We start from the raw sequence: 62572 nt of genomic DNA, 5'->3' as shown, positions 1-62572 counted from the left end.
GCCGTTCAGATGCGAAATCCGCCCTGGCCCGTTGAAACACATGTCCTTTCTGCCGCGAGAGCTGCTTTGCCGCCCGCGGCCTTGTCTCCATGCCGCGATTGCAAGCGTCGAGGCGGCCATCGAGGGAGTCACCGTGGTGCTGTAGTCATGCTGTGTTTGTCTGCATCGCCAATGGCGGCGAGGTGGCATGGGTTGGTGTGGGCTGGGTGCTCCGGCTGTGTGCTACCTTATCTACCCACATACAGCGAAGCACCGCCACACCTCAGCATTCCATAGAGACACTTCCCTTGACGCAGTCCATGCCGTCGGCGCCGCACGAGCAGTACCTAGGCATGTAGTAGCCCAGCGACTGCGCAAGAAGTGCAAGTTGCAGAGCTGGCTTCGCTCTCTGCCGTCTGCCGCGGCCAATCAAAGACGGCAATCAGTGTGCTGTGACTCCAAAGACCCAAGCAGCGGGCCGGGCCAGCTACGGTAGGTACAGTAGTCAAGAACCCTCTTCACCGCGACGATGAAAAGGCAGACGCAGCAAGCCAAGATAGGTAACGCAGAAATAAGAAAACATCCGACTACATGACATGGCTATCTGATACCTAACAGCTACCTCAACTCGCCGCATCGACGCTTTGACTTGCTTGCGACCCTCCATCCCGTGACAGCAAAGGAAGAGCGACAATGCGGCTTGTTCACTCCGCACGCCTTTCCTCGCTGTGAGCAAGAATGTGTCGTTGCAATGGGAGATGCGGCATCGAGTAGTGAGTGCTGACAACACAAGCAACCTCATTCTTCGGTCCAGTAAAGAGTTACAGCATGGACAAACACTCTTCATACCCACTCCACTCACTCAACTCTGTTGGCCATGCGTTTCGCTCTTGCTCTCCATCTGGTGTATAGCTTGTCTCCAGCCCACCTCATGAACACACTTCCTGTACCGCACAGTATATTCGTGCATACATACATACGCCAATCGTCTCTCCCCTCTTCCGACCCAACTCAGTACCCCACAACCCAACTCACCTTGACCGCGCGCGTCCCCTTCGCCCGCCCATTCTTGATCGCAAAAGCCAGCCGCCGCGCTATGCCGTCTACTTCTTGATCGACGGCGCTCTGTCCTTCGCTGCGGCTCGTTGACTCGGTGCGGCTGTGTGGGCGTTCTGGCTCTGATGGTGGTGGGCGACTGCGACTGCGCTGGTGGGGTTGAGACTGACCTCGACGCGATGATGAAGCAGCGTCATCGCACGAGAACCTCCCTCTGCTGCTAGCCACCTGCATCTCCTTCACCGTCGCTGTCGTCGCTGTCGTCGCCGTCGTGGGCTGCGGCGCCGACCCGTGCCGCCGCATCTTCATCCCTCTACCCGCACCCGGCTCAAACGACCTCGACAGCCCCGACGCCGTGACCGCCGCCTCCTCCGTTGCCGTCGCTGTTGTAGTCGTCGATGCTGGCGGCGGCGGCGGTAGCCTGAAAACGCGCTCCTCGCCCACCGCCAGCCTCGACACGTCGAGCGCGCCGAGGAACGGCGTGTCGGGCAGCGCCGAGAGCGAGAGGGAGAGGCGGCGGGGATGCGGATGCGGTTTCCCGTCGTCTTTCTGCTTCGCACTGCTTCTTTGCTGCGAGCTCTGCGGCCTCGTTCTCGCACGCGCACCCACAGCAGCACCAAAAGCACCATCCTCGTCAGACTCACAACCGGAATCCGCTCCCCGCGGAATCGGCGGCAACGCCTTGCCCAGATCCAGCGGCGGGCGACCAACGCCGTCGAACCCGCGGTCGAGCCGCGGCCACGCGTACGCCCGCCGGACGGGCCGCGTGTAGCGCATGCCGCACTGCGGCGGCGGGGGCTGCGCGAAGGGGTTGCGGAAGGCGAGGTTTTTGGGTTTGGTGGGGTTGCGGGTGAGGTCGACGCCGGGGTGGAGGGACGTTGCTGTTGTGGTGGACAGGCAGGATGATAGGTCGTCGTCTGCAGCGGCAGGGGGGTTGTTGGCGTGAGGTGGTTGGCGATGATGATGATGATGATGATGATGATGATGATGATGAGAGCGGTGTTGGCTACGGGGCGTTGAGGGCGCAGTCGACGCAAAGGTTGGGGATGATGAGCACGTCGACGGTTTGGCGTGCGCCATGTCGATGAACAGATTCATCCCCTGCCCGCGCACGCACACGGAGCGCCGCGACTTGATGCTGTGCGAGACGTGGCGGCGCGGCGTCTTGTCGTCCTCCACCACTGCACCGTCTCCCACCTCCGGCGTCTTGTTCTCCTTGTCCACGCTCGCCGGCGCTTTTTGCGCCTCTCTCTTCCTCCCGCCGTCCTTGCGCTCTCGCTTTGGCCGCTGCTCGTCTGCGCCCCCGCGGATCGACGGCTTGCTGTGGCGCTCACCCGAATCTGACGTTGTCTTTTTCAGGTCTTTGGCTGGCGTCTCTGCCGTCTCGGGGAAGCGTGCTTGTTTGCGCTTTCGCACGCGCGGCTGCGGTTTAGTTTTGGGCAAGTCGGCAGTCGGTCCGCCGCCGTCGTTCTCATTCTTCCGATTCTTTTCTGTCTCCTCGGTTCGGGGCTCTGTCTTCTTGCGTCTCCTGCGTGGTTCAGGTTCTGGGACCAAAGGCTCCTGAGCGGCAGAGACCTGGCTCTCCTGGAGCCCCAAGACGGACCGCACCGCGCTCGACGGTCTCTTGAGCCCGAGCGCGCTGCCGAGCGCGACGGAACTGACGGTCCGATGCGTGCTGGATGCCGTGTCGACAGTTTCCGTCCGCGCAGTGTCGGCCTCGCTGTCGAATTCGGTGACGGTCGCCGAGGTGGCCGTCTTTGTCGGGCTCGTTGGCGTTTGAGGTGTCTTGGGAAAGCTCTCAGTGTCGCTACCAGAAGCGGTATACGACGTGGGACTTGTAGACGCGGTGCGCTTCGACAGTGGCGTGCTCGGCGGCGAACTGCGCTCTGTCGACGTGGCTGGACTGGTGGGTGTGGCAGTGTCCGTCGAGTAGATGCTCGAGGACGAGTAAATGGTGGGCGACGAGCACTCGCTCGACGAGTAGACGCTGGATGAGGCGAGAGGCGGAGCGGGCGGATCCTCTACGCGCATGGCTTCGAGGATGGCGTCGCGGCGGGTTAGAGGTGGGCGAGGCGGGCTCTTCTTGTTGGCTTCTTTGGTCTTGATGACGCGGCTGCTTCTGCTGTTGCGGCTGGATTTGCTAGTGTTGGACAGCTCGCTATCATTTTCCTCGTGCCTGCTCACTCTTTTCCCTTGCTCTTGTTTGATTGGTCTTGGAGATTCACCCTGTGGCCGACTTTTGCTCGCACGGCTGGTCTGCGAGACTTTGCTGCCATACTCTCGAATCCGCTTCTTCCTCTCCATCTCATACTTTTCATGCCGCAAGGCCCTTCCCGCCGCTGCCCTTGGCCTATTGTTCCTGTTGCTCTGGTTCGACTTGCTACTCTTGCTCGCTCGAGAAGCACTGTCCGATTTTGCGCCCGACGCAGCACTCGACACCTCGACCAGCGTTGGCAGAGACGGCGCAACTTGACTGCGCCACGCCGTTCTCCTCGGGGTGCGTGGAGGCGGGGGAACGGGAGCCGGCGGAGGGAGTTGCGGCGCAAAGGTCGGCGAGGTTGGGGACTTGAGGCACGGCTTGAGGGGACTCTTTGGGCCCGGTGACTGGCTCTTTTGCGGAGACGCTGGCCGCGGAGTGCTGCTGCTTGCGCCTTTTCTGGACGATTCCCACGTCGCGAGCGAGTTTCGAGCTATACTTCGCAGTTCTGCCCAGCGAAGTCGAGAGTGACTGGGCGAGCTGGACCGCGATGAGTCGTCCAATCCATTTTCTCGCTTTGACAGCAGTGGTGTGGCAAGGTCGCAGTATGGAATGGACGGAGGTCCCTTTCGCGGGCTGATGAGGGGCGATGTCGCATTTTGGTGCCAGTTCCGTCCATCATTCGGTGTCAAGTCGAAATTGACACGTCGCGGACTGCCCGATTTGGACTGTGTTTGATGGTCGCTCGCAGTCGCACCCGCGTTGCTGTGCGAACTGCGCTGCATGTTTGATTGCCGAATATGTGGTTTCCAGTGTTGATCGATTGGAATTGGATGCTTTGGGATGCGCGCGGCCAGCAAAGCAACAGTGCGCAGAGGGCTGTCTCAATTATCTGTGGTGACACAGCCCATTTTGCAGTGGTGGAAAAGTGGTGGCTGGAAGAGCTCCCCAGCCATCGCCACTCGCCCAAGCCTCTAGTGCAGTGCAAAACCAGCCCCACGGTCGACACCTAATGGCCACAATGCCGGCCTTCGATACACCAACAGGTCATCTGCTTGGGTTTGCACTGCAAAACACCCAACATGTTCAGGCGATGCTTTTGAGTGGGGCGTCGAGGTAGATGAAGTCCCTGCAAATGGCGGCTATGGCTTGCAGCCAACGGGCGCTAGACTCTGATTGGTTGGCACGACCAAGGATGAATGCTGACGGGGACGAACTGCTGGCCTTACAGAAGTGAGCCGGCTTGCAATGTGAAAAGGCAAGAGGGCAAAATGTGTCTGTCGCATACGCTGGTGATAGAAACAAGGAGTCGGATATGCAGACGTCTGCCATGTTCAGCCACGCAGTTGGGATAGCTCCCCGAGAATCCAGCCTCATCAGCATGACCCAACCATCAATCTGTCAGGTACAAGTCAAACATCTCTGCCCAGGGCTCGGCCATTTGGCACCATGGACAAATCTTGCCAGGATGTGCATTTACAGGTCACTGCTTGGACGTCACCGCCACGAATTTGAGCAAGTCGCCCTTGATTACGTCGTCCCTCTTTGCAAGTAACTCGTCCGGGTCCCACGTCGCACTGAGCAGGCGTCCATTCAACCACATGACGCGTTCTGGGTCTCTGGTCAACCACACGCAAAAAGCGCCACAGAGGTCGGGCGAGTCTGTGAGATCTGGTGCTGCGCATTAGCCGTCGTGTTTGGCTTGGCAACGGTTGCAACTCACACTTGTAGAAATCTTCTGGACAAGAGTCCCTGGCCATTTGCGTGTCAACGGCGCCAGGATGGACTGCGACTGCCAACATGCCTGGCGGTCCCTGGTTGCCCTGCTCTAGATCTTGACCACTTCCAAACTGCTCGGCCAAGTGCTCTACGATTCGCGCCTGCGCCATCTTGCTGATGCAGTATTTGGAGTTGGCGATGATTCCAGTGGTTATGCACGAGGCGATGCTGCCGACAGCGACGAAGGAACCGGGATTCCTCAGCTCTGGGGTCGATTGCATAAGCTCAGCGCGCAGTAAGGGGACAAAGTAGTGGGCTGCATGGTAAGTTCCCAAGGCATTGACGCCAAAAGCCGTTCCCCATTGGCCATCCTCCGGGTCGCCATCAGTGAGGCGCAAATGGACCTGGCCACTGTAGCCACTGTTGAAGATGCACGCATCCAACTTTGGCAGGTCATGGTTGGCAAGCCGAGCATTTACGTAGGCAGCGAAAGACTTGACCGAAGTGGGCGAGGCTACATCACAGTAGTGGGTGAGGACCTTTGGGCTCGCTGTTGTCGAGTCGGCGACAAGGCTGCGGGCAACGCTGGCGAGTTCGTCGGTGTTGCGCGCAGCCAGAATCAAAAGCGAGGCACCTGCTTTGGCATATGCAGCAGCGATGCCAGCACCAACTCCGCGCGAGGCGCCAATGACGACGACAGCAAAAGGAGACGGTAGACGGTTGTTGGTGGGGAGAAGTTGGGAACAGGGCTGAGTGTGAAGAGTGGAGGTGAAATGATCAATGCTGAAGACGCGGGAATCGCTCATGATGGAAAGGGATGAAATTTGTAGAACAGGTTGAAGACAGCCGGCGTATGTAGAGAGGCATTTGTACAAGTGCAGGAATATGCAGTGCGTCGAGCCATCACAACGGCTTACCGGAATTGGCAGTTGGAGAGGCCTGCGAGCTGCGAGTCAGCGGCGCAGCAACATGGCGCATGTGTTGAAGGTGGAGCGAGGCAGAGTCTCGGACGACAGGATATTATGTACTATTCGGCATCATCGGCATGGTCGGCAAGAGACAAGAGAGCGGCACAAGCACGCCATGAGGACAAGCGACGGAACCGTGGTGTTGAGGAGGGGAGAGGGAGAGGGAGAGGGATGACTAATGTTGTCGGCAGAGACTGGGCCGAGGCGCAGGGCTGCGGGCGGTGAGGATTCTGCCAGCGAGCACGCCATCAACACCAAACCTGATTGGGTTCGTCGAGCCAACCATGTCGACGGCAGTCATGCTTATACCAATTTCTCAGCCAGACGGGAGCGGTATCGGGACTCTCCACTACGCCTCTTTTTTGCCCGTCTGGCCCTCTTCTCCGCTCCTCGCGACTCTTCCTCCCTCTCCGCCCCCCAATCCCAAGCCCCGGCTTTGTTCGCAAAAGAGGGCAAATATCCCCCACGAGAGCGCGCCGCCTCTCCCATTGTCCCGGCTCCCTTGACACTTCAATCGCATACACTCAAGGGAAAAAAGTCTCTTCGCGCCAACCATGCACTTCCAGCAGGCCGAATCGACTGGCCCCGCCGTCGACTCCTCCGAACAAAAGACCCTCAAGCAATTCGCCCACAAGTCTTCCAACCTGCCCTTTGGCCAGCACGTCTCCCTCTCCTCCATTGCCGGCCCTACCTACCTCACCGCGCAAACCCTCGTCCAGCAAGTCGCCTACGCCCTCTCCGACAAGATCTTCACCTACTCTCCCGACACCTATGACTTGGACGTCGCCTTGAAAGAGTGGCAGCACAAGGCAGAGGCCAATGCCTGGGGATACAAGACGGGCGTCTCTTCTCTCGAGACGAGGACTGGCGCCGGCAACCTCGCCCTGGGTTACGTCTTTTCCAAGGACTTTGACCTGGCAAAGAGGCACATTCCTCAGGCCATTGTCGCCTCGTCCTCGAGTCTGAACCAGCTGAGGCCCGCCCTGGACCAGCTGTCTCTGCTCTACTCCGTCGCCAATCCCTTTGTTGCCCACGTTGCTGCCGTCGACTATGCCGCCAACTCGTCCACCGGCCTGGTGACCGACTACTCGACCGCCTTCAACCTCGCCGAGGAGCTGGGCCTTGGCCTTGTTTCCAGCGCATCTGCCTACGAGATTCAGCACATGGCCCTGTTCTCTACCCTGCTGGCTAGCATTGTTCCCGCCATCCACACCTACGACGGCATCACCGTCGGCCGCGAGACTACCCGCGTCGTCGACGTCCTCGACAAGTCGGGGCTGAAGAACAACTACGATGCCATCCTCAAGGCCGTCTCCAACGTCGAGGGCAAGCACTCGGACAACGAGGGCAGACTTGTGCGCCTGCTCAAGGCTTTCAACGACGAGCTGGGTTTTGACTACAAGCTGTTCGAATACCACGGCCACGAGGCCGCCGAGACCGTCTTTGTCGTCTTTGGCACTGTCGAGGCCTCTTTGGGCAGACAGGTTGCCGACGCGCTTGCCGCCAAGGGCGCAAAGATTGGTGTTCTCAACGTCAGAGTCTACCGTCCGTTTGTTGAGGAGCTCTTCGTCGAGGCCATTCCCCAGACTGCCCGCACCGTTGCCGTCCTGGGCCAGGTCCACGATGCTGCTGCCGTTGCCGACGAGACCGCTCACTCTGCGCTGTACAGCGATGTCCTTGCTGCACTGAGCTTCTCTTCCAACTCGGCCTCGTCCGTTGTGGACGTCAAGTACCCCAGGGAAGAGGTGTGGACTCCGTCCAAATTTGCCGAACTGTTTGCCAAGTACAACTCGGAGATTGACACGACCGCCGTCTCTCTCGAGGACCCGACAGCGCAGCAGCTGACTTTCTGGAACATTGACGATGCTCCTGCTATTGGCGCCCCCGTTGCTCTCGGCCAGCTCTTCTCCAAGGACTCTGCCACCAATGTCTCGATTCGCACCGGTCACGACAACCTTGTCCAGGGCGGTGTCGTGCGTACAGACTTGCGCAAGTCCAACAAGTCCATCGAGGCAGCTTACTCCGTTTCGGCCGCCGACTTTGCCTTTGTCGGTGACGAAAAGCTTCTGAATGAGTTTGACATTGTCAACAACCTCAAGACTGGAGCCACTCTGCTCGTCAGCCTTCCTGCTATCAAGGATGAAGATCTGGAAAAGCGCATCCCCGTGGGTGCTCGCAAGGCCATTTTTGCCAAGAACCTCAACCTCTTTGTCCTCGACTCGACTGCCGCACCCAGCGTGCAAGAAGATACCACTCTCGAAGCGTACCTGGTCGAGCTGGCTGCTCTCAAGATTTTGGAGCCCACCAAGTTTGACGCTGCTGTCGAGAAGCTTGCCACTCTTAGCGGCGGTTCTTTGGAGACCTTTGTCAAGGATGTCGAGACGGCTGTTCGCCCAATCCAGGTTCCCGAGTCCTGGGCTACCATTGAGCCTGAGGTTGAGAGCATCTCGCTCCCTACCGACATCAACGTCAACAGCTTCTCGTCGTTTGAGAGGGTTGACCCTGAGCCGCCGACCCTGCTCAAGAACTGGGTCACGGCTGCCAAGGGTCTGGCCTTCAAGGAGGCGTACGGCACCAAGTCGGCCCTCCGTCCTGACCTGCCCGTCAAGACTGCCATTGTCCACGTCAAGGAGCGCCGCCGTCTGACGCCTCCCGACTACGACCGCAACATTTTCCACATTGAGTTCGATCTTGGTGACTCTGGCGTCAAGTACGACATTGGCGAGGCTCTCGGTGTCCACGCCGAAAACGACCCCAAGATGGTCGAAGAGTTTATCCAGTGGTACGGCCTCAATGCCGACGAGATCGTCGAAGTTCCCACTCGCGACGATCCCAACGTGCTGGAGAACCGAACCGTCTTCCAGGCTCTCATCCAAAATGTTGACATTTTTGGCCGTCCCCCCAAGCGCTTCTACGAGGCGCTGGCCGAGTTTGCGACGGAAGAGAAGGACAGGCAGTCGCTGCTCACGCTCGCCACGCCCGACGGTGCGGCCGAATTCAAGCGTCGTGCCGAGGTCGACACGATCACGTATGCCGATGTTTTGCTCGAGTTCAAGTCTGCGCACCCGTCCTTCCACGACATTGTGCGCATCGTGAGCCCAATGAAGCGCCGCGAGTACTCGATTGCGTCGTCGCAAAAGGTGACGCCCAACAGCGTGTCCCTCCTGATTGTGACGGTCAACTGGGTCGACTCGTACGGCCGCGACCGCTTCGGCCAGGCCACGCGGTACCTCAACTCGCTGCCCGTCGGCGCGCCCGTCACCGTGTCGGTCAAGCCCTCGGTCATGAAGCTGCCGCCCAAGACGACGGCGCCCATCATCATGGCGGGTCTCGGAACGGGCCTCGCGCCCTTCCGCGCCTTCGTCCAAGAGCGCGCGCGCCAAAAGCAGGCCGGCGAGCCCATCGGCTCCGTCCTACTGTACATGGGCGCGCGCCACCAGCGCGAAGAATACCTCTACGGCGAGGAATGGGAAGCATACCAGGACGCGGGCATCATCACGCTGCTCGGCCGCGCCTTCTCGCGCGACCAGCCCGAGAAGATCTACATCCAGGACCGCATGCGCCAGAGCATGGCCGAGATCCGCAAGGCGTACCTCGAGGAGGAGGGCTCGTTCTACCTCTGCGGCCCCACGTGGCCCGTTCCGGATGTCACGGCTGTGCTGCAGGAGGCTGTCGAGCTGGAGAGCGAGCTGCGCCAGCCGGGCAAGAAGGTCGATAGCCGCCGCGTCATTGAGGAGATGAAGGAGGACGGCCGCTACGTTTTGGAGGTCTACTAAGCGGAAGTGTGGCGCGATGCGGCTGGCGGGGGTGTACATATAGTACAGACAGACAGGCAGGCAGGCAGGCAGGCGGCGTGCGTGTACATGTGGGAGGATCTTTTCTTCTCTTCTTTTCCTCGTTCCTCGTTATAGACAGGGCACGCGATGCGATGAATTGGCTCGATGATTTAATGACGCGTATACCTTGGCTTCGAACGGGTATTCCTTTTTCTTTTTAAAAAGCGTGTCGTTGTAGATCGAACGTATGTAGCTCAACGCTGCCTATATCATTCCGCCTACTTACATGTTTACTACCTACCTCTCTTTCTAAAGTCTCAATAACCCCTACTCGACGCCACAAACACCACTACTCTCTTTCTCCCCTCTCGTCCGGTCCACCTCACCGCCGTCACCGTAGCCGTGGCGTCCGTCCGTCCATCCATCGCATTCTTAGTTCGGTTACATACACGGCCCACCCCACCACCAGACGTCGACGAGACAAAGCGAAGCGCGACCGAGCCCAGCTAAATCTTGAACACCGAGTAGTACACGGCATTCGTGCAAGCTATAACGACGCGCAGAGAAGCAGAAGCCGGCCCATACAGAAACTCATCAAAGTAGCTCTTATCCGCCAGAGCCTGCCCGCTCTCAAAGTCCTTCCAGTTGGCATGGACGCCCGAGGTGTGGGCGTGCAGCAGCACGGCGCCCGTCTGCGGAATCTCGATGCCCTGCGTGGCGTAGCAGCGGCCCAGCGTGTCGACGTTGCCCGGCACCAGGTCCCTGACGCACGCGTCCATACTTCGTCCTTCGTACCCGATGCAGTTGGTTCCAGAATCGGGGAAGCAGAACTCGTTGAAGGCGCAATCGATGTCTACGAAGTCCTGCACCCCCACGATGGGCACCCCGCAGTAAACGCGCACTGCCGAGTTCCCCCGGCATTGTGCTTTGAGGAGTTTCTTGTTGCCCTGCATCTGCACACATCGCGTGTTGTGGTAGTGCTTCGCGGCAGGGTGTGCGTTGTCAGGGCATGTGTTCGGTGGCGGTTGCCTTTTTTCCAGAACGGCTCGTTCGAGGGGAGACGCTGCGTCTAGAGGCATTCCTGCACAGTCCGTTGGCGGTGTTGCGTATGAGGGAACATGGAGATCCTACCTTGGATGAGGTGGAAGAGGAGGAAGAGGACCGCGAGGGCGGCATTCAGTCGATTCCCCATGTTGTCGCGGAACCTCGTACGGGCAGGGGCAAGCAAGCTACTCGCTGACACGCTTGCTCAGCTACCTAGCGAAGATGCTCGCGCCGGGAGAGGCGCAAGAGAGAGAAACGAAGAGGTGAAGTAGGTTCCCAGTCGCGGAACCAAGGCAACTACTGAATGAGGTCCAACGAACAATTGCGTGTATGCGGTAGATGCTCCTGAGAGAAACGGCCACTAAAGAGGAGTTATATAACTATCCCAAAAAGTCACGAAGAACGCCGACAATGAAGACCTCTTATCTATGCCCAATTGCTGCTGAAGGCGATCAAGTCCACTGATACTCTTTCCAGCCCGTGTTACTCTCAGACCGGAGTTCAGCGTGAGTACTTGCTCCTGTCAGCCCATGTTACTCTCAGGTCTGAGTTCCGCGTCGGTTCACTTTTACTCTTTCCAGCCCATATCATACTCCTCGTAGCGCGTACGCATAGGCAATTTACCCCTCGGATCGTGTTTAGGTTAGGGCTAGCTAATTTACCCCCACCCCTGACCCCTTATAGTTACCTCGGTATGGCGTGGCTAGTTTGTAGGCGTAAGGAGGCGTACTATGACCCTGGAATGGTGTCAAGGTAAATTTAGTGCGGCGCAACTAGCGTGGTCCGCGATGCGACGTCTTTGTAATTCTGGCGTTGTCGCATTGCATGACGCAACACGATGTGATGGAATAGATCTCCGTTACTTGGAGAATATAGTCGTTATAGGAGATCATGTAGCGTTGCGTCGTATCATATGAGAGACGCCTCTAATTGTATAAGTAACTCCCCTTATCTCTGTGCTAAAACCCCCTTTTTAGGTATTGAAGCCCCCTTTTCATGTAGATTCTACTAGGCGATATCTACGTTACTAACCCAAGTAGTCATTAAATGAATGCCTTATACTATATTATATTATATCACATCACGGACCATCCTAGGCGCAACCAACACGAGAATTTAGCTTAGGTGTAAGTTTACTAGTTGCCTATCACTGACTCCTTGTCTACTACTCTCCCTTATCTTATTCATATCCACTCTATCTATTTCTATGTCTATAGCCGGAGTCACAGATGCGTAGTAGCTAATTGGCTGACCGGCTGGCCTGGAGTGTTGGAATGTTGAAACGGCAAAATATCGAGTTGTCGACCGAACTGGAGGAATGGAGGGGTGTCAGGCTGGGCAAGGCATGGCAAGGCAGGGCAAGGCAGGGCATGACAGGGCAAGACAGGGCGTGGCGTGGCAAGGCTGGGAAGAGGAATGTAAGAGGGAGGGGGAAAGGAAGGAGAAAGAAGAAAGAAAAAAAAAGGGAAAAGGAAAAAGGAAAAAGAAAAAGGGAGGACGACGACATCATCGCCGCACCGAGAATCCTACCTGACTACCTTCTGAGTTGGAGCGACGAATGAATGAATGAATGCTACCGTTTTGCGTCGTGTTGCGTAGCGTTGCTTGCGTTCCAGAGTCTCAGCTTGCGCGCCAGCTTTGAGCTTACCCAGCCAGCCTGCCTGCCTCGACAACCAACGGTGATGAGACGAAACGATGTAAAACGTGTCCCGCTGGCTGGCTGGCCGGCGGCAACAATGACGGCGCCATCCACAAAGCCAGCCTGCCCAGCCTGCCGGTAGGTAGGTAGGCAGGCAGGGTAAGTGAACAGTCAGACAGACAGCCGGGCAGACCTACGGGCAAGGACCATGGCTGTGCACCTTGACGTGACAGCGGCGCGGGTCCATCCATCCATCGACCCATCCATCCTCAGCCTGGCGAGCGGGCGGGCGGACGGGCCAGCACAGCAAAGGCGCAGCGCAGCGCAGCGCAGCGCCGCCCACGACCGGCTGGAGGGGTCAGCTAATGCAGGTACGCCGAGATGCTACCTATGACGTTGGCGCCGGACGGGCCGCGTAGGCGAGAGGGGAGACGCCGTTTGGCTCGTCGCGACGAAACGACCTGCGAGTTGGCGAGCGCCTATCTAGTCGTCGCGGCTGATTGGAGCTGGGCTGGGAAAAGCTCCGCGTGATGCGCTGAGCAGGCTTTGGAGTGGTAGCGTAGAGAGGCAGCTGACGGTGGTGGTGGTGGTCGTTGATGATGACGACGATGACGAGGGGTCCCGAGGAGACGAGGTGGGCCAATAATGGTCGCGCGTCTTCGTTTCGCTCGGCCCCGCGGGGGTCGCACAGGGTTCGTTCGAGAAGTCAATGGCATTTGGCCGACCTGATCTGGACTGGAGGCTGGGGAAGGAGGCTTTGCTTTGGAAGCTGGCAGACGTGGTTGGCTGTGGTACCGTGCCGGTGCATCGAATGTCAGCGGCGCTTTTCTGGAATCAAGTGAGACGACGCGGCGGGGTCCTGCCATTGTCGGTTAGCAAGCCCAGCTTATCAGAGGCATGGTATGCGTCGGAGAATGAAGGATACATTACATCGTGCCTGGCGAGTAACGTTGTTTGTTGTCGTCAATTATAGAAGCGCGTTCAAGTTGCAAGCTGGCAGCTTGGTTCTCTTTGTCATTCCCCGCGTGACTTGGCTGCCCGCCCACGACATGTCAAGGTTTTGATTTCAGCCTTTGGTAGCAAACATCATCATTGACCGGCGCAACAATGGTGGCGCCGTGAGCCTTGTTGATGCCTCGAGGCGACTTGACCTGGTTTGATTGCATTCTTGGCCGCCAGGCAGCTGTGTAGCTGCCAACGACTCGACTGCGTGGCCTCGCAGCGGCGCCTGCCGATGGACGGATGCTTCGATCCCAGATGGCAGCAAACGTTACGCAGCGCGCAGGTGCATGCTCTCTGCTCACGCACGCCTGTCCTGGCCTGGAATCCGAGTCTCATCTCGTCTCGTCTCGACATGATTCGGCGTCGCACGGCGTGCCGCCCACGTTCTCCTGCTTCAAAAGCTGGTGGGCGTGCAACGTTTCCCCGAGGCTGGGGAAGGGCGGACCGATGGGTCACGGCAGAATCTGCAGAGCGATGGGGGGTTTGTGGACAGGGAGAGTTTGACGACCAGGCAATGCGGCAATTTGGCGCAGTGAGGCTAACGGTCCTCATGAATGATGAGATGCCCGGACCGACCGCCAGCACATTGAGTCATCGGCGCAAATTTGCACAGACAGACGGTCGCGTCGTCGTCGTCGACGCCTCGGCCTTGTTGTTGCAATGCGCGGCGGCGGTTTTGGCCGGCCTGGATACGGAAAGGTGGAGCTGAGTGAGCTGGCGAATGGGGCTAGCGGTTTAACAAATGTGGATTTCTCAGGGCAGATTTTCATGCGAGCACCACGGTTTGGCGTCGAGTGGACAATTGCACTGATGCAGGCGGGCGCCTGACTTGACTGCAAACACGTCGATGCGGAACTAGGCGGAGCAGTGGGGCCTCGTGGTGTTGGCAAACAAGACGAAAGTGGTCCCCGCTCACGCCGGCGTCGGATGAGTCGCGAGAGAGTAGGTCCAAGGTTGGGGAATGGTGGTTGTAGGGCTTAGCTCGACCTGTTTTGGGGGGCGTGGCAGGTCACAGGGAGGCCTGGAGCAAACGTGGGGGATCTCCCTCTCCCCGAACGAGACGTCGCAGCCAGTCGTTTCAACACCACATCGGACGGCTGACCGGTGGGCTGCGACGAGCGAAATACAGCAGACGTGGACGGACAAGATGCAAACTTGGCCAAATGGTGCAGAGGGTGGGCCCGGGGAAAGGCACGAGCAAAAGCCGCGACGGATGGAGGCCGGGGGGAATGTAGGTTGTTGTCCCACCGGTGAGCAGATCCTGGTCCGTCTGCATTGCGAGTCCAGGCCCGGATTGTGGGGAGTGCAGTGTGATGTAGGTAGGGTATGTAGACAGCGTGTCGAGGTGAGTGACGGGTAGTCGGAAGGGAGAGGCGAATGGGCGTCGACGAGGCGTCGGCGAGCCGAGCCTTGACCGTCAGCCACGGCTGCAGACGGAGGAGAGAGATTATTCGAAGGAAGAGGTTTGCGACCGAGTGGAGAATGATGGCTGTGCTGGTACGGCAGTGGACAATTGCTGTTGATCTCGTCGTCGTCGTCGTGTCGGACGTGTTTTGCGATGGAGCGGGACGAGGCGCAGCGGCGTTGGAGAGCGCCACCGCACAGGGCGAACAGCCACTATCGAAAAGACTGTTCCGTTGCTCGTGTGCGGTGACCGAATTGGAGATGGAGCGTACTGTACATGTAGGTATTCGTCATGGGGTGGTGCAGCAGTCGAGTTGAATTCGAGGGCAGGGCAGGGAAAGCTTCAGTTGCTGCAGCACCCCCCGGCCCTCGACAGCCATCCTTGCCCATGCCCACCCATGCTGACCCTCCCCATCCAATTCGGTACAGTACCACCACCCCCAGCCCAGCCCAGCCCATACCTCCTACAAAAGCTCCTATACCCTCCGCCCTTCCGAGCTATCCTCTCGCAGCTCAATCACCCTCTACAACCTACCGTACTCTACTATCCTCTCAGACCCAGTCTGGCAACCATCACCATGCCTTCGATTCTCCGCCACGCTCTCCTCCCCACCATCGTCAATCCCAAAATGGCCACCAAACGAGTCGTCGGCTTCGTCCAGGGCGAGGTGACGGGCGTCACCCGCCCTGCCAACATTGCCGAAAGCTGGGCCCTCTACGACTTTGAAATGCACGCCCGCAACTGCTCGTCCTGCCGCAACTCGTACGCCGTCCACCGCTCCGGCAAGCAGCTCTGCGACCAAGGCCACGCGCTGGCGCAGGCCGTCGCCAAGTTCCTCTACATGCGCAAGGACGGCGAGGCATACAGCACCGCCGAGGAAGACTTCAAGGTGGTGCGCGTCGAGATCCAGCCGGGCTACGACGAGGCACGATCACTGCTGCGAGCCATCGAGCGCAGCATTCGGCACAAGCGACCATTTCTCTCCATGGACCGCTCATATCCGGTGGCCCCGCGACTCCCAGAGCGCCCAAAGCACCATCACAAGCCCCAGCCCGCCGTCGTCCACATGGAGGCGCCGGCTCCCAGCCCAAGGCGCCGACGCGTCGACGGCCACGGCCACGGCTCCGCGGCTACCCTCGACATCAACAACACCTCTGCCCACCACAAGCGCGGAACCCTGTACGAGTCCGACCTGGCCGAGCAAAAGCGCAACCACGCAAAGTACAATGTCCAAGTGCGCGAGCCTTCCAAGCGCGACGTGCGCGAGCGCCGACACGCGGGCTACTACCGATGAACGAACGCAATCCGGGGCGTGTTTTGATACGTCACCGATGCAGAGCCGATCTTTGATCCCCCCGCCAAACGCCGAGAGCAGCAATGTTTGGAGTGAAGGGAGGACCCTGAACGACACAGGATCCCTGGACCAATCACACACCAACCAACCCCTCCCGATGCTGGATGGCACCGCCTCTAGCCCTCGATACCCATGGACATCGCAGACGCGCTGCAAAAATAAAACCATGTTGCTATAGGGCTCGTTCAGGCACTTGATGTACGGGGTACAACGGCCGAAACCCAACGCTCGACAGGGTGGCCTGGACTCGACGGGGCAGCAAGGGCGTCGCTGGTCTATTCCCTTGTTGGTCCGGTCCCATTGGATTGTCTCAAGGCACTTATTTGTCTTGCATCATTTCTTTCCTACCACTGGAACTCGGCTGCAAAGCGTTGAGATGGGTGTGACGACAACACTCGAAGTTGGCGACAGTTGGCTTCTCCTTTGTGCAGGCAAGCAAGCAGGCTATGGACTTGATGCGCGTCATGTTTGGCAGCCCGGGGGGTCTGTGGTTTCAGTCGGTCGCAGCAAAGACTAGTTTAGCCTCTGGCTCCCCACGTCTTTTGTGAGGACAAGATGACGCTGAAAGCGTAAATGCTACTTCAGCTGCTACAAAACCGTACTCTGCGACGCCAAAACAGGCTTCTCATGACCCTGTCCGCTGACACTTGAATCTCGTCTACTTGCGCCGCGCCGCGCCGCGCCGCGAAACCGCCATCTCCAACTCTGTTTATTCTCTCGATGACTGACTGACTGACTGACTGAATCTCCTAAGCTGGCGGCGTCGACACCGTCTGTCTCTCCTCCGTCCGCTGCAGACGCACCTCTGACTCGCGTCCACAGTGCCGTGGCTGTCGTGCCACATGGCTGCCTTGGGCCAATTCACTGCCTGTCTGCAGTAGCTGCAGCAGCCATTCCGATCCAGCCTCGTCCGTCTTCCTGCCCGTCAAGAAAAGCCCAGTCATTTTCCTGTTTCAGCGCCGCCGCGCTCGCTTCGCCACCATTACTACCACCACCATCCACAACAAAAACACTGCGACTAGCTAACGACAGTAGTAGAAGTGCACCGTTGAGCAAACAGGAATCAAATGCCTCGTTGCTCCTCAGATCGTGTGCGTCACACGCGTCGCCCGCTCAATGCCTACCCACCAACTAAGCCACTGCACTGCGCGCATACATTGCGCCGGGCCACCACGGTACGGTACGGCTAACCACGCACAATACACACAGTACTGCACCCTCAACGTATGGATATATTGTCGCTGCAGCAGAGCGCTGCATCGCTGTTGGCCCGTCTGTCGTTTTGACGGCAGGCAGATGCGTCACCGCTTCTTTGAATCTGCCCGAGCGTGGTCGTCATCGCGTTCATTAAAAACCATCCCGTTGATGATTGATCTGTTCGGTAGATAAGGTAGGCAAGGTACGTGATGCGTAGGACCGGAGGAGGGGAGGAGGGAGGGGTACCGCGCCATGGCAAGGCATCGGAGATCTCTTGCTACAGGAGAGCGGTACCTGATACCCTTACCCCTCCACCCCTCCACACACAATCCCTCCACACACTCCCTCGACATCATCGGCGTGCCATATCTCCCGCCGTCTACTCCCTGCCAATCCGCCTCCTATTCACAGGTACTGTGCCTACGTATCTCCTGTACTGTTCTCTGCGACGCCAGCCAGGTACGACGTCGAGCGTCAACACCAACGCCATCGCTATCGCGCATCGTTTTTCTCCCATCCTCTGCTCGAGTAGGTCGGCATGGTGGTTGAGTTGAGCCGCAATATTCGCACGGTGACGCAACGCAACAATTAGGCAGACAGGCACACACAGGTGACACAGGACGACGCAACCTCATGGCTACGCCGCGCCGCACTGTAGAAGAGCAAGAGCAAGAGCAAGAGCAAGCCTAGAGCAGGAGTCACACCGCGCGCCCTCTCGCTCCCTCTCCCTAAACACTAAACACAGTGTCTTGGGTATCTAAACCCCCCATCCATCCATCAATTCTACGTTTAACTTATCTTGTTGCTTTTTCCTCCCGCGTTACTGCCTTGCCGTTCCTCCGCGTATCGCTTCTCTCTTTCTCTCTCTCTATCTCTCTCTCTCTCTCTCTATCTCTCTCTTTTGTTTCATTGCCCGTCAGCCACGCACGCATGTCTCTCTTTTCTTTTTCTCCCGCCTTACCTAGCGTTTTATATTGCTTTTTCCCACGTCTACGGGCCCCCGGGCTAAGCCACGATCCATGTGAAGGAGCCGGAAGTGATGCGATGCGATGATGGCCTGGACCCGGCTTGTCGGGCAGACGCGCCCATCGCACTCGCCCACTCACTCGCTCTCTGGCTGCCTGTCGGCTTTTGCTACGATGACGATGACGATGCTGCTGCTTCTGCTACTGTGCCTTTCATCGCGGATGCGTCCGCTATCAACTGCGATAGCTGCAGAACCTAATCCAACATAACCAATCAAACCCAATCAAACCCGACCCAATGCTATGTTAACTGAACAGGCGGGCAGGTGCGATGTGGTATGGTATGGTGTAGTGAACGTAAGGTGTCGTAGGTAGGTACGCGCAGGCAGGTACCCAGCGCACCGCCCGCCGCGCCATCGGGTACCCGTGGCGTGGGTACCTTACCCTACCCTACGCTCGCGCCGTGCCGCGGTGTGGTGTGGCGCTGGGCGTGGATGGGCTGTGTTGGGCTGCGCTGGGATGTGTTGGACTGGACAGCCACGGATGCCATGGCAATGGCGGTGAGGTGAGTTGAGGTTGGGTAAGGTAGGTGAGTGTCTTGATGGGTGGCTGGACGCGAGGAATTGGTACTGATGGACTGCACTGCAATGGATCGGAGCGGAGGGAAGTGATTGCCGGAGAAGTGGTGTTTGTGGAGTGGACTCACCACCCAAACAGCCACCCACCCACCCAATCACCTCGCACGCACCTCGCAGCCTGCGTTCGCCAAAAGAGCAACCAGCGGCGGGAAACGGAGAACACGACGACGTCGCGTCGCGTTGTCATGTGCCTCCCTACCTGCCTGTCTGTCTGTCTATCTACTAGCCATCCTCAGCAAATTGAGAGAGCAGAGGGCGACAGGGCCACCAGACCGGCATGCAGTAAGATACCCACCTCTCCACCTCTCCACCTCTCTCTCTCTCCACCTGTTCGCCGTCTGACAACGCCCGTCCCGGCCCCTCGGTGCGCATGCGGCCAAGACGTAAGCACCGTCGTTGGCCAGCTGCGCGCGCATATGTGGGGCCAACACAGCCAACACAGCCAGACCGGACGGGACTGACGGCGATTGCACGACTGTCGAATAGTGAGGCGCGCGTATCTGTCCTGTACCGCACATGCACAGAAAGACGCCGACGCCTGCACAGAAGCTTCGGTGCAGCCGACCGGCCGTGACGCAATGATACGCCACGCCATGCCATGCCGCGTGGTGACTCACTCACTCGCTCGCTCGCTCGCTTCAGTCAGTCTGCCAGCCAGTCTCTCGCAACAGCCGCGGCCATGGATTGCGCGTGCGGTCTCGACGTCACGCTGCGGCGCGCCCCTGCATTTCCCCCATTGGTGTTGTTGGACTTGACCGGCGGCGCTGCAGTCGCGGACGGCGCAGAGTGCAGACATCCAATCTCGTTCTCCAGGGGCTGGAGGTACCTGATACCGTGCCTGTCTGCCTGTCTGTCATGTCAACGGTCTGCGCGCTGCCTGTGCATTGCCAGCTGCGCCGTTGCGTATGGCGTCGAGGTACCCGTCGGCCGAGCATGCGGGAAGGACGAGACAAGGCGAGGCGAGCCGGCCGGTGAACCTCGGGGACTCCTGCGAAGGTGCTCTCGTAGTTGACGAGATTCTGCAGCTTCCGAGCATTTGGTCGTTCTAGAAACTGATGGTGTTGTCTAGATTTCGTCGCGGCGCGGCACGCTACGGGAGCGCTGTCTTTGGCAATCTCTGGAGTCTTCTTTGTGGTTATTGTTTCAAAGGATTGGGGGCACCGGGGTAGGATGTGTTCATGGTACCTGCTTCTATCTGTGGGCCTACAAATTCATGTGCATGTTGCTGATAGAGACGCGCCGGATTGGGAGCGGTGCCTCAGCAAGCACTGCACGACTGCACTTTCATTGACATCATTGCTGCAGTTTCTTCGCGTCCCTCTTGATTGACGGCTTCCGGTTGAGAATTGAGACCAACTGGATGCGGTCGACTGTTTTCTGAACTTCCATGCTGCACTGCCGGATCACCTGCTCAGCATCGCAGAGGAGTGGCCGCAAATCGCAGAGTTGACGAGCCAGTCGATTCACTCACTTACCATCATCAGATCAACAAACACGATCAAAAGCACAAAGATTACGGCCCACGGCGGTCTGGGAGCACCCGTTGCTCGCACGCACCTTGAGTGAGTGCTGTTGGACCATATTGGCTGCGGAGGTCCCTCCATCCTGCTTCAACACCATCGATCGCCCAAACTGAGCAATCCACGACATCTGTCACGACCGTTTTGTCGATCCATCGAAGAAACTCAAAGCATACACCACACCCGCCAACCAACCCACTGCGGCATGCACCTGCGCTGCAAGCTGCACGCTGCACGTGTGTATGTTGGCCGCGAACCAGTACCAGCGAGCAACGCCTCCGAGAACGCATCTCGTCCCGTCAGGCAAGCCCAGAGCCCGTATCCTTCTAGACCACGTCTCTCTGCACCTGCACCAGCCTCATTCTCGAGGCTCCCTCACCGGCCGAGCCTCACTCATCCACTGACCAACGATCCCGCCAGACGACCGACTCGCTCCTTGCAACTCACCTCACCGGCCTCGCCATCTCATCATGTACGCACGCATCACTCGCATTCCCCTCGCTCTCCACTCGCTGCGAAGACGATCGCTCGCGCGCGCCGCCTGCACTCCACGTCTGCCCACCCACACTCGTACCTACATCTTGCCAGCACATCGTCTCGTCTCTCCTGCTCCGAGTCCGCCACCGCACCGGGTGATGCTCACACGACGTCCTGATCGCTCGTCCACACGTCAGCCGCACGCCGCCTCCCGCACCGGTCGGCCGCCGCATATCGCATCGAGAACGCCGGGGCCGCCGTCTTCATGCGTTGTCTGTCCATCCGTCCATCCGTCGCCACGTGCGGCGAGGAGCGAGAAAGTGCTGGCATCGAGGCGATGGCCGTCATGCGCTGCCAGATTGCCCTCTCGTCTTGACAAGAGGCCGGATTGAGAGGTGCACAAAGAATCGGCCTGGAGGCATCTTCGCCACTCGCGGCGTGCCATGTCCGGACACTGTGGAAGTGACTGGTGCATCTGAGTTGCACAACACGTCGGAGGCTCCGCCGGATTTTGCCACAAAAGCGCAACATTCCCAACTCCTGAACATACAGAATATACCTGGACAAGACTCATCAACCGCAGACCTGCCGACCTGTCAACAACCGCCAGAGCTTCCCACACCAACATGCAAAGCGTCTTGCTTTTGACTGTCTCAGGGGCCACTTTCCGACTCCGAGGGTGTAATTCGGACGAGTAGGACCACTCGCCACCCAGAGCATGCAATTTGTCTGAGTACACTGAATCCGCACGCCGTCATTGGCTGGGCGGTCGCTGGCCGCGTTGGCGGCCTAGCAGTGTCTTGTCTATTTCGGTCAACAAGGCCACCCCAGGAATGATGATGATGAGGAGGAGGGGAGAGCAGGCCGCGCACAGCCTCCATTTCCATGTCCATGTCCACTGCAGGCAGGCGGCGAAGTCGGCGCCTTACTGATGCCGCGGCTTTGCTGTTTTATTTCCGCACTACTGCACTTGTCGATGTTTTGTTAGAGACGCAGCGCTTCTTTCTTCTTCGAAGGGGTCCTCGGAGTATTTTTGACGACGACCCGAAATCCACGCGGCCCCTGTCGCCGCGACTGCGAGCTCCCCGCGGAGCCGCGACGCATGCGATACGCCCTGACCCGGGGGAGAAGCGCCTGCGCGGAGCGGTCCGATGCAGGAGAGCGAGGGAGAAAGAATAGCCGGAGACGAGAGAGATTTGCACGGCCGAATAGTCATCACGGCGTGCGCGCCACGTGATGATGGGTCTTTGATCAACGTCTGTCGTCGCTGTCGTCGTCGTGGCCTGATGCCGTGATTGGGTCGAGTCAGCGTTGATGAAATAGAGAGAAGATCACTGCCTCGCTGCTAGTAATGGTCTAGGCCTCGGACTGCAAACACCAGAGATCCCAGAATCGACCGGCTGCTTGGTCCAACGCTTGATCTTGAATGGGGTGGAGTTGCTGGGCAAACAGTGCAAGGTGTGTTGGGCCCGTCTTCTGTCACATTTCTCTCTGAGACTTTTTATTTTTGTTCGCCTGTTCTTTTTGTGATTCGACGGCATATTCTCAAATTTGTCCTCTTCTTCGTTGCTGACTCGTCATATTACATCGCTCTGTCAAGAGCAACGCACGGGCGCGAAAACACGCGGACAATGCACTTGCTGCTTGCGTACGGTGCAGTCGGCACTTGTTGCTCGAATCCTACCGTTGTCGAGGCAAGGAGAGGTCCTGGAGGATCCGCATGGCCAGTGGGGAGAAACCCGCGGCGTAGCTCCAATACTCTGCGAATCCGTCAAGGCGAGCGACTGCTGCGGCGCTGGCAAATGAACACAATAAGGGGGTGTGCTCGGCACGTAGAGAACTCATAGGGGGTCTTGGGGTGCAAAGGCAAACTCACCGCTGCCCTCTCGCCAAACTCGCGGGTACAGATGACCTCATTTCGCCAATCGCTGCGAGGACCTTGGAACCTTGGAACTGTCATGTTTGTCAAGACCATTCTGGACCGGTCGTGATCCACAAGCCATGGTACGTGCTCCCGCCGGCCCGATCTGGCCGCCCCGGCCCAAACCAAACTTGAGGCGCTGTCAACGCACGAAAGCGGCCACGATTCGCCCGTCAAAAGGAATAGGAAACAAGAGAGTGGGCATGTGTGTGGGGGAAAGGGGGCGGTCGAGGTTGATGAAAAAGCAATATGCACAGAGGTGCAATCATACAGATCTTCTAGGCGAGATCTCGTCCGCGAATTTCGCCTGCAGGGCGAGCCTCGAAAAAAACAGAGACCTTCCGGCCGGTTTCCACTTGTGGGCACCCTCTGACCCGGCCGGATGCTCGTTGCGAAGATCCCGAGGCCGTGTGCCGTCCCCACGGCGCTTGATCATCGCGCCGTCTGCCGCAAGCTCAGGAGGCCAACCCGCAAGCCTCTCGTCACTTATAAGTCTGTTCCAGATCTCCTTCTGGAAGCTGAAAATTCGAACATCCAGCTTCCAGTCGACTCTCCAGCCGTCCGTCCTTCCTGAAAATCCTGCGCCGAACCTTTCGATTCAAAACTTCTTCGACCCATCCAACAAAATGATTGAATACCGTGCCGACCCCGAGCGCTACCTCATTCTTGGTCCTCCTTCGCCATGCTTCCCGTAAGTGTCTCGAATCCACAAGAACATACAGGAAACAGAATTCGATCCTGTTTGTGGGGTAGAGAGACAAGAAAACAGTGGCTAACATTTCTATGCACACAGTCCCTCTTCTTACATCTCCTCGCCCAAAGAAGAAGCTGAAATCGAAGAACCGGATCTGCTACACGCTGGCAGCGTAGGAGTAAGCTCCGCACCCAAGCTGACCCCCCAGCAACCAGCTGGAAGAGGAAGAAAACGACGCTAACAGCCAAACCACTAGCTTCCCCGGCAACGCACCCGCCACCAGCACGCCAAAGGATCCACGGTCCAGCTGTCGGCCAACGAGGCGCGCAAGCAATCGATACCCGACCTGACCGTCGTCGAGTCGCGCTGGGTCGCCTCGGAGCGCCGCTGGGTCTACAAGCTGCGGAAGACGGACGAGCGCGACGGCAAGGTCTACGTCTCCGCCGACGGCAGCCAGTGGTTCGCCGAGGACGACGTCAGCCCGGCATAGTTTCCACCACATCTACTGCACTGCACGCTCGCACGCACCATCGATCGACCACTTAACGGCTGTACTGTTCGGCGCTCATTTGGAGTCTCACTCTCTTGAACTTTTTTTTAATGTTTCGGTTTTCGGCGTAGAGACGGACCCTCGGATGGACCAATATGGATGGAATGGAATGGAATAGGACGGGATTGGACCAATTGGAAGGGGACCGGGAGTCGACGGCGTCCGTGCGCGCACGGCGAGCAGAAAAGGGGATGGATCACCATCGCCCGCCCGCTGTCTCGCCTGCATCATCATCATCATACCCCATTTGTTGCTCACCAGTTACTGCTTTTCGCGCGTCGTTGGGCTCTCGCGCTTGGGTCGGTCGGGATCACTAAACACGACGAAGGGCCCTCGTTAGATTGTACGGCTTACCACGCGAAGAAAAAAAAATTTGATGAACCATATTACGCGCACATGCGCACCCGGAAAACGAGCTTGCTTGGTCCGACCGCGCCTGTCTATTGTCGATCTCCATATGTCGTCCCCCCGTACTCCAAGAAGATTGGCACGCACTGCGCGCGCGATTTTCTGCCCGTGGTCTTGGACGACGCTCTAGAACGTTGGCAACACGATTGACACTGTGTGATGTCATTGCTGCAGCGCTTGGTGTTGTCTTCTCGTCCGCTGGTGACGTTGTTGTGGATGCTTCCCGAAACGGTGCTGATGCCACAGGGTCGCCGGTGGGGAGCATGTGTGGAGGAGATGGCGAGTTTGTTCTATTTGTGTTGGACTTATCTGTTGAATTCGACGTCATACGCGGGTGTGGGCAAGTGATGTCGGACATGTCGGAGGGCGATGGATGACTCTGCTTCTTCGGATTTCGGGGATGTAGAATCCGTTTGTTTGGCTCCAATGCTTGGTCAACGACGAGGAGTGTTGTTCACCGGTCGAATTGAGTCGATTCACTGACCAAAGAGACGCTCACGTATGGGGAGGACCTTGTCGAGTGTATTCAACGGCGCTACATCACTGCAAAAGGGGATCAATATGTGCAACGGGGAAAAGTGAGAGAGACTGCTGATTCGAAATTACACCACCTGCTCCAGCGCAAAGCCGTCTCCCCAATCTTGAATACTGGCTCCATACACTTCTCAACACTCCCGTTGACGTTGCTCTCCTCCATGATCCCTTGCGAAACACCCTCGCTGAGCTGTTGATTTCGAGGCAAGTTGAGACTCTTCTGGTCGAGTTCTATCTTACTTGTGAGCTCAGATGGTTATTCTGTGTCCTTAAGGTGCCTCACTTTGCCCGCTTACCTATTCCGCATCGTTCCTGATTTCCTCAGATTCCGAAATTTTGGGAAGATCTGTCCCAGTCCAGTTCGCCCGGTTCCTAGGACGACTCTCCATCGTCTGAGTCCGAGTCCGAGTCGTTGGAATCCGTTCCTAGAGAGGCGCAAATACCGACTGACGTCGTTGGCGGGGATCCATCTAGAAAGCATTTGACCGAGACGGTGGTTATGCCGACAAGCGATCTACAGATTGCCGGCAGGCGGTGTACCTGAGTGATGTGTGAGCACAGTAAGCATAGTCAACGAGCGCAAGTGCTGTCACAAGGCTTGCTGTACGTCAGAATCGACCTCAAGACCCTCGAGATTCAAACTGCCGCTGGGAATGTCGAATTGCCGATTCCCCAGGAGTAGGCCTCTGATCGTTGAAAAGTTATTGCACCGCGACTCTTCGTCAGCAGGAATTCTTCGACACGCGAGATATGCGGCATGGTTTCCAAAATTATTACGCACTGGCGGTAAGTTGCGATATTCGCGAGGGCGTGGAATATAACCATGGTACACCTCGTCGCGCGACGAAAGAGGCGGCAGTTTAAACGGTTCGACGATCCATTCCCCGCGGTCAGAGTCTTCCCAACCTAGCTCCCAACCGATGGTGCTTGCCCTTCGAAGCATCCAGGTGTTGAAGCAGAATTTGGCAGGATGAAATGGAATGTTCGTCCGCAGTAAGTGATGCAGCCTTTCCCGCTGTGCAGAGGTAATCACCATGCGTAAGAGCAGGTTGGGCAACGCAGCTCTCATTTCTTCCAGCGCGTGCCAGAAATCAGGATTGAGATGATCTCGCACGTGTTGCACCGGATCCTTGGATCGAGGGAGACTTTTGCACTTGCATGACATAACGATTGGCCCTCTTGGTCGACCGGAAGGAGCTGGCAGTTCAGAGATAACGAAGGGCCAGGGATTGCATGGCTGGTGGCTGAGGTAAAGGTCAAGTCGATGAAGATTCTTCAATTGTTGAAGCCACCTACACTGCTTTTGAAAAGCAACGATCGCGGTGCTCCACGCCCGCGATTTGTACCGCAAAACAGAAAAATTGCCTGGGAGAATGATCTTCCGGAAATCCTTTGACGCGCGCAATTCCCGATTGAGGCCAGCCAGATCAAGTGCTGGCACTTCTACAATGATATGGCGCACATTCTGGAAGGCCAAAGATTGGTGTGAAAACATGAAGGCTCCCATGGCAAAAAAGGCAGATGGTCCAGCGAATTTCAGTATCTTGCCATACAAGATTTGCCCTATCTCTGTATAAATCATTCGACAAAGACGCATCATCTTGAAGGCCGGGCACTGTGATCTGAGATCACGCATGCCAGATCCTTGAAAGCCGTAGTGGTATATTTCCATTACGTCAACATCGATACCAGGGAGATACCGGTACACCATGAGGCGAATCTCAGGGGGCAGGTCATCAGTGAAGCTGAGCGTCTGCGTCTGGCGAACCTAGCGCAAAGTCAGCTCTGGCTGCAGCAAAATGCAAGAGCTAAATACAAAAGCCCTTGAGTTCTTCCGCTCCTCGTAAAGATGCGGATACTTCTCGTAAGGATTGAGATCATTTTCTGTCCCGCGAGAAATTTTCTCACTCTTTGGCTTGCGAGTGGGTTTAGTCGCCTGGGGAGCGGACTTGTATGCCATCTTATTCATGGCCCTTTGGGAAGCCCACTTGGACACCCTGCATGGAGCAAATGTTACATTCGGCGGCTTTCAACGAATATAGATTGCATCACTCACTTCGGCCTTTTCTTCTTCTTCTTCTTCTTCTTCTTCTGCGGCTCTTGAGCTGGCTCCTGTTGAGAAGGTGCTTTGGCTTGTTGCACACTCGATTCTTCGGCACTGGAAAAGCCATCGTTTGTCAGACCATCCGGGCTGCATTCTTCGGGAACGACTTACACAGGCTTTCTTCTCGCCTTCCCCTTCTTGGGTGGCGCTTGAGGAGGCTCCTCAGGCTGCCGCGCGCTCGATGCTTCGGCACTAGAGAAGCCGCTGTCAAAAACACCTCACTCATACTGTGCATCAACCCTTGACGACTCACACTTGACCAGTCGAATCAGGCTGCTCTCCATTGTCGGCCGGTGGTCCAGCATCTCCCGAATTCGCTCGCTCGCCGCTGCAGAGGGAGGTCAGCACTACAACTTGAAGACATTTGCGTCAGGGGAGCACTTACGGTCGGCGCCGCAGGTTGTACCGTTTGTTTGCCATCTCAGTAGGAGTCGCGACGTACGAACGCTTCCTGTGCCCGCTCGTTCCCTTCGCGCTTTTATACTCTGCTGGACGGCTTGGATGCTGCGGGCAGGTGTTTGTCGGTGGAAGCCCTTCGTGGCCACAACGAGTGGTAAAACGGAAACATGATTGAGAAACTGGGCAGTAAGTATTCCGAACAATCTCACCGGCTTTGTCGCAGACGTCGCCGCTGCTTCCCACCATCCCCAATCTACAGAGTCAGTGCACAGCCACCAAACAGAGAAAAGAAGGAAAACGGCAACGACCTGATCTCGAGAGACGCGAGTGTTGAAAATTGAACCTAGATGAGAAAGGGGTAAGAGAAAGAAGAAGAAGCAACGCCATCCAGCAAACCTTTGCCTTCCATCACCCAAGAGTGGGTAGTCAAACTTTCACTTTTCCCGCCGTCCAGTCCAGCAGTCCCGCCGCGATTTGTGCGCCGAAAAGTGCCGCTACCATGTTCCACCAACGCCGGAAAAAATAGCACTCGTGGAAGAAGAAGAAGAAGAAGAAGAAGCAGATCCACGGCCGTCATTCATCGTCATCACGTCCTGCCTTACCACTCACCGCGCGACTTGCCACTACTCAAAACTCATCAGAAAGGCCCTCCTCTGCTTGCACCTCGTCGCGCCATGCTTCCGCACGATGCGCTCCTCCTCCTCTGGACCCGCCATTCCCACGATAGCCTCGTCGTCATCGCCCGTCCACACGCCCGCCATGACGGGCAGAAACTTGTCGTTGGGGCCGATGCTGCTGCGTCGACCGCGACTGCGCTCCTTGCCTTTGCCTTTGCCCTTGATCGGGTCGTTTTGCCGCATCCAGCGCAGCACGCGGTCAGCGAGCGCCGCGCTGTTGGAGCATGTTGCGTGCAGCGCAATCAGGATCTCGGCTTCGCTGAACGCCCATGGCGGGCTGAGGCGCGAGGTGATGTAGGCTTGGGCCTCTGCCTCGGAGGTCAGGTCGATAGGGTAGTCGGACGGGTTCTCGTCGTCGATTTGGGTGATGGAGTCGACAAAGGTAAAGGTGGAGTCGTTGCTATCGTTTATCTGCGGCGTAACCTCGCGCAGTGGCGACTCTGGGACTGTTGTGGGCTCGTAGTCGAATTGTCCATTTGTTGCACCGTTCTCGAGAGCTGACTGCTCGTCATGCTGACCGTATTGCTCGTCTTGGGGCTCATACTGCTGGTCGTGAGGCGCGTATTGCTCCTCGTGCTCGTACTGATCGCCGAGGGGTTCGTTCTGCTCCTGATGCTCGTACTGATCATCCTGATGCTCAAAGTGCTCTTCCTGGTTCTCATTCTGCTCCTCTTGGTAACCGTTCAGACCGTTCAGCTCTTCCTCTTGGTCTTCCTCTTCACCTTCGTCTGACTCGTCGTCTGACTCGTCGTGTTCCAAAAGCTGCGCAAGAATACCCAATTCCTGCAGCTTTTCTAACAAAACACCTTTGAACGCTTGCCACTGAGCCGCGCTCTGGTCGGTAGTGCTTAAAACGTGGACAGTACGCATCACCGCAGCATCAAACGGAAGCATGTCGTCAGGTTCTTCCGGGGCCGAAGGCGCAGTCCGAAGCAACTCTAGGAGTTCGAGGATTTTCTGGTCGTCAAGTTCCCAGAGAGTTCGTCGGATATGGCCTTGCCATCCCTCGAAAATGTCGCCTTCTTCATTTTCCTGAGTCTCATCCTGTTCTGGTTCAACTTTAGGTGAGCCTTGCACTTCAGGGCCCTTGTCTTTGCTAGGACCCCGCACAAACAAGTCGGACGACGACGACGACGACGATGAAGACCGCTCGAACCCAATCTGTATCACCTTGCGCTCGCCGAGAGAACTCGAAGCGAGCTTCTTTGAAGGCGAGAACTCAATGCTGTCATGGATCTTGTCCTCGGACTCTTCTTCAGGAATATCGAGCTGTGGTCTCTTGGCCGGTGGAGTTTCGTTTTGATTTTCGGCGTCCGAGTCGTTCCCTCTTTGCCGTTTTCCTAAGCTACTCTGGACGGGAGACGAATAGTGTCCATCCGTATTCCAACTTCCGTTCTCATGCTTGCGCCGAGGGGAAGGAATGCGTGCGCTTTTCCCAGGATCCGAATTCGGTGCATCGCCGTTGACTTTTAAATCCTCCACCTGTCGCTCGCCTGTATGCCCGTTCGTCTGCTCTTTGTTTGGCGTGGTTGGCAACTCGCGCAGTCTCGGTGCAAGTTCTTTACGAAAGTAGCTGACCCATTCCCGAACGCTTGCATCAGCACCCATCTTAGCTTCCCATTCTTTCTGAGCCTGGTCGTAAATTTGCGCCTTTGTCTGGCTCTCTCCAACCTGTCGGTAGATTGGCCTGACACAATCTTCCCAAAACGTACGCCATTGCTCTGCTGTATGATCCCCATGCTCGCGCGCAAGACCGATCCAGGCCTGATTATTGTCTGCCACACATTCCTCAATCATTTGTCCCGCGCCAGTCAGTCCATCAAAGTCCCCGAGGTGGAACTGATCGACCACCGCCGGCAGATCCGGGCACAGCTTGTCGATGGCGGAGGGCGAACCTCCGAACGAGATTCTTTTCAGTTGCGGGGCCGAGTTGGACGACCTTTTCGAGGTAAAGGTAGTGTCATTTTGGGGAGTTGTTTTCGCAGGAGAAGCTGAAGTTCTTGGTTCCGATGCGGGCGTAGTTCTTGAAGCTCCTACAGGAGGCTTGTAAGACAACTCGGCCGAGGCTCTCGTTGCAGCCTTCTTGCCACTGGTATTTGTAGGAGATTCTGAGGGCCGTGATCGTGGCTCGAGCGAGGGACTGGGTCTCGAAGCTTCCACAACAGGCTTGTCGGACGACTCGGCCAAGGTCCCGATCGCAGCCTTCTCGCCATTTGTGTTTGCAGGGGATTCCAAGGCTCGCGGTTCGAGCAATGGATTAGGTCTTGAAGCTCCTGCAGGAGACTTGTTCGACGGCTTGGTCGAGGTCTCGGACAGAGTTTTCTGGTCATTTGTGTTTGTATGGGATTCCGAGGGTCCGGGCTCTGGTGACGGCGTGAGTCTTGAGGCTCCTAGAGGAGGCTTCACGCTGAGATGCTTCACGTAGCGGTCTCTCCATGATTGGAAGGAATGGCGCGGATTCTGCAACAGCGGTTAGCTAGTGGACACGTCAAGGGCAGTTGCGGCGCACTTGTTTGGCGAATTCCTTGTAAATTTCGTTGCCGTTGATATGACACTTCTTTCTCTTGCAGCTTGTCACGTAGCGATACAGGTCAATGTCATCTTGGGCGCTAAAGGGCACGCGCCCGTGTCGTGGTGGACGAGCCGAAGCAGTGGTTCTGGCGGAGCCAACGGGCGGTCCACAACGGTGATTCTCCACGTCCTCGAGCTGCTGGTTGTCGACCGAGTCGAGAATGAAGCGATACGAAATGGAGCCGCTGGGAAGGCTGCCGCGTTCATGGTCGGCAATGAGATATTGGGCGAGTTTTTCATTGAGCACGACTTCGCCGCCGTTGTATTTGACGCGCTTGACGAGATCGATTCTGTTGGGGCAGCGCTGAGAGATCCAGAACTGGAGACCAGCGAAAAGGTCGCCTTTGATGGGAGGCTCCTTGGAGACGTCGGTGATGACAATCATGGCGCCGGAGAGGGTTGTCGCAGAGCAGGCGAGGGTTGGGAAGACGCGTCGACGTGAATGACGCCGACGCGGGCCCACAGGGCCGAGGAAGTGCCGACGGGCAGGCAGGCGGCCCCCGCCGGGTCAGGTCGGGGTCCGGGTCGGGGCTCGGGCTCCAAGCCTCCTTCTAGCAGAGCGGCCAGGCTCCCAGGCTCCGAGGCTCCAAGGCTCCCAGGCCCTCTGATTGTGGCTTGGGGGGTCTTGGTCATTTCGCGGCTATTAGGATGATACACTCTCGCGTTATAGTGACACTTGCCAGTTCAACTACCACTCCGTCTCCCATTTCTTTTACCACGGCCGTCCCCCGTCTCCTCCTCCCCCGACCTGACTCTCTTCTTTACGACCTCGTCTCCGCCCTTCGTCTCGACTCGTCGCTGCACACCCCAGTCTGCTCCCCCCCCCACGCCATGCTGCACTGATCCACCCCCCGCCCGCCCTGTTGTGCTTCCAAAGTCATGGAGCCCCTCCTCCGCCACATCGTCATCGCCGTCCTCGTCTTGTCGTTTCTCGTCTTCACCGTCTTCTTCGGTCGTCTGCCCGTCTTCCGGTACGACTCCCTCCCCTCGGATCCGCACTCTGAAACCGTGGCTGACGCGATTCGCTTGCCAACAGGAAAACCCCCATAGGATTCCTCCACCGCTTGATATGGCAGTACTTCCCCGCTCTGCTCCGTCGCATCGACTCCGCTGTCACGGGCGGCCGCATATACAGGTACAGCAGTCGTACCTGGAACTATCTCCTTTATGAGAAGCACCCCCTGGTCATTGTGCGTCACCCTGACCCTGACCCTGATCCCCCAACCATTGAAATGCGCTGACAGCGACCCTAGATCTTCTTCCTCGGTCTCCTCACCATCTCCTCCACCCTTCTCCTTTTCCAGACGTACACGACCTTTGCTGCCTGGCACCGCCTCCTCATTCCGCTCCTCCTCCCGTTGCCATACGGCTTTACGTACCTCTCCTCGCGGACATTACCAAACACCGTCGTCACGCATTCCAACCACAGCGCCCAGGTCGCCGCGTACCCCTACGACCGCATACTTTTCCATCCGAACATCTTCTGCCGGACATGTCGACTGCCGAAGCCAGCGCGAAGCAAACATTGCAGCATTTGTGGGACGTGCGTTGCGCGCGCTGACCACCACTGTATTTGGGTCAACAATTGTCTCGGCCGGGAGAACTACCGCTGGTTCCTGGCACTCCTGGCATCCACGGCAGTTTTGTTGCTCTATGGTGCCTATCTGGCGCTCATTGTCTACCTCTACCCGCGCGTTCACGACCGCTTCACACACTACGACCACGCCTTTCCCGCAGGCCTGTTATCAGCATGGGCTCCTTGGCCACTGCGTCTCAAGGGATTTCGCGAGGATCTCAACACGGTCATGGTTGAGTCGATTGCTGTGGGCGGCATCTCCGTGCTTGGCGTTGGGCTGCTTGCGGCCATGACCTGGCCGCTCCCGCTCGGCCTGCTTGCCTACCACGTGTACCTGGTTTGGGCTGGTATGACGACCAACGAGGCCAACAAATGGGCCGACTGGCGGGACCAGATGCGCGAGGGCAACGTCTACATTGGGCGACTTCGACCGTCGTCTCAGTACTCGTCCACATGCCACGCGCCAGCATCCTCCCGCGGCGGATCCGGTGCCGGTACGCCCCGAGGCCGCTCCCCCTCCTATCGCGGCGGCCACGGCCACGCACGCGCCACGTCTAACAGCTATGCAGAATTGGGCTGGTCCATGTCTCCGAATGGCGACGCCACTTCAAACTCAACCATGGGTCGACGGGCGGCATCGAATCGGTCTACCCCAACAGAGAAAAACTGGGACGACTACACGCCAGAACCACCGGAGATCAAGTATCCGTACAGCACGGTAGTCGGAGGCGAAATGTGGCCTCTGGCGCCGCGTCAGGTACTTGTCAGAACCGAGAACGGCGAGCTCCCGCGCGATCCTCTGCCGCCCGAGCTGGAAGGTGTCGACCCAGAGAGTTGGGAGCGGTGCCACAGCCTCGAGACTGTGGACAATGTGTACGATTTGGGTTTTGCCGACAACCTGAGAGAGATTTTGAAAGGATAAGACGAGGTAGACAGAAAGAAAAGTACGAGATGTGTAGCTTGACGGCGACTGTATTGCGCTGGCTTGCCTTTTTCCATTTTCAACCAGCATGCACCACTAGGCCCTTTCCATCTTTTCCGTTTGCCTTCTTCGGCCAGGCCAGTCTTCTTGGAAAGCTTCGCAGCGGAGCTTGGCTGCACTCTTTGCATTTCCATGGCCTTTCCTTGCGAGCCCACCATTAGATTTCCTATCCTTCAGCACTGACCTGGGGCTCGTTTGTCAGTTTCTGCATGCTCTTGCGTCATTCCTTTCATCGCCAGCGGGTTTGACAAGAGACCGAGACGTATTTGCGAAGCGTTGGTCTCGGTCCTTTTGTTTCATCTCATGTATTATCCGAGCTGTTCTTTTTCCTTTGCGATTCAAGTAGGGATTTTCGTTCTCAGCGGTACTTGGCATTGGAGTCCGGGGTGCATTGGCTGAAATTTCGCTTTGCATTGCATCTGGGGCACCTGGACATTGCAAGGCAAGCCGGGTCCGTTGGGGCCGTGGCAGCTGGAGCAGAGATTTTGGTTGTTGAGGAGAAGTGGTCGAGGCGGGCGGGTGATGTACGATAGAGCACACAATCAACAATCCAGAGAATGAATGCTTTGTCTTGATGAGTGCAGGGTACTTGCGTGTCGGGATGCCGGGACCCTTGGTTCGGCCAGGAACGCGCCCGGCTCGGCGCGCAAGCATCCGCGTCGGGGGGCGCGTGCCTGTGGGGTTCGGTTGTGGGGAGGGCGGATGACGAGCAATTGGGTGCAAACTGAAGAGGGCGATTGTTGAACGGGTCGACGAAGTCTGGTGCAGGTCCGGTTCGATGGTGTTGAGGTGGTGCTGCCGTGGCCCGTGCCCCGTGTTGTGCGTGCGGTGAAGCTCTCATATGTCGACGGCACCCCACGCTTCCTTTCACTTTCCTTTCTTCACCAGCTTCACGCCTCCCTCCTCGACTTCTTCACCACCCGCCGCGTCCGCTACACCACCTCTGATCGTCCTGTCGTGCTCTCGCGCAGGATCATCCCCAGCTCTCGCATCACCCCAGGTACGTACGTGCATTGAGCCCCCGCAGGGCTGAGCTCGCCGCTCCAGCCAATCGAGTCCCTCCACCTCGAACTTTCCAGTCGAGACCGCTGCAGGGAACCGTCTCCCTCGGACTCTCCCTCTACCCCAGCACCACCACCGCTGCTCTGCTCTCTCCTCTCTTGCTTCTCCTTCAGTCCCCATTATCGGCTGCCCAATCACGGGATTGTGCCCGCCTGCTGTCGTCTTTGCAATTCCAGAAGCGCGCCCGTGCCTTGCGTCCGCTCTCCCTCACTGCCCCCTCCGCCTTTCAACATTTTCCCCTGCTTCAACTCTTCTGTATGCCCCGACCCTACGCGTCCTTTTCGTCTGCCTGCATAGCTTCCACCGCTAACTTCCCTGTCCTCGCAGCCGCTCTGGCAACTGCCCCATCGACCCGTCCGCACTGAGCGCTCGTTGAAGCACTTCGACCACCCTCTTCACGTCTACCGCCGTCGCCCGCTTGGCAACTCTACCGGTCAACAATGTCTGCTGCTACTGCTGAAGCCTCCACCAACGGTGGTCCCGTCCAGACTCCTGCTCAAAAGCTCGAGGCGAAGCACGATGAGTCCCACCGCCCGACCGTCGAGGAAGTCCCCGACGAGGAGGACCTCAAGCATGCGGCTGCCGCCATCGTCTCGGATGCCAATGGCGCTGCTTCGCCTGCCCCCCAGTCTGAGAAGGCTGCCGGCAAGCAAAAGGCCCAAGACAATGAGGTCCAGCCTACCAAGAAGTCGGGTGGAAACCAGCCGCTGAACATTGCATCGGAGGAAATGTTCCCTGGCCTAGGTGCACCCAAGGCTCACGCTCCAGCAGCTGTCTCTTCTGCCTGGGGCCGCAAGCCCGCTTCTGTCAATGCCAACGGCTCCAATGGATTTCCGGCCAACAATGGAATTTCTCGCGCGTCGACGCCAGGCTCAGGAATCGCAACCCCGACCTCGGGCACGCCTACTCTTGGAGCTGCCGGTCCCCAGATTCTGAATCTCCCCGGCCGTCATGTCGAGGCAATCACGCTGCACCCTCACCAGATGATCCCTCGCCAGCAGATGAGACGCCCCCTGCAAGACATAATCAAGGACATCAACCGCAGGTCCAAGGCCAGGATTGAGTTCAAGACTGGCGCCGGCGGCAACTATGTTTTCCAGGGCTCTGGTCCCACCGAAGCTGTCCGTGAGGCTTTGAGGGAGGTTGCCAAGGAAATTGGTTCCAAGGTAAGTTCACCTCCGCATAAGGTAGACTGATCTGACAATTTTGCAGCAAGTCAACAAGGTCACGATTCCGGCGTCGATCCGCGCTCACGTCATTGGTCGTCAAGGTACCACGATCCAAGGCATCAGCAAGAGGACTGGCGCTCGTATCCAGGTTCCCAAGCAAGACGAGAACGGAGCGACCGAAGACGAGGATGCGACTGTGGATGTCATTATCGAGGGTGACACTGTCGCCGCCGCTTTGGCTACACGCGAGATTGAGCGTATCGTCGACGAGCGCACTTCGAGCGTTGACCTCCGTCTGAAGGACATCCCCGCCGAGTATTACCCCTTTTTGGCCGGCCCTGAGAACTCTCGTATTGGTTCTTTGGAAAATGGTCGCGACATTCGCGTCCAGATTCCTACGTATTACACTTGGAAAGAGCATGCCCCACCCCAGTCGGCAACCCAGGGCGAGCCTGTGCCATTTGCTCCTCAGGCCTCCTTCCCTATCAAGATTTCTGGTGACCGTGGTGCAGCCCAGGAAGCTCGCGCTGATATCGAGCGCCGAGTCGAGGAGCTCCGCCGCCAGCTCACAATCAGGCAACAACTCATTGACCGTCGCCGTCATCAATTCATCATCGACGACAACAGCATGCCTCTGGACAGGTTTTTGAAGGAAACTGGATGCACCGTCATTCTCCCCCCAAGCCATGACAACAGCAAAAATGTCACCATCGTTGGCCCTGCCGACAAGATCGACTTGGGTGTCAACAAGGTCATCGACCAAGCGTTCGCGAAGCAGGCCATGGATGTCGACATTGCTGAGCACCACAACAACTCCAACAGCCACGCTCTTGCCCTGACCAGATACCTGAGGCAGCGTAATGCCATTGCTCAGCTCAAGAACAAGTACGCAGAGCAAGGCAAAGACGACATCACCATCGTGCTCCCCGGCTCCACCGATCGTCAAACAGTTTGGCAAATCTACTCCAAGGACCCCAGGAATGGCATGACTGCCCAGGAAGACATCCTGGCTCTCGTCTATGGTCATCCTCCCACTAGACTTGCAAACATGGATGTCGACCCCTTTTACCACCAGCACTTGCGCCAGCGTGCAGCGCAGAGTCTGCGTAACGACATTGGTGTGCACCTTGTGTTCCCTGACGAAAATCCAGAGTCATCTCAAATCGTCCTCGTTTACGAAGGACCCACTGCCCCTTCGGAATACCAGCTGCCTCGCGGCCAACCTTCTGCTGCCGAAGTCCAGGCTTTCCAGCGTGCTCTCCAGCAGGCGCAGCAAAAGATTTCCTCCATGGTCAATGGCAAGGACGAGATTGTCGGCCGCGACCTTGAGGCTTCCCAGAAGTAAGTCGACAGTTGATCTTACCAAAACAGACGTACTGACTCTTAAGCTCCTTCAGATTCCATGACAAGATTCGCCGCTTCGTTGACCGCGAGCAGCAAAGCTTGCCGCAAGATCAGATTCCCGTCCAGGTGTTGTTTGGCGATGCTCGTCCGCAAGGCTCGCGCTCCTCCAGGGATAACCTCTTCTTGCGCGGACCGAACCAGTCTGTCAACGGCCTTTCCGACAAGATCCTGGCATTCGTCGAGCAGGAGAAGAAGGATGAGCTTGAGCGCGGCTACAAAGTCGAGTTTGAGTACCCGCAAAAGTTCGCCAACGTCCTCATTGGCAAGCGTGGCGAGAACATCAAGAAGATCCGCGACGAATTCGATGTCGAGATCCAAGTCCAAGATGGCAAGGTCGAGATTACGGGTCCGCAGGCCAAGGCGGACGCGGCAAAGAGCCACGTCATTGCTCTGCGCAAGAAGCTCGAAGACGAAGCTACCCACATCTTGAAGATCAAGCCTCAATACCACCGCGACCTCATTGGAGGCAAGGGCAGCCAAGTCAACCGCCTGCAGGACCGCTACAACGTGCGCATCAACTTCCCCCGCGCCTCAGTGCCCGAGGAGAGCGGAGAAGCCGAGGCTGAGCAGCCCGGTCGTCGCCAGGCGCCGGATGAGGTTGTCGTCAGGGGTCCCAAGAGGGGCGCTGATGCGGCTCGCGAGGAGCTTCTCGAGCTTCTCCAGTACACCATTGACAACTCGCACACGGCGACCGTCTCTGTTGCGCAAAACCAGGTCCCGTCGCTCATTGGTGCTGGTGGCAGGGAGATGGATGCTCTGCGCTCCACCACCGGCGCCCAGATTGACGTGCCCAACGCTCGCGAGGCTGCCGAATCCTCTGGCCGTGCCGAGATCAAGATCAAGGGAACGAAGAAGCAGGTCGAGGACGCGAAGAAGCTTCTCGAGCAAAAGGCCAAGGTCTTTGACGAGACTGTCGTCCGCACCGTTGACGTGGACAAGAAGTACCACAAGGCTCTGATTGGCACTTCTGGTAAGTTGGCCACGTGAAAATCGAAAGAACATTTCTGACATGCAACAGGTGCCAACATTCGCGACATTGTCGTTAAGGCTGGTGGTCCCGATGACCGCCGCGAGCTTGCCCGCATGGTCCGCTTCCCGCCCCCTGATGCCGAGGGCAGCACCATTCGCGTCGAAGGCCCCGCTGCCGTCGCCGACAAGATTATTGCCTCGATTGAGCAGCTCGTGAACGACCGGGCGAGCCAAGTCACCGAGACTCTCGAGATTGCCCCCGAGAAGCACCGTCTCCTGATTGGCCGTGGTGGTGACACCCGCAGAAATCTCGAGTCCAAGTTCAGCGTCACCCTGGATGTTCCCAGGCAATCCGCCACTGGTGCCGCCAGAAGCCAGGTCAAGATCATTGGCCAGCCGGCCGATGTCGAAAAGGCCAAGGAGCACATCAAAACCCTCATTAAGGAGCAGGAAGGCGAGACCGTCGACGTCCCTAGGCGTCTGCACCACGTCATCGCTGACAATGGCCAATTCTTCCGCCGCCTCCGCAACGACTTGAAGGTCACTGTCGACCACGCTGGCCAGCAGCCTCCGCCAAGGCCCACGACAGCGGGTGCCAACAACGTTCGCGCCAACGGTGGTGATCTGCCTCTGATCACTGACGAGCCCGAGGAAGGCAAGGACCAGCTTTCTCACGCTTGGGAGATTGTGGACAGCCTGCCTGCATCGGACGATGGCGAAAACGGCACCATTCCCTGGATCCTGCGCGGCAGCGCCGACAATGTCGCCGAAGCCAAGGCGCGCCTGCAAAAGGCCATGGATGACAAGAGCAAGCCCTCTTCGACGGGCTACCTCATCTTGTCCAACCCCTCGCTGTACCGCTTCGTCGTCGGCACCGGCGGATCCACCATCAACCGCATCCGCAAGAAGACGGGCACCAAGATCCAGGTGCCTCGCGGCGGCGATGGCAACGAGGCCATCGAGATTGTCGGCTCCAAGGACGGCGTCGAGCAGGCCAGGCACCTCATCTTGGACGAGGTCAGGGAGAAGTCGGCGGAGGCCGCTCCGCGCAACCGGAATTGAGGTGGAGGCGCCTTGAGGATTTTTATGCATTGAATGATCGGATGTGGCGACATGTTGCTGGAAGCACGCACCACCTTTTCACATGTAGTTGGCTCGATTGGGTTTGGACCGGTAGTTTGAGGTCTTTCACAAAAAAGTAGGAGCTTTTTTCGTGTATGTACTCGCTTTTTATTTGATGGAAGGATGAATGGATGGATGACTACCGAGGTATTATCGAGACTATTTCGAACGAATATGAGAGAAGAGAAGAGATTGTGGTGTGTGCGGACGAAGATGATGCATTTTGCTGTTGATGCCATGTAAGCTATGCCTGCTGGTAGTATGCCGTTTGGATTGCAGTCGGCAGTGTGGTGCTGCGTTGACTCGACCTGGTGGGTATGTAGCCTGCCTCTATTCCACTCTGCCCCTGTCTGCTTTGACTGGACTGGACTGAAATAAACTGCAAGTCGCTCCAACGTGCCTTCTTCTCTACTCTGCGAGCGCAGTGACGGCGAATCGTCTGGCTCTGCTCCTGGTGAAAGTTCAGCTGCTTGTTGTCTGGGATTTCACGGCGGTGGTTGCGGGAAGGGAGAGTTTCACTGTGTACAGCTCCAGTGATGGACTATGGCTCCCGTGCCGCATATGTCGCAGAACAAAGCTTTTGCGCAGCTGTCTGCGCGGACCCGCTTGTTGGCGAACCAGAGATATTTGGGTAGCTTCTATTGTGGTGGACCATGCCTCTCTGAGCGTGATCAGTGGCTTGTGACTCGAAACATGCTGTGGCATTGTCGGACACGACGAAGCGAGCTGCCCTGCGCAAGTCACTGAGCGACTGTTGGAGCCAGACGCGCATTGTCCTGTCCGGCGACTGGGTGCTCGGTGCATCTTGACTGGTACGGGTCTCAGGGTCAGTTCTGCGGATTGTCTTGGTTGCGCTGCGCAAGTGACTGATTAAATGATTGGGTGTGGATGGAATGTTGTCAATTGAATAAGTCGTGGCGGTTCACCTTTTCAATGGATGGGGGAGACCACTGGGCATCAGCTACTGGGAAGAGTTGGTAGTTGAACAGGAAAAGATGGATTCAAGACAGGTTCATAGCAAACAGAGAATGTAGGCGAAGTAGATGCGACCGAGATTGCCTAGTACCAAAACACGCCGTCGCCTCTGTCGAATCCCCTTGCATCTATCTCCCGGGTCTTTCCAGCCGATTTCATTTTCTCGAACATCTCGTCGAGACGAACAGAGTCCAGCTTTAGAAAGTAAACATCCATTTCCACCGGAGCAATGGCCACAACGTTCTTGTAAACAGCAAGTCCCACAGTATGACAAAGGTTGTAAGCTGGCCGATACTCAATTGGTAGCCATAACAGGCGTTTTCCACGCCATAGCAACCAGTCTTCAGAGTACAAAATTGGCAACTTTCCATCGGGGCAGGTTTTGAAGCTCTCAGATTGAACACCGGACGGATGAAAAACGCCGGTCGATGAAATGAGACAGCAGCCACCAGAACAGAACTTTATTCGGTCGATACAATTTCGAAGTCGAAAGCAGCAGCGCTCTTTGAACGTGGAGCCGTCAAGGATATCCCATACGCGGACCTCGCCGACTGAAGTGTTCTTGTACGGCTCATCGTGCGTGGTTACCAAAACTCTTTCTGATGGAGAGAACGCAAAGTCCGAATGGTAACGGTCTCTGAGCTTCCATCGGAGAGACGCAGGCCTTACTTCTGGTTTTTTAAACCTTGTTCTTATACCACTGTGGAAAGCAAATTTCAGCGGACGATCCACGTTGAGCAGACGCACTAAGGGTTTGTCTATCATAGAATCCCACCATTTTGGTAGATCGTCTTGGTTGGCTTCTTTAGACTCGGATTTGCTGAACTCCTTGATCGTCGTTTGCTTCGATAGCTCTCCTGTTAGTAGGTCCCAAATTGCCACTGGCCGTCCGCCCCAGTCTCCTTCCTCGTATTGACTGGCCAAGACTCTGCTGTTTGAGGAGAAGAAGAGTCCTTCAGGGGGGCTGGACCGCAGTACGGGCAGATTGCATAGTTTTTCCTCAGCACCTATGTTCCAAATCTGGATTGTCGAGGACTTCAATGCCGAATCCCACACAGCGACCGCAAATAGGTCTCCATTAGGCGAGATGGCAGTAGCCATAGAGTTTTGGGGGCGCTGTTCAGGTTTTCGCATGCGTGGCTGTAAGTCCCACACCCGAATGTCCTTGTCTTGTCCGCCGGAGGCAAGTAGATTGCTATCTGGTGAGAAGGCCAGAGACCACAAAGCTCCTCCTTGTCCGCTGAGTGTATTGACAGGGGCGCCAAGGTCTATATCCCAAACCCTGACACAGCGTTTGGTCCGAAGTGACACCTCGGCGAGGGTCTTGCCGTTCGGAGAGATTGAGACATGCATAGGAATTCTGTGGGGAGTATCTGGACCCTCAGTTTCTTGCAGTTTCTCCGGCTCGTGCGATGGATTTGCGACGTCGTTGAAAGCATTTGAAAGTAAGTCGACGTACCCAGCAGAAACAGGACCATAGTTGGATGGATTTATGATAATTCTTACTAAACGCTGGTTTTCGATGTCCCAGAGCTTAGTTTTAGAAGATCTCAATCCACTGATCAGGAATTTGCCACTTGGGTGAAACAAGGAAGATCCGCGACATGACCTTCCAGGTTCGAGAGAGTCTGAAAACTCCAAGCAGATTTCCCAAGTCTCTGTACTCCACACTCGGGTAATGTACTTACCTTCAACAAGACGTGATAAAGCAGTGAAGTAGCTTCCACTGGCATTAAAAAAGGTCTCTACAATCAGGGACTCGCAGTCTTCTAGTTGAAGTTGAAGCATCGTTTGTAATGTGGGAAAGGTTTTCGTGTCCGTAATCCTCCATATGAATATTTCGTTTGATTCAGACAAGACTGCAAGTATAGTGCCATCAGGGGAGAACTTCGGACAAAAGCCCTTTAACTGTCCTAGCTCTTCCATCTCCTTGACGTTCAATAGTCCGAGTCTGTTGTCGCTGAGAGGATAAACGAGGACATCCGTCGACACTGCAAAGGAGGAAGGGGGACTCTGTCGTGTGAACCCTTGAATTCTCCGTCGACCTCGAAGATTCCCAGTTTCAGCGTCCCATATGATCATTTCGTTATCCATTGACCAGGACACAATGCTGGTGCCGCAGGAAGAGAAGGCGATTTGAGTGACCGGTTCCTCGTGGCCTTCAAGTACTTGAACAGTCGCGCTCCATTCTTTTGAGACACTGGGCTGATTGACAATCCATGCTGGCCGTCTGAAGAAAAGGTCTCGGATCGGAGATTTTTCTGGGCAGAATAAAAGAGCCGAGCTGTATAGCTGAAGTGGCCATTTTTCAAAAGCTTGTTTGTTGTATCGAAGGAATCGCTGTGACTCGAGGACGAACTCGAGCAGTTCAGAGGATAGAGAGGCACTGCCATGACCTAGAGACTTCTTCAAATACTGCTTGAGATCATTGGTCATTTTCACAGTTTCGGCCATGCTGTTAAAACAGCTCATTGCCTCGAGCCAATGTAATAAGTGCTTCTTTAGAAACTCGAGCACTTTCCCGCACTCTTTGTCTCCGGACTTGCAGCAGCTCAAGAAATGGACAATCCAATACCTGCAGGCATAGCGCACATGCGCTGGGATATGAATTTGTAGCTGCTCTTGAGAGACTTCCGAAGCCGCGGCATCGGGGACTCGTAAGTTGCAAATGTCTTCTTTCAAGTATTTTCCCATGGTGCGGAGACAGTGGTGCAAAAGGTCGGCGTGGGCCTTTCGCTCGTCGATCCACAAGTCTTTCGGGTCAAAGTTCAGGTCTCCCTCATGCTTGGTCAATGTTGCAGCCTTCTGGTGCCTATTCTGATCGAGAACGAAGTCGCGAAAGGATTCGTGGAAAATTGATACCGGTTCCGTTGGCTTAGAAACGACCAAGACCGCCGAGAACTCTGCGAGGAACCTCTTCACGACGCCACATTCCTCTGAAATAAGTTTCGCGAGATCCTCTGCCACGAGAGTGTCCTTGAGCGTCACCACCGAGCCAATGATGGTACGATACATTGGCATGATCTCGTCTCTCGTGTCCACGCCGCCGCTTGCGATGGCATACCTAATGATGGTAAGGTATTTGACGTCAAGTTCTGGTTCTGGTTTTGAGGCCTCCGAGTTTCTGCGAAGAAGCTCAAACCGTTTTCTGGGTTGAAATTTATTCAGTGTGACAAATTTGTAACTGGTCATCGCGGCGATGAAGAGTGGTGTAGAACGCTTGGCGAGGACTTCGATGACAATGTCGAATTCCTCCTCATTCTCGGGCCACTCGGCGCCTCTCTCTCGGAATTCAGAGAATCGGACCCGTAAAAGCAGACGAATGTCTTTTTCCACGTCGCCAGTGGGCACATTGTGCAGGATTTTCCTTCTTTGACATCCCTGAAGAACGAGCTCTTGTGGACGAGCTGTGACGAAGAATTTCAGGTTGAGACCCTTGAAATTGTCTTCCTGTAATAGAAGATTCGAGAGAGCTCCTTTTTCTTGGAAACTGTCCTCGCATTCGTCGACAGCATCTATTACCAAAAGAATACGCGGGGTTTCCAACTTCGCAAGTGGCTCTTGGATAAGTTTCGTCCATTGATATGAGAGATTTGTCGTTGCTATCCGGTGGTCGCTTGCAGCGGCGGCGGCCAAAGTCGACTGTAGTCGGGGATGGCGAGCCAGTTGTTGAACGATCGTAGTAACAAAGCTGCTTGCCCTGCCCCGTTCACCACTGCCTCTTTGGAAGAAGAAGCTTGCCACGGCAACATCTTTCGGGGCATCTTTTGCAACGCTGCAACCAATAGTAGACTTTCCTGTTCCTGCCATGCCTTCAAGCCCAAAAAGTCTTTCACCTTCGGGATCTTCGAGCCACTTGCGGATATCTTTGAGGAGCTCCTCCCGTGTACCGTTAAGGCATTTGTCAACCCCGAGACCGCGATCGTTGTGCCCTGCCGTTTCCGCATACGGGAGTCTATCGAAGCACTCGTTTTGTTTTTGCTGAACTTGGAGAGCTGCTATCGGAAGCAGTTGAATCAGTATGATGTATTTCGGAATGTAACCATTCAGTCGCACCATTCCCTGCTTCAGTTTCGGCACCCCCGGCCAATTTCCTGATCCAGAACACCAAGTCTTCATAAGCTTGGTCTCCCTTGTCAAGTCTCTGCATGTTTCTGTGGCTGCTTTTGAAAGAGACTTCCTCGTAGCCGTCTAATGTGGCAGATTCTTTATCGACGACCTGAACTCATCAGAATAATGGCCTTCGAGCCACAAAGGAGTGGAATTACCTGTGTGAGTGGGAAGGGGCCAAGATACTCGGGCGCAACTTCGAAGAAATTGACTAATTTGTTACGCATGTCGGGAAATTTGCTCTTAAAATCGCTGTGAAGGGCTTTGTTCTCTTTCGAGCTAGGCTTGATCGCTTCCAGTAATCTTGTTTCTGATCCGGACCAATATCCAAGTAAGGACATCAAAATTCCGGCGAAGGTGAGTGGAGATCCGCCATGGGGCGTTCCAAGGAAGATACATCCAACTGCATCGGGATCAAAAATCTGTCTATGGCGGCCTTTGTTCATCAAGAAAGCCTCGAAAGTTGTCAGAAGGATGGTACGATGGGCTCATGTAGTGAAAGAGCGTACGAGCAGGAGTGAAGCTCACTTTCTTGATGATGATACCACCAAAACTGTAGCCGACGAAAACTATGGGCCTTGAGAGTCGCTCGGGTTCCTAAATCCATGCCTCATCAGCAAGAGCCGAAATGGTGTTCGAAGCCGTTCTTACGCTTAGATTTGACCGACTCATGTCAATGGCTTGGAGAAGATCTCGAGCCAGATCCTCCACTGACAAAAGAAGCGCGTTGGAGCTCCAATGCGAACTATGATAATGGGCGATGACACGAACTTTGAGGTCTTTCTCGTATGGCAGGAAGTCGCGAAGCCAGAGCTTATCGCGCTTTTCATTCGTCCAGGCCGATTGGGGCTTTGATCCGAGACCATGGACGGCCACAACGCTGTGATGGAATCTCATCAGCAGCCAAGTTGTCGCAAGTTTGGTAGGATGCCCACTCGAATTTCGCTTTCTCCAGCTTCGGCCATTCCTCATACCTCCTCGGAGCGCTTTCTGCTACCTTTTCTCGAAAGACGAGCGTCTGAGCCGGGGAAAGAAGCAGGACAAGCACAGAGTCTATTGCTGCAAGAAGCCAATAGAAAGCGGCAGCGCTCCAGCTAGCTTGAAGGGAAGAGACTTCAAGTAACAGAAGAAGTGCGAGAATAGACGCAGACCAAAGACGGTGGAATAAGGACGAAGAGAATATTGAACGAACAAAGTAGGCCACTGGCCCGATCCAAATGGTCGGTGGGATCATTTTGTCATGTCTCGCGGTGTGTCCGATGGAAAGCTGCGAAGTGCCCGGAAGTTGTTCAGTCCGAGGTAGGTGTTGTCGTCTCGTCGACGGTGGTGAGCAAAGCAAAGAATAGCAAGTGGGGTCCACACAAGCCTATATAAGCGCCTGTGTGCGTCAACGGCACTATGCACCGCAACTGGCTACTGCATGTGGTGTGGGTTGATTACGCGCTGTCCGCGAATAGATTTCGAGCCGAACCGAGAGAGGTGCTCCTTATCGAGTCGAGAATATTTGCGTCTACAAGAGTCCGAAACGGATCACAGTCTAGGTTTGAGGGTGGTGTGTGCGAAAGTCGTTCTTGTGTTGGCCTGGTCCACGGTAAAACAGAGAAGTCTTTGCTCAGGGCTTTTCAGAGACAGTCAACCACAATTAGACAGTGGAAACGGTCAATGCGAATTACGTGATGCCACCTGGAATGAGCCAGGCCTGGCTTCATAAACTCAACTGGCAAGTACTCCGTACCAGCCTGTGATTCGATACCCAACTGTACAGGAGTCAGCTTTTTCAACAGTGACCCTTGTAGCCTATCGTCTCTACCTTGCATCATCTTGACCTGTAACACCTGCTGCACATGTATAGGAACTATGTGGCGCTTACAGCTCGCGAAGCCTGCTTTGCGATCGCGGCAGCCCGATAGCCAGTCAAATGAGTGACAGACGCCCACCTACTGTCTCTCATTTGCTTCACGGTGGGTGTCAACATGAGTGACAAGCCCTGGCCGCAGATCGAGACGCAACTGTGCTAGTGAACAAATGCTCATTGGGTGCCGCCACGATTCCAGGGGCTTTCCTTACGCATTGTGGCTGTCACATACAAGCGCCCCTGATCCATATGGATCAGGTCGACCCGCTGTGGGTCTCGTCAACCGCATCAGCCAGATATTGAACAGAACCTGAACTCCGCTTGTTCTGTGCCGCTGAAGGCCATTGAGAGTTTTTCCCGTTTGTTCATAGTGCAGTTACCTGTGTTGTCTGTCCGACAAATAGGGGCTGAATTCGACTCGCAGGGAAACCTGAATCACTCCCACCATCATGGCATCCACATCCAGGCAAGAGCAGGAAGACCTCCCCATGCCGAACGGTAGTCTCTTTCAAGGGCTCGATGACTTGATCCCTTCAGATGTCGATTGGCAGACACAAGGAACAGACAGCACTCCAAAGCGGCTTCCCAGCCGTCCCCAAACGCGGCTGACTCGGAGCGACGTTCTGAAGTTCCTCAAGAAAGACTTTCACACGCCTCGACTGGATAAATTTACCCCGTGGCTGTGGCTTGTAGCGACGCAAGACAGCACGCACATCTCTGATTTGACGCACCAAATCGTCCGGGGCCGCGAAATAACAGTGACGGAGAGACCAGAGCTGCACCTTGTCTGGCACGACAAGAGGATATTCATCAAGCCAATACCGCCGTTCCTCCTTTCGAGTGCATTTTGGAAAGCGTGTTTTGCGAAGGATGCGCGGACCGAAGGCGAAGATTTGGAGGCCGAAAACATCCATCGATCGCTGTTGGGCTTCATGCGGAGCTACCGATTCTTGATTCAGTATCCATCAGACTTTGCTCTTGCCGTTCAAAAGGGTCTAGTTCCTGTTGACTGCAACACTTCCCAGGATACAAGCGCAAACGGGAACGAAAAGCCAAAGATAGACTTCGCTTCGTTCATCAGATTCATGGAAGATTTCGACGTGGACGATGCGGACGTTTCCCGCCGATTCCAATACGGTGACCTGCGTCTCGGTCGCCTCAACTTCTGGGCCAAATTCGTCCTCGGAGAATTCTCCTTTTTCAAGGCATACGGCAATTATGACGCATACTTTGGTCGCTTTTACGGTCCTTTGCTGTTCATCTTCGGACTTCTCACCATCATGATCAACGCCATACAGCTGGGATTCGAGTCACGAGATGGACTTGGCACTATCCATGACAACTGGAGGCCACTGTACAGAGTGGGAGAGGGCGTATGCGTTGCCATTTTGCTTGTCATCTGTATCATTGCAATTTCGCTGCTTGCTCTTTTCGTGTTCATGGGATTGAGAGAGACGATTTTTGCGCTGAGGCATTTGGCGAAACGACGGAAAGACTGCAAACCCAAAAATATCGAGGAAGGCGTCAGCAGGAGAGGCTCCACAGAGATGCCAAAGTAGAACCAGTGACGAGACCGGAGTTCCGACGTAATCTGCCCGATGAGCACATGGGCCGGAGGAAGAAAGTTCAGCAGGACAAGAGTATACCGGCCTGGAGAAGCGGGACCGACAGATGTCTTGGGATCAGCATCGTGTGCTCATTTAGCCTCGTTGTGTCGACTCGGGCTCTGGGGTTGTACTTAAAGAGACAACGCGCTTCTGTTGAACGCAAATAGTGACAAGGCCGAATTACTCGACGTGTTCAGAAAAGCGACTGCCTATGGCGGGTCGGAAAGAGATATCGCAGTGGAACGAGTTGCGGAGCGGACAGCGAACAAGAATGTTTCCCCACACTGTTCCGGGTTTGTCAATAAGCCTTGGATGATGAGATTCGAATAGTTCGTAGTAAAAACACCGATCCAGGATACAGAGCAAGGAAACGTCCAGTCGGAAAGAGAAGTTGAAGGGTGAACAAACCATTCGAAGCTGTCGTCCTTGGCCTCGAACATCGACAAATTTCAACTTCCATCACGCGCCCTCGTCACTCCACGAGCAGGCCTTTTGCCTCGGCCCCCTTTGTGACTTCTTGAACCTACCAAGTACATCTTCTGACCTCCTTGCTCTTATCGATTCTCTCACCATTCAATTGGACCTGCTTGGGCGGCAGTTCAACAGCGCGACACATCTCTTCTCAGAGCCCCAGTTTCGCATTTTCAGTACAGCCGATGTATTTGAGCGAGCCGGGTACAAAAGCCGGGTCACACTTGGGCCACGGGTGCGACGCGCGGATGCGGAAAACCATGCCGGCCAGAACGGTACCACTCACGTCGTACACAGTGCATGTTGTTGTTGTTGTTGTGGTCGTGTTTGTCGGGAGTGCGGGTGCGGATGGGGGTGCGGGCGCGCCGCCAGAACCCGTTGTCGTGTCAGACGTAGAGGGAGTTGCAGTGCCCGCAGAGCCGGGGGCGGGAGCGGCAAGGATGAAGGATATGTGGTTGATTGCGCCGCCGACATGTTCTGTGGTGTAGAGAGTGCATGGAATTTGTGGTAGTGTGGGACCGACAAGAAAGGCAAAAAACGTGAGAAATGGGATGACGCGAATTGAAGCCCCAGTACTGCTCAAGAGGATCAAGAAGCGCGCGCTTGCGAGGTGACGCAGAAAATGGTCCCTTCGTGACTTGCGTATTTCGTGGCCTCAAAGCGTCAATCACCAGAGCCTGCGACGATTTTTGCTTGCGCCTAGGTAGCGTATGCAATTTTGAGTCGAGCAGACGTGGCGTCATCCCATGTTGACCTCTATCTCGCTCTGACATGAGCTCGCATCAAGGAAGAAGCGTGTGCCCGGCTGGCAGAGGATAGGCAGGGCATGTGGCAGCAGGTTGACGCTAAACAAATCTGGCAGGTGCGAGAAACTGTGGGTCGCTGAACAGCTCCAGCAAGGTCGTAGGCGGGCTCCATATCTATCGCGCGAGCTCGTCATCGGTCCATGTGCCTTGAAATCAAAACAAGCTCCTCTCGATCAGACGTCTTTTGCCTGCAACGTCTTCGACCAGGAAAAGCCGTTACCCGAACCACAAAGAAGCTGCCGACAACAAAGAAATATGATTGAGGTACGTGGCGGAGCAGACCGTACACTGTTCTTTGTCATTGAAGAATTGGCATTGTCTCACGGTCGCCATCTCGTTCAGGGCAATCCCAACGGCGACGTCAGCCAACGCCTAGAGCGCCGATCGAATCCACGTCTCGTGAGTCGCAGCTGCTTCATGGACGACGACCGGCATCTGACCACCGCGCCATCGCGTAGCCCGCTCAAGCGCACAAGATCGGGTCAACAGTCTCGGTCTCCGAAGAGAGCAGCACCAAGGAATACGTCGTCGTGGATGCCAAGTTGGTGAAGGAGCAGAGGGCTTGGGAGTACAAAGTCGAGGACGGAAGCCGGGAGGCCAAGTGGATAAAGGACAGCGAAATCTCGCCGTGAGATGAACGGAGTCCCGGGGAGATGTCACCATCGTAGCGAGTGAAGGAAGAAGCTGGGCCATAAAGGTCTCAAGAAGTCTGCTTCATTCGCTGGCGTAACCACAACGCCTCAGAGCATAGCAACATGAAGTGACCAATGTCCGTAGCTACACTGGAAGCCGCATGCCTTGAAGTTTTCAATCCTCTTCGTCCTCCTCGTCCGTCTCGCTACCAAGATCGACGATGTTGTCCGCGTCATTGTTTGTTCTGGCCGTCGCTGACGGAGCAGCCGCGCTGGACGACACTTTGACCTGTGGACCACTGCTGCCAGCCGCAACGTTACCGTCGACGTCTGCATAACCGTCATCTGATCCCAAAACGATGGACCTGCTTCGCCGGGTCTCGTCTCCATCTTCCTCGTCTTCGTAGTCATTGTTTCGAGCTTCTCGCAGGCGTTCCAGGCGACGTAACGTGCGAATGAAGGATTGCCGTACGCTGAGCGTGCTTTCGGAGAGCATCTATCAACCAGTCAGTTTGTTTGCATGTCGAAAGAACAAATTGAGACGTACCTGGTCGCAGCCGGGCGTAGGGCACTGGACCACCTTGACTTGCGTGGCACCCCTCTGTGTCGTCCTTTCCGACGTCAAGGGACTCTTTCGAATCAGCTCCAGAATGGCGGACCTTTCAAAGTGGTGCGGACACAAGTCGCTGCTGAGAGGTTCGCGAAATGGGGCGAGCGTAATGGGACAGGTGGTCCTGATGCTCTCGCCCTCCATGACAATGTCATCGCTGTCCGCATCATCCTGGTCTGCATTGGAGCCATCCTGAAACCAGGTACTCTTGTGGGGCAGTGGCGCGATTTGTTCTCCAGATTGCAATGCCATGTGGACACTGGTCTTGAATTTGACGTAGTCTGGATGCTCCGAGTAGCGGACTCTGAGCGACTTGGAGTTGTATCTGTTCTTTTGGCCTTGGAAACTCTGGCGGAATCTTTCAGAAGGAGCTGCCACACCATCTTGCGTCTGACCTGGCATCGTTGGATCCCATTCGGAGCGCTGTGATGCCGTGACCTGGCTGGCAGCACCTGCAGTATGGTCCTTGACGCCTTTCAACGCGGCTTCCAGCTGCGCTGCCATTTCTTTGCCATCTATCGTCTGACGTAGAGCCTCATCCATGCGCTTGGTCATGAACTCCACCTTGGGTTGAAACTCGGACAAGTGCTCGGCCAAAGCTTGTGACTCCTCCGTCTGTTCTCCATTGCCGTCGCGTTTGCGCTTCAGACGCGCAGCCTGGTTGCGCTCGGTGAGACGTTCGTTGATCTGGCCCGCGGAAGAATCAAGATACTCAGCGGCGGCGCGAAGGTGTGCAATCAGGCGGTCCTGGTGTTGGGTTGCGATGCTGCGAAGAGCCTGGTGGCCGGACGCGTTGAGAGGTGCGGATGGCGGTTGGTAATCGAGAGGTTCGTTGATGTTCTCGTAAGCCGACCTGCTGCTCGAAGCTATAGCATTACGGTCTGCCGTGGATCGACGGGCGGTACTTGAGGACATGATGGGCGTACAGCGGGTTGGATGGAGGACTGTGAGGAGAGATGGTGTCGGTGGTGGGCTTCATGTTCCTGGGAAGACGCGCCGACGCGACCGCGCCCGCCGCGCTAGTCCGTGTCTGGAAAGTCCGCTCGGCGACCATCCACCCGCCTGCTGCAACGACTCGCAACACCATCTCGTCCATCCATCGAAGCCCCTTTCTTCTTCGTTCTGTTTGTCTCTGGCCACGTCTGGCTCATCTCAGTCATCGCAGTCGCTGCGCAGCCACTGATGTCTTTCGCCTCCTCAACCGTCGACAAAACCACACTTCAGCAACATGCAGCGAAACCACCGCGAGACCCTCTTGCAGTCCGCCGGCATAGCAACTACAGCGTTGCCACCAGCTGCTAGAACAATGTGTTGACGCGCTTTCTTGTTTGAAATGCGTACCAAAATGTCTTTCATCGCTGCGGATATTTCGACTTTGAACGTCCTTTCATCTCGACCACGTCTTCTTTGTCCCTGGTTCTCTTTCAAACAGTTTCGCCATTGTTCAGGCACAATGTCAGCACTGTGATTTGGATACTTAAGTGGAAGTCGCACTTAGGCACTGGCAAACAGCAAAACCAGAATCAACACGAGGTCACGAATTCAGCATCTCCCACAGTAAATCATCAAGCAACGGAAGTATTCAAATTTCTACATGGACGTCAAGACCCCAATCGCCCAGAAGCCAAAGGCAGAGCCTCAGGTAGCCTCGAGCCCTCCCCAGAACCTTGTTTCGACAATTCCGACTCCTGAAATCGCAGGCAAGTCGGCCACCGACGGCAAGCTTTCCACCGAGGAGCTCGTTGCCGTGCTTCCCAACTCCTGGGACCTTCTCAAAGAAAAGGTCGAGTGCATCACCAGACGGTACATTGATTGCTGCAATGCATCTCTCGACAAGATTGAAAGGTCCGACTTTTACTACTCGTTCGAAATCGAAGACTCACTGGAACAGTGGGAGTCTGTCGCCCTGGACTTGAGACGGATCATGAACAAGATGATCAAGCTGCAGCTATACGAGCCTGACGATGGCACCTATGTGGCACTTCTTCAGGCACTCACCATGATCTTACAGTGGAAGACTGTTCGGGACAGCCTCGCGAATGCAATGCGGTCGACTTCTATCAGCGAAGAGTAAGTACCAATTAAAATGTGCGACGTAAGTTTGTTCTCTCCGTAGTGCACACGAATCTGAATGTTTTACATTGGGCTACTGATAAATTCTCTACCAGACCATTTGTGCTTCCGTCGTCTACAGATTTGGATCCGAAGCAAAAACATTTGCCATGCAACAATACCCACGTGCAACCCGTTCCCTCAAGACAACCACTCCGGCTTAGACCTCCCGCGCGAGCCCGAAGGAACCGAGTATCCCAGCTTCGACTTTTCGTACTTGAATGCCGGTGCAAGGATCAAAATGTCGTCTTCCAGTCCCCACTCCTTTCCGCTCATGTTCCAGAAGTACTCTGGATGCGTGAAAATGTCTGGATGAGACTTTTTGATGGCTGCGTGAGTTTTCATCACAAGGTTGAGCATGTCATCGTCGTGGCGCACTTCAAACCCCTGATTGCGACTGCGCAACTGCGTCTGCTGCTCTTCGTCGTACTGACCCAAGCGGTAGTACCAGATGTTGTACTGGGTCAAGCTAACGTCAATGTCGTAGGTCACTTCGTCCTTGGTGCGAGCGAGGAGAGCTCCAAGTACTGCGGCTGCTCCAGCAAGGCCCGTTTGGTAGTCGGAGTTGGCTGCAATCTTCATCAGTGCCAGCGGCGAATCAGAAGCATTCGTGTACTCACGGAACAACGGGACGACTGGCTCGTTGAGGCCTAGGAACTTCCCTTGCAGCCACGAGATGCCAACAAGACAATCACTGATCTGTTGCCAGCCTGAGCGATACGACAGAGGCCCCTTGAATCCGTAGCAGTTTTCGCGGACGTAAATCAACGTCGGGTTGAGCTTCCGCAAAGAGGCCGAGTCGAAACCCAATTTTGACAACACGCCGGGACGGTAGCCATCCACCAACACGTCAGCACCTTCGACCAATTCAGTGAAGGCTTTCTTGCCCTCTGGAGTCTTGAGGTCAAGACTGGCGTCTCGCTTCCCAGTGTTGAGTTCAATCATGACCGCTCCGACCTCTGGCAGATTGGTGTTTGAGATCTTGAGCACATCTGCCCCGAGAAGGGCCAGAATCTTGGAGATAGCCGGAGCAGCAATGACGCGTGAGAAGTCAACGACCTTGATGCCTGCAAGAGGCTTGTACTCAGAATCGGCCGAGACTTGAGGCCATGGCTTGCGCGGAGCCGGTAGCGTCTTCGAAGTCCAGAGGGGCTCCTCGCCCATGATTTTTCCCTGCTATGCGTCAGCCACTGCGATTTCTTTGGCTGCAGGACGATACATACGTGTTCGGAAGCGAAAAACTCCTCCGGAAAATTGCACACAGTGCCAGCCTGTTTGAACTGCTCATTCGCCGTTCTCTCAATCTCGGTCGAGTCCCACTGCGCCACCTTCTCGGCGTAGATCTTCTTCGCCTCGTCCTCGGAAGCCTTCTGCTCTTCGACTTGCATCATCTTCATCGTCGGCCCTGCATTCATTGATCCATGGAGATGATACCACCGGCCGTCCTTGGTCTGATAGACGTTGGTCGAGAAACGGTGAATGGGCTCACCCATCTGGTAAATGTCTGCTTTTCCCATTTCTTTCTGCATGTGCTCATTCTTCAGATAGTGCTGACCGTTGATTGTTGGCAGCAAGACTGATTCCAGAAACAAGGTGGCAACGTCGCTGAACGCTTGTCAGCTTTTGTTGACAAAAACTTGTGGATGAGTGGTAAATGTTCTTTCCTACTCGCGACGCAACACATGAAAGGACTTACGTGTTGACTTCGATCTCCTGATGCTCAATGCCATACCTATCGGCCGCAACCGCGCTCCCACTCGCTGCGACCAGCGCGGTAAGGGCAGAGCCAGATTCTGTCATTTTGCAAGGAGAAGGCACAAATGGCTGAGAATCACCCCCTGTGAACTCAATCTTCTTTGCGGCATCGGCAATGCTTCTCGAGATGCCCAATCGCGCATCTTCGAGGAGGTCCTCCTGAAGAATACGATGAGCTTCACCTTGCACCGAGTAGCCCGCCATTTTGAAGGCCAGGTTGAAACGAATCACGCTAACAGTCGGAGACCAGACGAGGAAGACAAGAGAAAAGGATCCAGCACATTCCAAAATCTAGGAGAGCAGCAGCTCGGCCCTTCTCGTCCCAGGTGGCATGGTGGTCCGACGGGATCTCGGCACCCCCGAACTCGCTACGCCGGCCCCGCAGCTGCTCAGTGCACTTTGGCCGCGTGCCAGACTTACCAAAGTTGGCGAAGATCGAAGCTGGGGATCCAACACCGTAACCTCGGGTACTAAACGTCGTTCAACCTCGACGAGTACGACTCCGCACGGCGCCTGCGTTCTTTGCAAACGGTTTCTGGTTTCGAGACTTAGCCTCGGATGGCTGGGTGGCACAGCGTCATATCCCAGTGGGCATTGAAGGAAACCATACTACAAGGTCTGCCTGCAGCAAAGAACGGCAGTATCTCAGCGCAGTGTGATGGCGTGCGGGACCTCCTTAGTCGCAACTGCGACACTGAACGAATGCTCCTGGCCGTCCGCAATGCCAGAAGGTTTCAGTTCTCAGCATACAGACTAAGATCAAGTCGCTGGCCCATGAGTAGTCTCTAAGCGAAAACCTGCTTGGCGTGCGCCGTTCTATCAGCACCCATCATTGTGGTCATGAGTTCAAAGTTCAAAGCCAACCCCTCTACCGCAGGGGTCGACAAAATCACGCAAGAGAAATGTTCCCGATCCGACCTTTCGCATCATGTACCGAACGCACTAGCAACATCTAGAAAATGAATCTGGTTAGAAGAAAGTTTCGTGGAAGTGGAAGAGCTTGGTGTTGAGCAAGAGGGAATCGATGGCATTGGTCCAATTCTCGACTTACAGAGCACATCACTGAGAACACTTTGTGACATCTCCAAAAGCTATCAGCGCTTGACTGGAAATGTCTTAGTGTTCATGGCTCTTGATATGAGGAAAACGGTCCAGGACCTTGCACGACGAGACCAACCGAGGGCCCGTCATGTGCGGGGGGCTACTCGGCTACCATGATCTCCCCGCCGTACCAAGAATCTTACCGCACTTCCTATGAGGTGCGACGGACTAGGCACGACCGTGCGCGCAGCCCCTTATCTGAAGAATCCACCTGGCCCACGCAGGTCCACTGGAAAACTCGTTAATATCGAGCCAGCAATATAAAGCCTCCTGTTCCAGTAATTATTTTTGAGAAGTCGCCCCCATATCCGTCTCAACTGCTATTCGCCTTCCTGCTTCAATTTCAAGCGCCTACACAACATGACGGACGTGAAGATCAACGACTCTGACCTTGGGAGCATCCGGGATCACGTCGTCTTCATCACAGGTGAGCTGCTCTCCCCGGAAATGCGACGTTCGATTAACACCGCCAGGCGGCGCATCCGGCATCGGCTTGGCCACGGCGTTGCTGTGTATCAAGAATGGGGCCAAAGTTGTCGTTGGAGACCGCAACCCGCTGCCAGCAGACGCGGTTCAGCGGAACCTGTCGTATGTTTCGCTGGATGTCACTTCTTGGGAGAGCTTGTCTGCTGCTTTCAAGGAGGTTTTGAAACAGCATGGTCGAGTCGATCATGTCTTTGCCAACGCGGGTGCGCATGGACTCCCACGCTTGGGCTTTGAAGCTCTGACTAAAAATGCACGTAGGAGTCGGCCCCAAGACGAACCTTTTGGAAGACAATGTTGACGAAAATGGTGATTTGTTGGAACCAAGTCATCATGTGCTTGACATCAACTTGAAGAGTGTTATGAATACGACAGCGCTCGCCTGTCACCACTTGAAGAAGAGCCCGCAAGGAGGAAGCGTTGTTTTAATCGGGTCGGCTTCGAGTAAGTTGAATTCGAATCTGTACATGAAATCCTGCTCACGGCACAAGGCTTCCAAGTATTTCCGGCGGTCGATTACTGTAAGTACAGAATGGTCGAACGAATACAACAGTGGGGCAGATTGACTGACACGAGATGGAACAGCGACCTCGAAACACGGAGTATTGGGATTGATGCGATCACTCACAACGCTGCTGTATCCAAAGTTTCCGATCAGAATCAACGCGCTCGCGCCATCCTGGACATCGACAAGTATAATTCCCGGCGACTTTATGAACGCGCTTGGAATTCCGTTCCAAGGCCCCGAGACGGTAGCACGGTCTGCGGTCTTGTTAATGGCTGACCCATCTCGACACGGGCAAGTCATTTATTCGGAAGAGGGCCAACTCTTGGAAATCGAAGAGGGTTTGCGCGCTGCGGCCCGCAACTTGGTGCAGGGTGACAGGGAGCCCATCGCCAACACAGTGGACAAGATGAGGCAGGCACAGGAAGCGGCGTCCTTCTTCGGCGATGGAGCCGAGAACTAAGAAGCCGTTTAATGTTGCCGCAGTCACCTCGTGTTGACGTGGCGCCGGAATCTCTCCAGCCGATCACAGGCTTGACTGCACATTTCTTTCGACTCTTGAAGCGTAGTCAATCAACGGCATCGGCCGAAAACTTGTTTTTGAAACCAATGCGTCTGGTCCCGCCGTGGCCAAGACTTTTGGATCTCACTTTCGGCACGGTACGAACGCGATCAGTGCCCAATCTGGCAAGGGATACGTCAGGGTTGTGAGGGACACCCCGGCTGGCTGTATGCGGGGTTTCATACTGTTGTGCCCCGCGGCTACGTGACGCGTCGAGAAACTGGAGGTCGGCTCTTTAAAACACTGTCAGCTCACCCAAAACTTTTGCGCGCATCGAACGCCATGTCGTTTTCGCTCAAGTATCCTGTTCACCGAGAGCTGACAGGAGGCGACCTTTTGGCCCAATGTCTTCGTCAGATCGGAGTGGAGGTCGCCTTTGGCCTGCATGGCGGTCACTTGGATGCCTTTTTGGTTGGATGTGACTACGTCGGCATCAGACTGGTGGATACTCGGCATGAAACTGTCGCAGTCCAGGCCGCCGAAGGATACTCGAAGATGACTGGGAAGACAGGCGTTTGCTTCGTCACTGCAAACAGCGGGTCAGTATACGACCCCAATCGCGTGGAGCATGGCGACTGACCTTGCGCGCAAAGGTACTCAAACGGTCTTCCCGGATTGGCGACGGCGTTGGCAGACCGCAGTTCCATATTTTGCATCACGTCCTCTGTGCCACTCAGAGATCAAGAAAACAATTCCCTCCAAGGACAAATCGACCAAGTGGTTGCCGCAAGACCACTGACAAAATTCGCGCACCGAGTGATATATGCCGAGGATATTCCTCGGATTGTGGCCCACGCCATTCATGTTTCGACAGCTGGCGCTCCAGGTCAGTCTGCGGAATCCGTCTCTCGATGCTCGGTGGCAAAGGTCGTGGCGCACATCAGAAGGCGATAGTTGATTAGAAGTGTTTGTACGCTTTGGATCTCAACTAATGTGGAGCGTTCGGGCAAACTTCGAGCCTTCCTTTGGCCAGAGGCTCAGACGATTTCCAGCGCCTGTGGGCTGTGACTACGAGGAGCATTCGCACAACCGCATTACTTTGCGCCACGAATTGTGCTACCGAGCCTCATGGCCACGAATCGTCTCTGACTGACACACTGCAGGTCCTGTTCTTGTCGACTTTCCGATCGATGTGTTGTTCGCACCCGTCGAGGCATCGCGCATATCCTGGGGTGCCATCACGAGCCCTCTTCCGTTCCCCCCGGGCCCGAGCATGAGTGCCGTCAACGAGGCCCTACTGTTATTGAAAGAGGCGAAAAGACCGGCAATCATATTCGGGAGTGGCGCGAGGTCTGCTTCTGTAAGCGTCTCGAAAGATTCCAGTATAATGCGACAGAAGGCTGATTTCATCACAGGCTGTCAAGGCACTGCTGGAATTTTCCAAATCAACGCAAATACCAGTTTTTCACAACGGCAAGTTCTGTTTCTTATTTCCGCTGTACGAAAGCCCAGTCTTTGCTGGTTCTGCAGACGCTTTGGGACTTCTGAAGCGAGTGGGATCCGCGCCACCGGACTGCCTTCTACTGCTCGGAGCCCGCACCGGAATGTATCTTGGAGGTCGTGGAGGGTCCATCATTCCTGAAAAAGATTGCAAAATCATTCAAGTCGACACAGACGGAGGCGAAATCGGTCGGACCTGCGCAGTCGACGTTGGAGTCGTTGCCAACGTGGGTCAAACACTGCAGGCTCTCAACGTGGGACTGTCAAAAATACCGGTCCAAGTATCTCCTGAGTGGATCAAACTTGCCACGGCATTGAAGGACATACCGACGCCTTTTGAAAAAGAGCCACGAACAATAGAGGACGGAAAAATGCACCCTTACCACGCGTTGGCCGCGCTGTTGTCGTTGCTCCCACCAGATCCGATCATCGTCTTTGACGGCGGAGAGTGCGCTTCCTGGGCGGCGATGGCAGCAAAGCTAGCCAAACCACACACTATCGTATCAAGCACCGGCTACCTTGGTTTTCTCGGGTCGGGATTCGGCCAGGCCTTGGGATGCGCAGTCGCAGCGCCGCACCAGATGATTGTCAACATCCAAGGAGACGGTTCTGCCGGATTCCACTTCATGGACCTGGATTCGTACGCTCGACACGGCCTGAATGTGCTCACTGTAGTCGTAAATAACCACTGCTGGGGAATGAGCGCCAACGGCCAGGACCTTGTGTATGGTGAAAAGATCGCCTCCCGACCTGTCTCGTCCTTGAGCCCAAAGACGGACTATGCCATGATCGCAAGGGGACTCGGGAACAGTTCTGCGAAAGTTGACCAAATCGGAGAGATTGAGCCTGCGCTCATGGAAGTGCTCAGCCAAGATGGACCATCTTGCATCGAACTTCTCGTCAGCCGAAAGCCGACGCATCCTGTCACGAAATCGATGGTCGGAGCGAGTGAAGACAAAAATATCATCGTCGTTCCTTACTACGAGAATGTTCCCAGACCACGTTACGGTTAAAGGGGAACTCGAGCAACTGGTCAGTCCGCTCGACATACATCAAATCAGGCTAATGAATAAAGCAAACAGGGCACGCACTGAAAGACGTTCGAAACTCGCCAACAGTAGAGCTTTTTGCAATCAGTTGTATTTTTCGGTCTAGCAAACGAATGACAAGGCTAAATTCTAGAATTCTAGATGGTTCGACAGATCATAACAAGCCGACATCATGGAAGCGTGCAACAGCGAGTGTTAGAACTGAATGTCCGCCTGCAGACGAAGCCTCCTTGTGGTGCCACGCATGTGACTTCCTCTTCGGAAGCAGCTATCCGGACATTGCCCCAGGTTGACGCGAAGTCGAATCAGACGGTGACCTTTCCTTTGATGAAGCTCGCAGCATCGGGAGTGTCGTCGCCGTAAGTCAAGTGGGCCTGAGTGATGACGAAAGTGCCGCTGCAGACCTCATCTCCCTGTTCAAGTGTTAGTGACCTTTTCTTCATGGGATGCAACCAGGTTTCACCTCATGGCAGTAGGTCTTGACGATCCCCGAATCGATGTTCTTGATTGCTTGACCCTTGAGCGGATCGCCAAACACAACAACCGCTTTGACTTGAGCCGCGGTCGAGCTTGCGATCGAGGAGCCAGCCTTGTGCACCAACTGTGCGCCCTGGCTGTATCCTCCGAGAACCACCTGGGTGTCTGGACACTTCTTGACCACATCGTCGGCCAGAGACGTCATCTTGGAGGCCCCACTTGCGTCTCCGCCGGAGGCAGCACCAGCTGCAGAAGCGGAGTATTCAACACCTTGCACGGCAAGGTTGCCGCTGCCAATTGCAGATGCCAAATGGGATGCCAGGGGAGGTCCAACGACAGATCCCATATTACCCTGCTCCGAAGTGCCGCGAGCAAAAATCAACGAAACTTTCTTGCAAGCAGTTCCGTCGGTGAGACCATTCTGTGTCGAAGACCCAAACTCGTCGCGCGCAACTAGGGGAGAGCTTCCGCTAACACCCTTCGGCGTAAACGATGGCAGACCGGTGGGCAGAGATGGCGTACCCGAGGGGAAAGGGGTCAATCCAGGAGCGAATGACGGCGTTGCAGTTGGGAGACTTGGGAGACCAGATCCGAAAGAAGGAGTGAAGGAGGGTCCCTTAGGAAGCGGATTGGCTCCCGCAAGAGCAATGACAAGGCACAAATTCTGGAAGAAGACCATTTTCGCCGTCGAATGCACAATGCAGCAAAATGCCAGGCCAAGAGAAAAGAAGACGAAAAGCTTTTGTTGTTCAGCGACATGTTCACTCGACAGGATCTACTTATACCATCACATCGACAATGTATTCGCTAAGTTCCTCGGTAACTTGTAAAGGATTACACAAGAAGAGGCCTTCCTGCGTTTCGCGTTGAAAATTTGGAGCACCTCATCGAGCGTCCAGACTCCGGATTCAAAACTACTGTGGCGGAGAGGCAAGACAGTGGCGTCCTGTGTGGGGCAGCTGTCCAAAGTGCTGCGGCTGACATGAAGGCCCAAATGCGCCGTTGCTTTTCTTCGCGAATGGTTCTGTGGAAACGCCTCGCAGGACGGACATCAGATGGCGCTGGCCTGTTGCATCTCGGCAAGCCAACGAAACGACGAGACGCTGTCTCCGGGAGTCGCAATGCGACGACTTCGAAAGTTCGACGGCACCGCAAGGCCCAAGCCATCGAACGTCCTCTTCTGGAAATCCCCTGCATCCCAATATACAGATATTAATTCCCAGAGCGGTTGTGTCGGCCCTTCGTCCCGGCCCGATGTGGTAGGAAGTTGCCAAAAGTGGCCGCCTTACGGAACGAGCCGTTCGATTGTGTAAGCGCGTCCTAGTCTTGCTTTTGCCGCCCTCTGTTTCCGACCTCGTGTATCAAGGCAAGAAGAGTATATGAGGAACGAAGTCAGCTCGGCCACTTGTCCGATTATGGGACATCATGCTGACGCGTCGGAACTTCAGTGCCGCATCTGTCGGTAGAGAAAGACCTTCCTTTCGCGACATGTTCATTCGCTCGAGTTCCTTCTACGTACAGAAACCTCGCGCATCTTCTCTAGATAATCGCAGTAACTATCTATTAGATCGCTTAGCTCTCCTTCTTAAGATTAGTTAGTAGCTACCTTATACTATATATATATACCCTATAGAACCCTTAAGGCATTATCCTTAGACTAGATTACTATAGGCGTAGTAGTAAAAACCTCTTAGTAATATTATATATTAATAACTTACTTCTTATAGTATTATATTAATAAAAATCTCTATAGTTAATATACTTACTAACTTTAAAAAGCTTAATATATTTAATATACTTAATATACTTAATATACTTAATATACTTAATATACTTAATAGAGACCTTTACTAACTTTTAATATAATAATAATAATAGTATATCTTATAGATTTTTACCTATTTAAGGTACTATTTTATTTTAGCTTATTTTTTTTTAGCTAGTTAGTAGATAAGCCTATAGATTATAAAATACTAAGGCTATAGGTATAATAGTATACTTTAAATAATTCTAATTAGATAATTACTAAGGCTACTTAATACTTAACTAATAGTTCTAGATATCTTAATATAGTACTTAATAAGTAGTAATAAATAATAATCTTTAAAGATATTTATATATATCTAGCTATAATAGTATTATCTAGGCTATTCCTATAAATAGGCTTAATAGATAAGACTACTTAAATATATAGATAATTTTTTTAAGTACCTAATATTTTTATATAATTTTTAAATAGTAAGATAATTATTTAAAAAGAAATTAGCTTCTAAATAGATATTACTATATACTAGAGCCTAGTCCTCTTAATATAATAAATATATATTATTATATAAGTATCTAAGATATAAGTATCTAAGGTAGAATTATAGCTAGTAAAAGTTATATAACTTTTAGATTTTTTAAAATAAAATACTAAAATAAAGAGGTATAGCCTTATTTTAGTATTAATATAGAAGAAGACTACTATAAAAGCCTATATTAAAAAAAATATCTCTATACTCTTCTAGTTAATTTACTAGTAGATTATAAAATATAAATCTTAGTAGACTAGTAGTTTTAAATAGATAAAGAAAAGTTTTTTAAGTAAAAAAAGTAAATTTAATAAAAATAAAAAGTAATTAAAGAGTTATTACTTAAAAGGACTTAAGACCTTTTTATATATTTTTTTCTAGTATTAAAAGAACTAGTATCTATTATATAATAATAAATTAAAGCTTTTAATTAAGTATATTCTTTCTAGTAAAGTAAAATACTAGTAAGTTAGCTAATACCTAACTAATAACTAGAATACCTAGAAAGAAGGTACTTTACTAATTAGTAGTTTTTTTAACTACTAGGGTTAGGGTTAGGGTTAGGGTTAGGGTTAGGGTTAGGGTTAGGGTTAGGGTTAGGGTTAGGGTTAGGGTTAGGGTTAGGGTTAGGGTTAGGGTTAGGGTTAGGG

General features: G+C 55.0%; 17 protein-coding genes across 17 annotated transcripts; 8 read left to right on the top strand and 9 right to left on the bottom strand.

The window, feature by feature from the left end:
• Positions 1-543: 543 nt before the first annotated feature.
• J3D65DRAFT_628795 (uncharacterized protein) lies at positions 544-2000 on the bottom strand. Its single transcript, XM_066800666.1, has one exon. The coding sequence runs from the start codon at positions 1810-1812 to the stop codon at positions 991-993; it is 822 nt and encodes a 273-aa protein (XP_066653442.1). The 5' UTR covers positions 1813-2000; the 3' UTR covers positions 544-990.
• Positions 2001-4323: 2323 nt separating this feature from the next.
• J3D65DRAFT_628790 (putative short-chain dehydrogenases/reductase) lies at positions 4324-5823 on the bottom strand. The gene is made up of 2 exons (XM_066800665.1): positions 4956-5823; positions 4324-4903 (listed from the first exon to the last, which is right to left on the bottom strand). The coding sequence occupies exons 1-2, from the start codon at positions 5755-5757 to the stop codon at positions 4716-4718; spliced, it is 990 nt and encodes a 329-aa protein (XP_066653441.1). The 5' UTR covers positions 5758-5823; the 3' UTR covers positions 4324-4715.
• A 290-nt stretch (positions 5824-6113) lies between these two features.
• On the top strand, positions 6114-9966 carry J3D65DRAFT_628789 (sulfite reductase flavoprotein component). Its single transcript, XM_066800664.1, has one exon. It carries the CDS (start codon positions 6474-6476, stop codon positions 9693-9695), a length of 3222 nt encoding a protein of 1073 aa, XP_066653440.1. The 5' UTR covers positions 6114-6473; the 3' UTR covers positions 9696-9966.
• On the bottom strand, positions 9967-11159 carry J3D65DRAFT_678179 (uncharacterized protein). Its single transcript, XM_066803658.1, has 2 exons — positions 10827-11159; positions 9967-10776 (listed from the first exon to the last, which is right to left on the bottom strand). The coding sequence occupies exons 1-2, from the start codon at positions 10885-10887 to the stop codon at positions 10202-10204; spliced, it is 636 nt and encodes a 211-aa protein (XP_066653439.1). The 5' UTR covers positions 10888-11159; the 3' UTR covers positions 9967-10201.
• Positions 11160-15218: 4059 nt separating this feature from the next.
• On the top strand, positions 15219-16207 carry J3D65DRAFT_420458 (uncharacterized protein). The gene has a single exon (XM_066796100.1). It carries the CDS (start codon positions 15363-15365, stop codon positions 16077-16079), a length of 717 nt encoding a protein of 238 aa, XP_066653438.1. The 5' UTR covers positions 15219-15362; the 3' UTR covers positions 16080-16207.
• Positions 16208-22597: 6390 nt separating this feature from the next.
• J3D65DRAFT_420516 (uncharacterized protein) lies at positions 22598-24228 on the top strand. The gene is made up of 3 exons (XM_066796101.1): positions 22598-23548; positions 23651-23729; positions 23808-24228. Exons 1-3 carry the CDS (start codon positions 22938-22940, stop codon positions 24039-24041), a joined length of 924 nt encoding a protein of 307 aa, XP_066653437.1. The 5' UTR covers positions 22598-22937; the 3' UTR covers positions 24042-24228.
• A 3644-nt stretch (positions 24229-27872) lies between these two features.
• Positions 27873-30365, bottom strand: J3D65DRAFT_420454 (uncharacterized protein). Its single transcript, XM_066796099.1, has one exon. It carries the CDS (start codon positions 30018-30020, stop codon positions 28170-28172), a length of 1851 nt encoding a protein of 616 aa, XP_066653436.1. The 5' UTR covers positions 30021-30365; the 3' UTR covers positions 27873-28169.
• A 311-nt stretch (positions 30366-30676) lies between these two features.
• On the bottom strand, positions 30677-31225 carry J3D65DRAFT_628772 (uncharacterized protein). Its single transcript, XM_066800663.1, has one exon. It carries the CDS (start codon positions 31177-31179, stop codon positions 30712-30714), a length of 468 nt encoding a protein of 155 aa, XP_066653435.1. The 5' UTR covers positions 31180-31225; the 3' UTR covers positions 30677-30711.
• A 165-nt stretch (positions 31226-31390) lies between these two features.
• J3D65DRAFT_420386 (DHHC palmitoyltransferase-domain-containing protein) lies at positions 31391-33501 on the top strand. The gene is made up of 4 exons (XM_066796098.1): positions 31391-31765; positions 31831-31984; positions 32048-32864; positions 32940-33501. Exons 1-4 carry the CDS (start codon positions 31674-31676, stop codon positions 33290-33292), a joined length of 1416 nt encoding a protein of 471 aa, XP_066653434.1. The 5' UTR covers positions 31391-31673; the 3' UTR covers positions 33293-33501.
• Positions 33502-34425: 924 nt separating this feature from the next.
• J3D65DRAFT_659578 (uncharacterized protein) lies at positions 34426-39316 on the top strand. Its single transcript, XM_066802558.1, has 4 exons — positions 34426-35580; positions 35627-36924; positions 36972-37957; positions 38006-39316. The coding sequence occupies exons 1-4, from the start codon at positions 34855-34857 to the stop codon at positions 39016-39018; spliced, it is 4023 nt and encodes a 1340-aa protein (XP_066653433.1). The 5' UTR covers positions 34426-34854; the 3' UTR covers positions 39019-39316.
• Positions 39317-40096: 780 nt separating this feature from the next.
• J3D65DRAFT_420380 (uncharacterized protein) lies at positions 40097-44462 on the bottom strand. Its single transcript, XM_066796097.1, has 2 exons — positions 44322-44462; positions 40097-44272 (listed from the first exon to the last, which is right to left on the bottom strand). Exon 2 carries the CDS (start codon positions 44170-44172, stop codon positions 40138-40140), a length of 4035 nt encoding a protein of 1344 aa, XP_066653432.1. The 5' UTR covers positions 44173-44272; positions 44322-44462; the 3' UTR covers positions 40097-40137.
• Positions 44463-46222: 1760 nt separating this feature from the next.
• J3D65DRAFT_420339 (uncharacterized protein) lies at positions 46223-47706 on the top strand. Its single transcript, XM_066796096.1, has one exon. It carries the CDS (start codon positions 46468-46470, stop codon positions 47575-47577), a length of 1110 nt encoding a protein of 369 aa, XP_066653431.1. The 5' UTR covers positions 46223-46467; the 3' UTR covers positions 47578-47706.
• A 1894-nt stretch (positions 47707-49600) lies between these two features.
• J3D65DRAFT_628751 (zinc-finger of the MIZ type in Nse subunit-domain-containing protein) lies at positions 49601-51101 on the bottom strand. Its single transcript, XM_066800662.1, has 2 exons — positions 50082-51101; positions 49601-50030 (listed from the first exon to the last, which is right to left on the bottom strand). Exons 1-2 carry the CDS (start codon positions 51057-51059, stop codon positions 49710-49712), a joined length of 1299 nt encoding a protein of 432 aa, XP_066653430.1. The 5' UTR covers positions 51060-51101; the 3' UTR covers positions 49601-49709.
• Positions 51102-52397: 1296 nt separating this feature from the next.
• On the bottom strand, positions 52398-54215 carry J3D65DRAFT_556131 (CoA-transferase family III domain-containing protein; the record flags this gene model as incomplete). The annotated part of the gene is made up of 4 exons (XM_066797256.1): positions 52398-52825; positions 52877-53429; positions 53480-53861; positions 53953-54215. The coding sequence occupies 4 exons, from the start codon at positions 54213-54215 to the stop codon at positions 52398-52400; spliced, it is 1626 nt and encodes a 541-aa protein (XP_066653429.1).
• A 1068-nt stretch (positions 54216-55283) lies between these two features.
• J3D65DRAFT_420137 (putative oxidoreductase,short chain dehydrogenase) lies at positions 55284-56754 on the top strand. Its single transcript, XM_066796094.1, has 5 exons — positions 55284-55539; positions 55586-55801; positions 55857-56039; positions 56087-56116; positions 56181-56754. The coding sequence occupies exons 1-5, from the start codon at positions 55473-55475 to the stop codon at positions 56561-56563; spliced, it is 879 nt and encodes a 292-aa protein (XP_066653428.1). The 5' UTR covers positions 55284-55472; the 3' UTR covers positions 56564-56754.
• On the top strand, positions 56578-59378 carry J3D65DRAFT_420243 (thiamine pyrophosphate enzyme, N-terminal TPP binding domain-containing protein). Its single transcript, XM_066796095.1, has 5 exons — positions 56578-57201; positions 57256-57488; positions 57766-57962; positions 58018-59134; positions 59185-59378. The coding sequence occupies exons 1-4, from the start codon at positions 56945-56947 to the stop codon at positions 59113-59115; spliced, it is 1785 nt and encodes a 594-aa protein (XP_066653427.1). The 5' UTR covers positions 56578-56944; the 3' UTR covers positions 59116-59134; positions 59185-59378.
• Positions 59228-60374, bottom strand: J3D65DRAFT_628748 (cutinase-domain-containing protein). Its single transcript, XM_066800661.1, has 2 exons — positions 59615-60374; positions 59228-59564 (listed from the first exon to the last, which is right to left on the bottom strand). Exons 1-2 carry the CDS (start codon positions 60305-60307, stop codon positions 59457-59459), a joined length of 801 nt encoding a protein of 266 aa, XP_066653426.1. The 5' UTR covers positions 60308-60374; the 3' UTR covers positions 59228-59456.
• Between the last annotated feature and the right edge of the window lie 2198 nt (positions 60375-62572).

This window comes from Phyllosticta citribraziliensis, assembly GCF_038025025.1.
Source record: "Phyllosticta citribraziliensis strain CPC 17464 chromosome Unknown J3D65scaffold_8, whole genome shotgun sequence".
NCBI lineage: Eukaryota > Fungi > Ascomycota > Dothideomycetes > Botryosphaeriales > Phyllostictaceae > Phyllosticta > Phyllosticta citribraziliensis.
The sequence above is the reverse complement of the archived record's forward strand: the minus strand, read 5'-3'. Positions and strand labels throughout refer to the sequence as shown.

What these genes read in the sequence shown, in the direction of transcription:
- J3D65DRAFT_628795 (XM_066800666.1), bottom strand. Translation starts at nt 1,812, where the DNA reads ATGCGCTACACGCGGCCCGTCCGGCGGGCGTACGCGTGGCCGCGGCTC.
- J3D65DRAFT_628790 (XM_066800665.1), bottom strand. Translation starts at nt 5,757, where the DNA reads ATGAGCGATTCCCGCGTCTTCAGCATTGATCATTTCACCTCCACTCTT. An exon ending in TCCAGAAGATTTCTACAAGT is followed by an intron (nt 4,904 to 4,955) that starts GTGAGTTGCAAC and finishes GCGCAGCACCAG; the next exon opens with ATCTCACAGACTCGCCCGAC.
- J3D65DRAFT_628789 (XM_066800664.1), top strand. Translation starts at nt 6,474, where the DNA reads ATGCACTTCCAGCAGGCCGAATCGACTGGCCCCGCCGTCGACTCCTCC.
- J3D65DRAFT_678179 (XM_066803658.1), bottom strand. Translation starts at nt 10,887, where the DNA reads ATGGGGAATCGACTGAATGCCGCCCTCGCGGTCCTCTTCCTCCTCTTC. An exon ending in CCTCTTCCACCTCATCCAAG is followed by an intron (nt 10,777 to 10,826) that starts GTAGGATCTCCA and finishes CGGACTGTGCAG; the next exon opens with GAATGCCTCTAGACGCAGCG.
- J3D65DRAFT_420458 (XM_066796100.1), top strand. Translation starts at nt 15,363, where the DNA reads ATGCCTTCGATTCTCCGCCACGCTCTCCTCCCCACCATCGTCAATCCC.
- J3D65DRAFT_420516 (XM_066796101.1), top strand. Translation starts at nt 22,938, where the DNA reads ATGGTACGTGCTCCCGCCGGCCCGATCTGGCCGCCCCGGCCCAAACCA. An exon ending in CCTCCTTCGCCATGCTTCCC is followed by an intron (nt 23,549 to 23,650) that starts GTAAGTGTCTCG and finishes CTATGCACACAG; the next exon opens with TCCCTCTTCTTACATCTCCT. An exon ending in TACACGCTGGCAGCGTAGGA is followed by an intron (nt 23,730 to 23,807) that starts GTAAGCTCCGCA and finishes CCAAACCACTAG; the next exon opens with CTTCCCCGGCAACGCACCCG.
- J3D65DRAFT_420454 (XM_066796099.1), bottom strand. Translation starts at nt 30,020, where the DNA reads ATGATTGAGGAATGTGTGGCAGACAATAATCAGGCCTGGATCGGTCTT.
- J3D65DRAFT_628772 (XM_066800663.1), bottom strand. Translation starts at nt 31,179, where the DNA reads ATGATTGTCATCACCGACGTCTCCAAGGAGCCTCCCATCAAAGGCGAC.
- J3D65DRAFT_420386 (XM_066796098.1), top strand. Translation starts at nt 31,674, where the DNA reads ATGGAGCCCCTCCTCCGCCACATCGTCATCGCCGTCCTCGTCTTGTCG. An exon ending in GGTCGTCTGCCCGTCTTCCG is followed by an intron (nt 31,766 to 31,830) that starts GTACGACTCCCT and finishes GCTTGCCAACAG; the next exon opens with GAAAACCCCCATAGGATTCC. An exon ending in AGAAGCACCCCCTGGTCATT is followed by an intron (nt 31,985 to 32,047) that starts GTGCGTCACCCT and finishes CAGCGACCCTAG; the next exon opens with ATCTTCTTCCTCGGTCTCCT.
- J3D65DRAFT_659578 (XM_066802558.1), top strand. Translation starts at nt 34,855, where the DNA reads ATGTCTGCTGCTACTGCTGAAGCCTCCACCAACGGTGGTCCCGTCCAG. An exon ending in GACCTTGAGGCTTCCCAGAA is followed by an intron (nt 36,925 to 36,971) that starts GTAAGTCGACAG and finishes CTGACTCTTAAG; the next exon opens with CTCCTTCAGATTCCATGACA. An exon ending in GGCTCTGATTGGCACTTCTG is followed by an intron (nt 37,958 to 38,005) that starts GTAAGTTGGCCA and finishes GACATGCAACAG; the next exon opens with GTGCCAACATTCGCGACATT.
- J3D65DRAFT_420380 (XM_066796097.1), bottom strand. Translation starts at nt 44,172, where the DNA reads ATGAAGACTTGGTGTTCTGGATCAGGAAATTGGCCGGGGGTGCCGAAA.
- J3D65DRAFT_420339 (XM_066796096.1), top strand. Translation starts at nt 46,468, where the DNA reads ATGGCATCCACATCCAGGCAAGAGCAGGAAGACCTCCCCATGCCGAAC.
- J3D65DRAFT_628751 (XM_066800662.1), bottom strand. Translation starts at nt 51,059, where the DNA reads ATGTCCTCAAGTACCGCCCGTCGATCCACGGCAGACCGTAATGCTATA. An exon ending in CTACGCCCGGCTGCGACCAG is followed by an intron (nt 50,031 to 50,081) that starts GTACGTCTCAAT and finishes ACTGGTTGATAG; the next exon opens with ATGCTCTCCGAAAGCACGCT.
- J3D65DRAFT_420137 (XM_066796094.1), top strand. Translation starts at nt 55,473, where the DNA reads ATGACGGACGTGAAGATCAACGACTCTGACCTTGGGAGCATCCGGGAT. An exon ending in TCACGTCGTCTTCATCACAG is followed by an intron (nt 55,540 to 55,585) that starts GTGAGCTGCTCT and finishes TAACACCGCCAG; the next exon opens with GCGGCGCATCCGGCATCGGC. An exon ending in ATTTCCGGCGGTCGATTACT is followed by an intron (nt 56,117 to 56,180) that starts GTAAGTACAGAA and finishes GAGATGGAACAG; the next exon opens with CGACCTCGAAACACGGAGTA.
- J3D65DRAFT_420243 (XM_066796095.1), top strand. Translation starts at nt 56,945, where the DNA reads ATGTCGTTTTCGCTCAAGTATCCTGTTCACCGAGAGCTGACAGGAGGC. An exon ending in TTCGACAGCTGGCGCTCCAG is followed by an intron (nt 57,489 to 57,765) that starts GTCAGTCTGCGG and finishes GACACACTGCAG; the next exon opens with GTCCTGTTCTTGTCGACTTT. An exon ending in GTGGCGCGAGGTCTGCTTCT is followed by an intron (nt 57,963 to 58,017) that starts GTAAGCGTCTCG and finishes ATTTCATCACAG; the next exon opens with GCTGTCAAGGCACTGCTGGA.
- J3D65DRAFT_628748 (XM_066800661.1), bottom strand. Translation starts at nt 60,307, where the DNA reads ATGGTCTTCTTCCAGAATTTGTGCCTTGTCATTGCTCTTGCGGGAGCC. An exon ending in TCAAGACCTACTGCCATGAG is followed by an intron (nt 59,565 to 59,614) that starts GTGAAACCTGGT and finishes ACACTTGAACAG; the next exon opens with GGAGATGAGGTCTGCAGCGG.